The sequence below is a fragment of the Corvus hawaiiensis genome, chromosome 11, assembly GCF_020740725.1.
Source record: "Corvus hawaiiensis isolate bCorHaw1 chromosome 11, bCorHaw1.pri.cur, whole genome shotgun sequence".
NCBI classification, from domain to species: Eukaryota; Metazoa; Chordata; class Aves; order Passeriformes; family Corvidae; genus Corvus; species Corvus hawaiiensis.
In genome coordinates this window covers 17751724-17802962 of record NC_063223.1, presented here as the reverse complement: position 1 = coordinate 17802962, position 51239 = coordinate 17751724, and the positions used below count along the sequence as shown (strand labels likewise).

General features: G+C 43.2%; 2 protein-coding genes across 4 annotated transcripts; both read right to left on the bottom strand.

Moving 5' to 3' along the window:
• Window positions 1-258: 258 nt before the first annotated feature.
• On the bottom strand, window positions 259-45004 carry POC1A (POC1 centriolar protein A). Of its 3 annotated transcripts, XM_048316136.1 has the most exons (12): window positions 44925-44941; window positions 44155-44227; window positions 43636-43720; window positions 42773-42944; window positions 41671-41850; window positions 40474-40581; window positions 39081-39196; window positions 34728-34861; window positions 26808-26876; window positions 25437-25535; window positions 12107-12244; window positions 259-543 (listed from the first exon to the last, which is right to left on the bottom strand). In XM_048316136.1, the coding sequence occupies exons 4-12, from the start codon at window positions 42931-42933 to the stop codon at window positions 445-447; spliced, it is 1104 nt and encodes a 367-aa protein (XP_048172093.1). In that variant the 5' UTR covers window positions 42934-42944; window positions 43636-43720; window positions 44155-44227; window positions 44925-44941; the 3' UTR covers window positions 259-444. The 3 variants fall into 3 exon arrangements, with proteins under 3 accessions (XP_048172093.1, XP_048172091.1, XP_048172092.1); XM_048316134.1 differs by lacking the exon at window positions 44155-44227 and having other exon boundaries at window positions 44925-45004; XM_048316135.1 differs by lacking the exons at window positions 12107-12244; window positions 44155-44227 and having other exon boundaries at window positions 44925-45004.
• Window positions 45005-45478: 474 nt separating this feature from the next.
• On the bottom strand, window positions 45479-47150 carry LOC125331791 (heat shock transcription factor, Y-linked-like). The gene is made up of 2 exons (XM_048316165.1): window positions 46776-47150; window positions 45479-45768 (listed from the first exon to the last, which is right to left on the bottom strand). The coding sequence occupies exons 1-2, from the start codon at window positions 47079-47081 to the stop codon at window positions 45643-45645; spliced, it is 432 nt and encodes a 143-aa protein (XP_048172122.1). The 5' UTR covers window positions 47082-47150; the 3' UTR covers window positions 45479-45642.
• Between the last annotated feature and the right edge of the window lie 4089 nt (window positions 47151-51239).

Below are 51239 nucleotides of genomic sequence, written 5' to 3'. Positions count from 1 at the left end.
CTAGACCAGAGGTGAAATACCACTGCCCCAAAGATCCTGAGAGCACTTTGCTTCTCACCTACAGCCAGCACACACCTCAGCAACAAGCCTAATACAGCCTGGGCCAGGCATCTGGCAACTCCAAGATGCTTATACACTTTAAAACTAACTTAGCAGGACCAGAGACAGGAAAGATGTGACCTTCCTGGTTAGTACTCAGTCCACACGCTGGCTGCTGTACCTCTGGAAAGCACAAGAGATCACAATTGTTACCCACACTTACGAATAAAATATTGTTTTTATTTTAGTGATGTAACAAAGCTATTTACAGATACATTAACTATACATTCCAATTGAAAAATAGATTGTGCTCAAAATTGTTAAAGCAAGTCACACACAGTCTGTTAGGAACACAAACAACCTCAAACCTCCCAATGCCTTCAGCTCCTGTCTGATCTCAGGAAATCAGTTCGTTTTGTTCTGAATTATTTTCTGCTGATTCTCAAGACATTCCTTCAGCTTGTCTTCAGTGAGCGTCAGCCTCTGCTCCAGGATGGAAACTGTCTGCAAAACAAAGTGAAAGCTGCTGTTGAGCTGCTCACAAAGACATACTGCACAGTGTACTCTCAGTGCCCAAGAAGATGCTAAATTCACAGGAATATTTCGAGGTATTTCACGGCTGGAACTCCAGTGTCAGCATTTTAGCAGGGCAGAGCCCCACATGACTTCAGAGGGGAGCAGTAAAAGATGGTGGGCACAAAGTTCTCCTGCAGACAACACCAAGCACCCGTTTCAGCACTCGTGCTTTCAGACTGGGCTCTGCATTTCCTTTCCTGGACAAGTTCATGAGGCAGACACTGGAGAGCCACCAGACACATTTCTGCTAATGAGACACACAGATTTTAAACAATTTTTCTCAGTTATGGCTCTGAATTTACCCCTTTGCTTCCAGCTGTTTCCTCCCCTCCCTCAACATCGTGGGTCTGCTGTAATTAAAAAATTCAAAACTTGCTGGACAAGCACCATGAAAGGCAAGAAAACCTTCCCAGCCTAAGACAATGCAGCAGATGGAGGGGAAGAACTCCAAGTGGCAATATCTACCTCAACATAATGCCTGCATTTCTTTGTGTAATCCAGGTACCCTGCAAAAGATTGTTCTCTTTCTCCTCGAGCTGAAGTCATCATGTACAGGATGCACAGGAAGAACATTTTAACCACGTGGCAATAAAAGCTTCTGCTGAAAACCTTTTATTGATCACTCCAAGATAATCAAGGGCCCCAGCTATGCACAACCACTTTCAGCTTCCAGAGATACCAGAACAGCCGATAATGGGTGGTGATGATTTAATGCTTTAATATCCATAAACTTATCAGCAATGATCAATAGCTTCACATTTTGGGCATTTTTACTGCATAAATAACATCCTCTGCTAAAAACAAAGGATGTTCAGAACTTTGGACTTTAATAAAGTAATTCAAATAAACTTGGACAACCGCTGTTTGTATAGCAGTTATACATAGAAAGCCTTTTAATAGCGCATTTCGTAAGCACATCTCTAAGTGCCTGACAAAAGCAAGCAGGTCTCATTATCCCCATTTTACAGCTGGGGAAACGAAAGCACAAAGAGAGGAAATAGCTTGGCTAAGGCCACTTGAGACTAAGAAAAGTCTGCTGTAAAATGATTTGGGGAATGAGACAAGTCATGGGGGAGAAGAGAAAACAGACATAGTAAAAACAACAGCGGGCACTAAGGCAAAGCCATCTTGCAAGACTCTGCATCAACAAATTCAGGAAGGGCTGGAGGTTGTCCAGTGCATCATAATGCACCCTTTTTTCCTCCCTAAACAGAGTTCAAAGCTTATTTCTAATATATTTCTTATTTCTGACCTGTGACAAGGCAGAAGAGCCCTGCTGCAGCAGTAGAAAGCTTCACCTAAAAGAATAAACCCTGCTTTGCCCAAATATTCCGTCGGCTACAGCACCAGCTGCATTTACGTTTTTCCTCCTCTATTTCCATCCCTTTGAGGCACAGGAATTGCAGCACACAGAGAACCAGAAGAAACATTGTGGAGCCAGCAGGTAACATCCCAGGTGCCCCAGAGCCAGAAGGTGCCCTCCCATCTATTCAAAGGAGAGAAGACAATCTTTTTCACATCCAAGCCATGCCATTGCCTAGTGACTGTCTTGGAAACCAGGAATAAAGCTACCAAGGGCAGAACACAGCAGGCTGAATGTCTACCAGGGGTTTACAGCAAAGATCTTATCCTTCAAGCAACCAGAGAATGAAAGCCAGTAGGGATCCCGGCTTTTCTGTTTAAAAAATGAACTAGTAACTCACCACTCCATTAAAAAGAGGGAGAATGAAACATTGCATCAAATTTCCTTTAGACAGATAATCAGCTGAATGAATGTCCCAGTCACACTGCCCTGCCAGAAGCAATGCCCAGATCACTCGTGGTTCCTCTGTTCCATGATTTACTGCCACCATGATCCCATCAATAGGAGTTACTGTTACACACGGCACCATGAGACACAAGTAAAGCAGATTTCACAAAGTGTTGAATTTGTGAGAAAGCTGTAAGGAAAATGTTTATTGGAATGGAAATTGCATGTAAGTAAAAGCAGAAAACTTGCAGTAAGTATTTTTTGGAAACTAAAAGTGGAAAAGTAGCAGTCAGAAATGAAATTCAGGAAGTCCAAAGTAGGAATCAATGACTACAGTCCATTTAGACTTGAATATATGATGAATATAAATAGACAGGGCATCTGACATCCCAGGAAGGTAAGGGTAAGCACAAATACTGCCCAGCTGCTGTAAGTGCTATATTGTAACTTGCACAGAAAAGCTCCTTTATTAGCAGCTGAAAGTTTTACAATATTTCCATGTTGCTATTTACAAAGCAAGTCCTTCTCAGGAGGCAAATGAAACTGCACCTATTCAACTCCTGCATGCTTTTGCTATGGCTTCTCAAAGATAACAAACGAGCAGTTAAGCCAAGGGCAAGAAACACTGTTAGCCAGATTCAGTGAACATTCACTAGAACCAGGTTAGCACTCTGTGGCAGGATCTGGGCTTCCTGGTGCGTCAGGAATACAGTACATGTCTCCATTACACACCAGGGAGTAAATGCTGGATAATTTATTAAAGTCTTGGCTCAAATTGGCAGAAGGATAACAGTTTAGGCTTAAACGAGAAAAAAAATCAAACTATTTTTTAAGGAATATTTCTGACATTACAGTAATATACTGAGCATTACTGTGGGCACCAGAATAGAATACGGGAATTTTTCACAGAAAACTTAAATCACTTCCACCAACACTTCCTGCAACATTTGTCTTCATTTATCTTCAAAGACTCAGCACTGAAAAAACCTGCTCTTCTCTTTGGAAACATTAAAGAGAAACTACGGAGAAATAAAAATTTGCCTCCTATTTACTTATAAGTTCAGGGGAATATTCATTCCCATTCTCCCCCAGGACACCTAAAATGAGGCACCCAGTAGTCACACTTGCTTACCTGATGACAAGCCCCTTATCCGATTCCTCCATGTTATTTTTACTCCCTCAACCCAAATAACAGTGATTTGGGATGCTGTTCCAAGATGCTTTCATCGGTATCTTTTCCTTAGTCCCTCTTAAACATGTTTGATCAAGCAGCAGAGACAGTTAAAAAAACCACTGGCCTCAGGGCTGAAGCTTCTGCAGCAGCCCTGGAGGGGCTTTTGAGGAGGACAGATAAGAGGAACCAGGTGCTAATTGAATGCTGAAAGAAACCAGTTCTACCAGCACCAAAGGAAACCTGAACAGCAGAGACCAGAGCAAGGGAGCAGAGGTCGCCAGCAAGCCTCTGGAGCAGCCAGGGAGCCCCTGCCAGGAGAGATGCAGCCAGCCAGATGGCTGCTATTAGCTAAAGCAGGACTTAACCTGGAGCGGGGGGCAAGGCGGGCAAGGGCACAGCAGGGTGGAATAACTAATGCTCAACTCACCCCGCTAAGGGACACTCTGCAAGGCCAAAGGTGCAGCACAGGGCCTTTCCAGTACGCAGTCACAGTGGCTCCGAGTTAGCCATGCAATAGCACAGGGGACAGAGAACTGCCTGACTGACCACCAGTAATCAGGGAACCCCCCCAAAAAGTATGGACAGGGCAGTTCCTCAGATCAAGTAACAACAGCTTGGCTGAACCTACAAGGGATACGATCCTGCACAGTGACTGTGCCATCGATGAGCTCTTGGCTCTGTGCAGAAAAAATAGGACACTCGCACTTCTATTCTTGTTTATTCATAGCAGAAAATCCCTCTCTCCATTGATCTCAAAGGAGGCAGAAGTAGTTTTCTAGCTTTACTTAAAAAGATCCTCAAACGTTTGCTCCACTGGTTTTTCTAAGCATATGCTAAAAGATTTTGCAGAGCACTAACATATCAAACAGCTCAAGAAAAAACATTACTTCTGCCTCCTCAGATTTTTCTTTCCTATCTGACATCTTAATTTATGAAGACAGCATTTTCTTTTCAATTTATAAAGAAAGTTCACCCACAATGAACACACAAAAAAATGCAGAAGTTTGTAAGTTTCTGTACCCACAGTTTCTCCACTCCACTATGTGCATCAAGGAAGAACTGAGGGATTGATGGTTTTTAAGAGGTCCATTGAAGACTACAGATGGCCCATGGATTTACAGAATGACACTTGTCAAGTTTGACCTGGAGTTGCAGGCTTAAGAGCTCTGCCCTCTGTAACAAGCATGGCCAGTGCTGGTGTATTTTCAAAGATGCCCTGCAGTAACTTCTTATGGTTTTCCCTAAAAGCAGCAATTTCAGAGCCCACTTTATTCCCAAATACAGCCAAGAAATACAAATAAACTGCATCATAAAAATGCTGCCTTAGCATCCAGGTGGTACCCAGGTAAATTAAGCTTGAGAGCCCTTTCTCTGAACTAATGCAATGAGTGAAACAAACTACCACAGGAAGGGTTTGCACGGGGGTAGCCTTACCTACACCTTTTACAGGAGAAAAAAAGCCTTAACTCCTGCCACTAACCACAGTTTACAACTCCAAACTGCAGCTGCACGATTGAAAGGCTGATGGGAGAACTTATGCAGGGAGAGTTGAAGCATAAACCTGTCTGGCAAGAACAGCTTCTCCTCCTCCCATATGGGTTTTGCCCCAACACACTCCACCTCAGCAGCTGCACTCGGGACCCCCAGAGCAGATCCCTGCTCCTACCAAGAACACGTAAAGGGAGCTGGGCTGCCCTCTTTGCAAATTGTAACTTAACAGCTTTGAGATGGCACCCAAGCCAGCTACCAACGTTCTGCATGCTCTGAAAGCATTCTCAGCAAGAGCTGGCAATTTAGACTAAGTGAGGAGGTAAGTCTCATCTCACAGTAGAACCAGGCATGAAGCTTTCACAGCAATTAACACTTTATGTAGCAAACGAATGCCTGCAAGCACCAGCCTTACTCCAGTGGTCAAAGCCTTAACCTCAGAGATCAAATATAATTAAGGTGGGTTTTGGTTTAAAATAAAATGTGGGGTGATTTCTAACAGAAATGATAGTTCCTCATGTGCATCAGACTAAAACAAGATGACATTTTAAATCAGGTCTGTAGCTCCTCACCATCTCAATGGCTTTGAAGGCAAACTCTAAGGTGAATTCTCACAAAGCCTATTTGCATAGAATATTTCACACCAGGCTGAGTTAGTGGGCGAAGATTCAGCACTACCCCTTTCTCTAACTCAACGCCATGAATTTTCCTGGGTTTACTTTGTAACATGCTTCAAATTCCACAAACTTTTATTATTGTTCCTACAACACACTTAGCTTCCATGTGGCTGGACAGGAACATCTTGATCAGTGCTGCTGTACAGCTCTGAGTCATAAAGACCCACAAACCCCACAATGCAGGTGTTGCACATTCATCCAAGGTCACTGTGGGGTCACATGGATCACGAATCCATGACAATGCCTGCAGAAGGACAAAGGCCAGCACTAGCCTGGCCTCATCAGGATCCCCACACAGAGACCTGCTCAAGAAGTTGTGTGGCTAAACAGCCTCTTTGTCTCTTCTCCAGGGCAGGGCATGAGAGCTCATAGTCCCATCCACCTCACTTTCTGCACATACCTGAATTACAGTTTACCAACCCTTTCACTAAATTATAGGAACAACTTTGGTGTAATGCACAAATCTCTTCCTGTGGTACTCAGCACAGCAACAAGTGATCCCTTGCAGTGCTCACTGTGCTTTTCACAGTAGGAAAATCACACAAGCATACCTGAAAATTCCAGTACCATCCAGTATTTGCCACAGCAAGCAGCACGGTCAGTACCAGTACCATAGTGATCCTGGGGCACAGATAAGGTTGTCCTTTGTATTAAATCAATCCCAGCTACAAAGATGAGCCACAGGCTCTGCCAATTTCATCCACGCAGGGTGGAGATGCAAGGCACATTAAGCCCCTTGCAACTGAGTCTTTCCATTTAAAGCCCTCTGACTAAAAATGTTTCATCACACCTTGCTGTTGCTTTAGTCTTGACAGCTGATCAGCCAAAGCTAAACTGATGGCACTTACATCAGATCCTGCATGTTTCTAGAAGGGAATGGCTGATGGCTTCTGTGCAGTTTCCTTGGTGCAGAGCTCCCAGACCTCTGGGGCTGGGCCAGCACAGCAAAAGGAGTCAGGAGACTTCCAGTTTCACCACAGAATAAAACACAGCCAGTCAGGATGAGCTACAACAAAATGTCCAAGCACACACCATGACAGCAACTGCACAATACAGAGGTGAGAACCCCAAATGACCAGAGTCTTCCCCAAAACCACAAAGACTTCAAAGCCTTCCCATATCCATCCCTTGCCTCTGAGAGGATGCAAATCACTCACCTAAATGGACTCAGCTGCTGGTATCCAATAGCTGAATAACAATATATATTAATCTTCAAAGTCTGCTTGTGAAAACAAATTGTGGCAGGTGTTTAGTATTCCTTCCCATTGAAGGAAAATGGAAGGTGAAGGTCCTGTGAACATCCAAGGAGAGGATCAGCACTTCTGAAGGGCCAGCCTTCAGAGAGTGTCCTGCTAACACAGCAATATCCCTCAGAGCGCATTTAATTTAAGCAATCTTAGAAAGAAGAAAAATGTATTTGCATCAAGATTTTATAACAAGCATATTTTGGAAGTAAATTTCAGGAAAAAAAAGTAGCTCTGCTCAATGACACAGAGGACTGGCAATAAGCAGGGTATTTAATTTGAGTGAGAGATCAAAGCTACTGAATCTCTAAGAGATGGGTCTGACTCATAAGAAATAGCCTCTATGTCCTTTAAATTCAGATTTAAAAACCAAGCTCATCTGACACTCCACAGATTTTTCAGATGAGAACTTCTTTTATTAGTGTTTCAGATTTCAAACCATTTCTCTTAGAATAAAAATTACTTGCAGGTGTTCGCTAGTATATTGGGTCCATCGGTAGTCTGTGGGTGTTCAGGTCTTGAGAGCAACACAGAAACCAAGATATTTGTGCACAGCAAAGGTAGAAGCACTTGGGACATGATCCCCACTCCAGCCAAGTATTTCTTTTTGACTTGTAACTACTTGAAGTCATAAAAGCATATATTGTTCTAAACCAGTTGCTTAATTTACATTCAGTCCCTCTCAAAAGAGAGGACACATTCATCTCTCACCAACACAGGCTTGAGACCACATCTCAAAAAAGGAATAAAAATTTGATTTTACTTGTTTTCATTATTAAGTACTGGACACATTAACATTTTCAGCTTTAATTAAAAAGCAGTTCACTTGTGTCCAAGTTTTTTTTTTATGCTAAAAAAAAAATAATTTAGAAAAATTCTTCTCCCTCCCTCTGCCGGCACTTTTTTCTGGAGTGAAATAATCCTTTAATCTCACATGAGCTAGATTGTCCTTCAATTCAGGCTTTGGATTATTTTACAGACTTATCAAGTCTTCTCCATTTCACTGTGTTGTTTTCTCCCAGCTTCAATGCAAGATTAGTTTGGGGAAGCATATAAAGCCATTTCCTGTGGGTGGATTATTGCAGCTATTTATGAATTTTTACGCTAACCTGATTCTGAACTCCTCATTTGGAGAAGACATCTTCCTTCCCACATAAAACCAGAAGCTTTTGCCTCAGTGCCTGCTGCCCACAGATGAACAGAGTGAACACAACAGCTGGAGGAGTTTGGAGTGAGGACAAGAGTACATTAAACTGGTTGAAGATGATCACTGCAAATACAAGTTTTCCACTGCAGCCAAGACAGTTACTCACAGATGATCTTTTCAGAAGGGCAGTTCAACTGTAAATGCAGAAAACGCACCCGAACCAAGCAAATCTTTGATATCTGCTACATTTTTGTTTCAGCCAAAACACACCTTTCTGTGCCAGGTTTATCCAAGAGAGAAAGTCACCTTGTTTTCCCCTTAAATTTAATAATTATCCCAACTCTTCATATAGGCACTGAGATACTGAGATCCAGTCTTCAATAAAAAAAATAAAATTATAAACAGTTTGCATTTTCCTCCTTTTCACATCTCTAAAATGCCAGTAGAGGATTTTTAAACACTGAGACACTGACAAGATAATAAGCTGCAGGAAAGGGAGGAGCAAAGCATCAGTATCACACATTTATTACTCTCATCTTCCTCATTCCTTTGCCAGATGGGAATTGCCTGCTTTCCTACAGAGGGGAACCAGGGTTTCTAAGTAATCCAAAACTACTGGGAACAACTGGCTTATGTCCAGGTCTCAACTTCACTCTTCAAGGCAGCAGAATTATTAAGCATATGCTACTCTTCTGAAAAAGAGCCATGTAAGGCCAAACACAAACCACTTTTAGGAAAAAATATGAAGACCCTGTCAGGTCACATTAGACCACCTGCTTCCAAGTAAAACAAAAGCTATCCTGACAAAGTTTTGGGGAGGAGGAGGAGAAAAAGGTTTCATTGAATCGAAGACCAGTTGAAAGAAAGTTGCCAAAACCTTAAAGAATTAAATCATATCAACAACATAAGAATGAAGCTTAGCAAAGCTTCTATTCACTCTAGTGGTTACTGCTAAATGTGATATACAACAGCCACTGGATTCTTCTGATCCATCTCTCTGATGAGAACAGAAGTGCCCAGCTCAAGGAGCAAATCTGCTCCAGTGTATCCTCCTGTGTGGGGCACACCACCTCCACAGCCTCAGGGATTGGTGACCGGCTGGAAGAGACCTCTGAATTGAACAAAAACAATCTCACTGAATCCAAGCACATGACACCTTATTCCATGTGGAAATCTACTGCCAGCAGAGGGAAGGTACTAATAATTGGTGATGCAGCTTCCAGTGTGGAGCTCAGAACAAAGCTGTGTGCTGGCAAGAGATGACAGCCCACAGCTGATGTCTTACTATCACCTCTTTCAGCAGAAATTGGAAGTATTTTCTCTCCTTCCCACTTCTACATGATACCAGGTTTAAACCTTGAAATGACAGCTACAGAAAAAATATTAGGAAAATAAATTAGGCTTATATCAGCATAATTTCCCAAAGTAGTTTATCACAACTTTAACCTTCCCCACTGCTACTTTACATGATGGTAACAGTATTGCATCTACAACAAGAACAATGAACACAGGAACTCAAGATACCACATGAGAAATAAATCCAAGATCCCATGGAGCTAATAGATTAAATTCCTGAAAAGCCCATGGACGGTTACATCAATACAAGGTTTCTGGAAATAACACATGTCCTTTCCCTTCAACTGGATGGTCCTGCTTATGCCCTTACAGTTCTCTTTAAACAAGCAACACTCAGGATTTTAACAGAACACTAGGTGCATTTTCAGCCCTTCTCCAAGAAGCAAAAATAGTGACACCTGTTATGTGTTATTTATGAAAGCTTCCTGTTGTTTTGAAGAAGCAGTGCTGTCCTCCTTTTTCAACAAGAAGTCAACAGGCCCGAAGCTGACACACACACATTGGTTAGAACCTACTGCCTGCAGTGAGCAGCACCCATTTGTGCTTTGGAAGAAATGCCTTGGAAAGACAACCAACCCCACAGCACCAGGCACTGCTCCCATTTCACTTGGATCTGCGCACACCACAGCTCCTACCAGAGCACACCTAATTGCACGAAGGAGGGGTAACAGCTGGAGCTGCATTCCAGAGCTGCACTGCCTTCTCCTACCAGCCATCAGCACTGGAAAAGCCAAAGTTCAGACATGCAAGCTGATGCCTTCCACATCTGCCTTGCCAGCTGCCCACATCCCTCCTCTTTGAGGTGCCTTCTGCCTTAGTCCAGGAATGAGGAATTCTTCCAGGCTCATTTGCTAATGCTTGTTTGGTGTCGGTTTGTGTCGCCGCTAAATATCAAAACCTTGGCATGAAAACAGCATGTCAGGAACCTGTACAAGTGCATTAAAATGGTTTTAATACAAGATACAACATACACAGAGTAGAACCAATGGGAAATTAAGTACTTCAAAGATGGTAAAAAAGCTACAAAAAAGGTAAAAGGTTGAAGAACACAGTTACTCAAGGCAGCTTTTTAGTTTTTTACTATTTCAAGACTATTTCCAATTTTATCCTATAACTTACTAATTTATTCCTCCCCCACTGATCTCAATTTCTCTTTCTGTTAGGTTTAAAACAACATTTAGAATTTTCTACAGTTACACAATATCTTCAACAGAGATACTTGCATTGCTTATATTTAGGTTAAATCCCACACATACTGTTTACTGCAATATTTGCCTCCTCTAAACACCTATGAAGTTGAAAAGGAGCCATTACACATCCATCATCAGAAATGTGGATGTGATTTACGTGATGAAAGATAACAATCACATTCCAAGCTTACTAGGGAGATGTAAAAACAATATTAAAATATTTTGTGTATACACTGGGTTGCGTTTTACTCACAAGTATGAGGGCCCAGTGTCACACAAGATTTCCCTCCCCTCCTCCAGTGTTCAGTGTTTTAAAGATCACAGCAAAAGTGCTTTTTTGCATTTCTGCCAAGTGAACTTAAATACCTTTTGGGTTTCATCCTACACTATTTTAGACTGCCTGTAGTTGTGGCATGTTTTTTAATCCCTAAATCAGCCTTCAATCTCCTGATGGGCGCTCCAACCCATCATCTTGCACTCCTTGACAAGTACTTTGACAAGTTAACTCTCTCAAGAGCAGAGAGCTAACTCAGACTACTAATCAGTATGTTCAATACCAAGTGTTTAAGACCTACTTGTTCTTACTCAGAAACAATATTTAAAGCTCACAGAAAAGCCCTCCCAACAGATTTTTTCCATCCTACCACCATGGTCTCAGCTACAGGAGACCTCCAATGTTTATCACCCCATGCTTTCTCCCTGATTCTCACATGCCTCAAAAAACCACAATGAAATTCAGGTCCAACTGACCAGAAACAGTATTTCTCCACAATGAGCAAGGAGCAGTTATTTAGTTAATCAAAAAACACTTCTATTCCCAAAATCTTATTAAGTAAACATATTCTGTGATGATCACCATTCATGGCTGGTTCTGTTCAAGCATTGCTTAGTGACTCCAAGAAAGAACTGTTTGTTAATGTTTTAGCAAGGGATTAGTTGTTTGTAGCTGTGGGTGAAAAGCATGTTCCAGCTTTTCCAGAGGCACAGAAGGGCCCAGACTTGTTGATGGGAGAAGAATTCTGCAGAAATTGGACTGTGTAGGTGAAAGCTGGGTGGGGGAAAGGAGCAGGACCTGAACAGAGTTTACCTATAGGCTGTGGTATAACAGGGAAGAGAAGAGAGTCAGATTATTCACCAAAACAGAGTTCTTCTGCCAACCACTCCTTTAGGCATCACCTTAGATAAACCCTGGCTAACAGCACAGTCTATCAGAGCTGGCTCCAGCAGCATCTACTACACTGCAGCATAAAGGAACTGGGGAAGAGCAGGGCCTCAGCTGGAAGTCAGTGTGAAGGAACTGATACAGGTAAGCTGAGAAGCAGATAATGAAAGACTTATCAAAATACTACTAAAAGCAGAGGTTTTGAACTAGCCATATTATTATTCTATGAAACTATTGCAAAACAGTCCCAATTCTTCCAGTCACAGGTACCTTTGTCATTACCAATTAAAAAGCAAACCATACCTGAGTCAGAACATCCAGCTGTCCCATAATATGCTCCAGGGTATTTGCAAGACTGGTCTCCTCCTCTTGCTGCTCATGGGTCCTACCAGAATCCTGAGTTTTTGTTTTCTTATGATGAATGCCACAATCCATTTCTGACTGTTAAAAAAATAAACAGACATAATCTGCTGTTGCAATGCAAACAACTGCACAGGGATTTCTGTTCCATGGAGGGTAAAGGACAGTTTATGCTGGGACAGTCTATGCTATTAAAAACAGGCAAAGGAGAAAAGGAATTGTTCTTGCCACAGCTGGTAAAGGAAAAGCTGCTGACTTGTTTGCCTGCTCCAGGTGGAGAGTGGTTTTGCTGTTTTCTGGGGGGGGGGGGGGGGGGGGAGGTTATGTGTGCTTTTGTTTGTTTTTAAACTACCACCAGGAAAGGCAAACCTTAGATAAAAATCTTGAAGCAATCCTGCAAGGCTCAAGTTTTCTATGTGCAAAGAACTTTGGTGTGCTCTTGTGGCACATAGGCACAGACTACAGGTAAATGAAGACTTACTGGAGCTGCTTAAGGAAGCACTACATCCCAATGACAGGAATTAAGTAAGCTACCCCAGAGGAGTCTCATTATTTCACTCCAACAGTAAAGTTAAAGCCTCTCTCCATGTTTGGTAGTTGAAAGAAGGCAAAGACATTGTACCATAGTTAAATTCAGCAGAAGCAAGAAGTTCCAATATGCACTGGAACTGTTTTGATTTAGTAATTTTAATTTTGTTTATATCTTGAACTGGTTTTCCTCCCCAACGAGATTAAGAACAAGTTTACTTTGAAGTTTCAACTGTTTTAGTTATGCAAGCTTGAATATTGCATTCAGAATAAATTAAGTTTGAAAAACACAAATAGATCTCTACTAAAGAACTTATTCTTGTTTCCTTTTCTTTCAAAACGGTATCTTTCTTGTAGAACAAACACTATTTGCATTGTTTATCTGCATTATTGCCAGTAGAAGCAGTTCAGAGAAGTTTAACTAAAGGAGGTAGCCAACTGGTTAAGCAACCGCAGACTTCAGTTTCTCAATTTACACTAATGGACAAGATTTGAATCGCAAGCCAAGATCACAGCTCTCAAAACGTACTTCTCTGTGGCCCAATGCCTGGCGCAGCTCCATCCCATGCACTTATTACTCACATAAAGTTTACAAACCAACAAAGCGGCAAGGAATTCTGACAGATTGAAAAACAGTCTCTAAAAATTCTTCCACATGTACTTTTTCTAGTAGAAATGAAGATTTGCCTCTGTCTCTTCTCTCCTGTGCAACAGCAGGAATGCATTTCTCACCAGCACAGAAATGATCTACCTGTTCCTCTCTGTATTTGAGGCCAGATGTGTGCAGATGTGCAACTAAACTGCAACAAGGCCTTAGACCAGCTCACATAACTTTAACCACCAAACTGTTCAGTACATCACGAAGATACATACACGCGTACAAAAAATTATATATATATTTTAAAAATATACACAAAACCCCTTGTGCTGCGGGGAGCCACTGACTGAGGCCACAGAAAGGCTCCCAAGGCTGAGATCCAGCTCAACACACAGGCAAAATATGCAGTAAGTAGTACAAGGAGCAGAAATATGAGTACCTAGGGAAGGTGGAGACTGGAAGGGGTGAGGAAAAGAAAAGGAACAAAGAGGCTGCAGCAGCAGCAGCTTTGACAGGAGAATGCCTTGCTGCTGGCCACTAATTGCTAGTAGGAGCTGACCATCCTTTCAGACCCTGCCAATCAAACCATCCTCCTCCAGCCAAGCTTCACATGGCCAGTTTTGCATAAGGAGCAGGAAAGAAGGGAAAGGTTTAAATGACACATAGAGCCACTGCTCCACAGGGATCACTGTGCTCCACCACAGGCCAGGGATGCAGCTGGGTATCAGGTGGTACCAGCCACACCAGCCTCTGCTAATTTCCTTCCTCCCACCTGCTTGAATAATTTGTATTATCTACAAGCCCTCAGCCAACAGAGCCCACACTTCAGGTCACACAGATCTGCCTCAGCATGGGAGCCACGCTCCAGCTACTCCTGTGCTGCAGGGAGCCCAAGAGCCACACATTGCTCACCGATGCAGTGACTTTATCAACTAAAATATGTTCTTGCAGAGATGAGATCAATCCAGTTTTAAAAACCTGCTATTTGCTGCTTAAATTTAAAAGTGAAAACAAACAAAAACCACAAACCACTGCTTTTCAATGGGTAACTAGCATGAAAAAACATTTTCTTTCTATTTTAAGGCTGACTAGCTTATGTTGATAATGTAACTTCAGGCCAGTCAATCATGGCACAGCAGAAATTTGAGTGAGCTAACACTGCATACAACCTGCACTTAAAAACCCCAAATAATGATGAGCTATCCTCTTCAAAACCCATTAGAACAAGCTGACTCACAGAGCAGAAAAATGACTGTACCAACAGATTTTCTCCATCTATCTTTACAGCATATGTCAGACAGCTTTTCATAAAAAGCTTCGGGGGTTTGAACCCAGAGTCTATATTCTCTTTGCTACAGTTCACAAAGTTTAGGAGTCTGGCAAGGGCAATACTGCAGAGATGGTCCCACACTGATGCTTTAGGGGTCAGATGGTCCCTCATCATGTCAAGCTGAAGCCAGAGCTGTCAGATGCCACATTCTGCTGCTCACCTCACAGGCTACATACCACCCCCACAAAAAGCCAAGTAATCTACCTCCAGTAAGGCCATGGGGGCTCCTGAAGGCAACAGCCCCAAGAATAGAAATATATCTACATTTAAAAACAGAAGCATGACAACATGGCATACTGTCCCATTTCAAACACCACAGCTGCTTGAAAGGCTCCTTACTGCTCACCATCATCAAGATAACACATAGCTACAGCCTCCAGCAATGAGGGTCTGAGTTAGTGCCTCTGTCTAAACCAGGGACACAGCCAGCCAGGAAATAAACACTGTGACAGTGGGTCACAGCAGTGACTTCCAAAAAGGAGGCTTCCAACTGACCAAGTTCTTTGACTATTCGGTTCTAGGAAGTGTGTACCCAGCTGAGGAAGAACCAAATTGCCTCCACGCTGAAACATTATCAAATGCTGTAAAAGCAGACTAAATCAGCTGCTGTTCCCAAGAATGAACAAGAAAACCCTTAGAGACCAAACTACAGACACCCTTCTCCTATGACAATCTATATCATGTGGTGAGCCAGCCACCAGGGATTTAAATTCTAACAGATTTAGAAAAACATCACAAAAATACATAATTGTGTCAGTTTCAGTACCAATGACCATCATAATTACAGGCAGAGACACCTGTGCTCTCATCTGACTCACCTGTGGGTAAAGTGCCAGCTGAATCCTGGGGACAGGCACCAGAAACAATGGCACTGCTGCAGAGGTTTAATTCATTTCAGAGTTCAAGTGCGCGATTTATTTGGCACAACCAAACAAATGTCTTTGCCATTAAATATCTTATTACAACATCTGCGTATTAAGCACTGGGAGTAGAGCAAGGAGCAGCTGAACATTAAAGGAAGAAGAGATGAGCAGTTTCAGAATACAATACAGCTCTCAGTGACAAAAGGAAAACAGAAGTGATTTATTTATAGCAACCACTTAAAGACAGCACAAGGCAACTACTTGGGGGAAGGGGAAAATTAATCAGCCTTCATTCCAGAGGTCTCTTACTGAGCCTCTTATGAAAATTGTTCTGGCTAAACAGCATCCTGGCCATAATTACAGTGCTGATCAGGGGGTGGGGGGCAGGTATGAGCTACACAACACATGTGCAGCCATTGCAAACTGCAAGAGACGACTAAAAAATGCCGTTTTACTTCTTAAATGGTGATCCTCAGGAGACATATTGATACAAACCACCTACCTCAGTTCTACACCTACTAATAAAATGTAGGATTCTTATAATTCAGTCCAAAGGAAATATTTCTTTTCCCTTCTCCTCACCTCTCTCTACTGGATGGGAAGAACTGAATGGTGTGAAGGGGGTAGGTTCAGCTCCACCTTTAAGTCCCTTTCAGTTAATTAACACAGTGTATTTACTCTTTTGAGGGTTTTGTGATTTGGTGAGGTTTTTTTTAAGACAGTATGATGCTGCCAAGAATTAATTTTCAAGTATCTAGAAAGACAGCACACCCCTTAAGCAACACATACATCCAATGTGTTCAGTTCAACACAGATCTTCAATATATTAAAATTCCCTAGAGCAATCAAATTCACTATCTTAGCTGAAAAAATTCCCCTAAAAACCCCCAAAGGTGGCGTACACAGTTCATCTGGACCCTAATTCTACTAATCCAAAGAAGAGAGAAATATCTTTAAAAGTCTGTTCTGAGGAGTCATTTTCACCACAGGTAAAGAGATACTTTAAATGTGCTCCAGAGGAGCAACAGTGACATCCAGTGGAAGCATGTCAGCTTCAAGGTAAGCTCCACAGGAAGGTCAGATGGAGTACACCATGCTAGATGGGAGGGCTCATGAAAAGCTGAGACGTAACCTCAGTTTTCCCTGCTGCACACAAAATATCATTGACTGAGCACGAGCACATTTCTCTGGTCTGGAAAAGCATCCCCTCTTCAAGGCAGCACTGAAATTTCTGGAGCAATCACATTCTTCAAAACTTGCATTACTCTACATCTACTGTCCAGACCAGCATAGGGTAACAACTCAATTTAGAATACAAGTTAAATTAGCTTTGTGAAACAATGTATATGAGCATTTATCCGTGCTCAACTCTTATGTCAGAATTCAAACTGTAATAATGAAGGGAATTTGGGAGGGAGAGAAAGAAAGGGGAAGGGAAGTGAAAAGAACATTACTTACCTTTTATTTTTGCTTCAGACAAAAGGTATGTTGGGTTTGATGCAATTATTTACGCAGAACCCTCCTCCCTATTGGTGTTAATAAAAGCCAGTAAAATTTGGCAGCTCTACTGTAACAGCCATGTTTCACCATAGGCTAATAAATATTAACCTTCTGATAAACTCAGGAAGAAATAAGAGTTACTAGGGACATCTCAAACCCATTTAAATCCCAAGGCACTCTTGTGCCAAAGCCTAAGTGAAGCACTGGCAGAAGGAGGCGGATGAAGCAGGCTTGTGTATTTTAAGTCATACAGCATCAGAGCATCCAGCTCTGCTGACCAAAATGCCCGGGAGGACAGGAACAGGGAAGAGTTAGTGGCCAGCTAAGGTACTCAAAAATGTACAAAACAGCCTGTCCATACAGAAAAGGAAGGACTAGGACTGAAATTTGGATTTGCTTGCAGAAACACCAGTATCCTATCTCTGCAAGTGGACCCTGTCTGGCAATCTCCAGACAAGAGATGGTCCTCACCAGAAGGGAAAAGCTGTTCCACTCCCATGTTTCAGTGACCTTGCTCTGTGGTTCACTGTCTGTTGGTCCAGTCTACTTACCCCTATAGGCTGTAAGTGTCACTTTTAAACCAGGACAGACAGTAGTACCCTCAGTTTCAAGGCAACACTGAAGACAAATGGGAGTTTGGCACATATTGCATTTCCAAAAACACAAATGGTATTCATGTGAAGAGCAAAATGAGAAATAGTAATGCCAGACATTGAAAGCCCAGTGACAGAAGAAACTTAATGACTACCAATTCTTAAAAAAAAATAAAGCAAGTCTACATTTCTTGAGAAGGAAAAGCTCAGGGTGGCCTTCAACATTTTAGATTTGTGTTTCCTGCTTGGCTTAGGCCTTTTATCTCCCTTAACCAATTTTCCCCTCCCATCAGCCCTAGAGTTTCTTTAGGAAACAGGAAGAGGTCTTCCAGAATTCAGTATGGAATAATTAAGCTTTGTTGCACAGGTGATGCTCAACTGTCTAACATTGCTCCTGGAGAGTAAGAACAATAAAAATTTCAAAGGAATGCTCTTACGTGGAAACAAGCCATGATAGGAACAAAAACGTAAGTATGAAAACCATTGGTAAGAAATGTCACCAAGAATTGAACTACTTCTTTCTGGTCCTGTTTTTTGGAGAAAAACTCCCAAGAAAAGGCAGCCAAACATCGGAAAAAAGTGTTTATTCTCAACCTTGGGTTGTCCAGCTACAGGTTCTTTTACACCAAAAGCATCAGCCTCCAAGGCAAGACAAACAGTGATCTCCTGAAGTGGGAACAATAGCTTCCAGCTCATTCCCTTCATCAGAATAAATTGCCTTTTTCCACTGAATTGAGTAAATATACCCCGTGTAACATACAAATCTTGTGCATGCCTACTTTGTTACTTATATACATGTATAAAAATGCATGCCATGTATATGTAAATGCAGACACAGACACGCACTTGTTATTACTCTTGAAGTTTGAATTTTAGCAGAAAAGTTTGAGATCTTAGAAACTTTTAAAGCTTAAGCTAATTTCATCCATCTTCAAGCTGGCACAGAACTGCAACTTGAAAAAAAACTTTAAAATCTTGCCTCCATCTCATTTCTTTGAATTATGAGTCAAGCATTAAAACAAGCCACATACAGCAGCAACCTAAGTGGGAGAATTTACATTAATTAGCCTGAGATGCTGAACTTAAAAGGCAATTTTTATTCTGACCAATAATGACTTGTCAGGACTTGCCTTATTGTTCCAGAGTCTAAGAACAAATCTATTCACTGTAAGATGACAGAAATTAAAAGCTGATCCTCTTATTTCTGCAAGAAATCCTGTCAAACCAGAACACAAGGGAAAACAGTTGTAGCAGCACAGCTGCTCCCATCCACTACCAGGCAAAGCTCTTGCAGGTTGCTGCAGTCATTCAGAGCCCCTTGGAAAGCCAAGCTGAGGGGGCTGCCTCTTCCTCTCTCTCACGTCCTTCGCCAAGACACTTGTCCTGTCTCTCCATGCCCTTGTCCAAACACCCTCTCCAGCTCTTCTTGTAGTAGGTACCAGAAGGGGCTCTAAGGTCTCCCTGAAGTCTTCTCCAGGCTAAACAATCCCAACTCTCTCAGTCTGTCTCCACAGCAGAGGTACTCCAGCCCTCTGATCATCCTCATAGCCTCTTCTGGACCCACCCCAACAGGTACACATTTTTGTCATGCTGGGGCCCCAGAGCTGAAGGCAGCACTGCAGGTGGGGTCTCACCTGAGCAGAGCAGAGGGGCAGAATTAACTCCCTCAACCTGCTGCCCATGGGGCTTTGGATGCAGCCCAAGACACGTTTGGCCTTCTGGGCTGCAAGTGACCCACTGCTAGGTCATGTCAAGCTTCTTGTCAACCAGCATCCTCAAGTCTTTCTCTTCAGGGCTGCTCTCAATCTCTTTTTCTCTGTTCCTGTTGAACATCTGTCCCCTCACAAAACAATCACAAGACCACACCTCAAAACAGGCTTGGGTAAGTGGGCTTCTTTCAATAAAAGGAGAGGCAGCTATGGGTAACCACCTGCAACCCCCCTGCTTGGGAAGGATGTACAGTAGAGTTCCCATGATCAATCAGAGCAAGACTCCAGCTCATCCCTACGAAGTTTCCGCTTAGACAGTCAAGTAGGATAGAGAACAGTGGAAACATCTGGAGTACTCATCACACTGTTGTTCTTTTAAGTAAATAATCTACCTACCTATTCCAGGAGGAAGGCAATTGTGCACCAGACTAAAGCTTCCTAGAGTGGGAATCCTCCGAAAAGTAAGGTGACAGTAGATCAGGAAAAATAATCACTTTGCAGACTACATCCTCGCTGTAGGCTGAAGGCTGGATCCCTGCTCTTGAATACAGGATGCCTTCCTTACAATGCTTAAAATTAAATAAACAGAAGGGGGTGGAGAAGGTGCAAACAAAAACCCACGTTCACATCCCATCGCAAAGAGCTGCAGCTCTATGCAATGAAACTGATTCCCAGGAAGGAATTTCTCAACAAGTAAAAAAAAAAGGTATAACAGGATTTGTAAGCATTAACAAGTGCCAGAATTAGATAGTTACCAATTTGGAAGCCAAAAGGTCAAAAAAAGAGGCACATCTGGCCTATGAGTAATTCAGAAGGAATTTGTTTACACAAGGACAGGCTGACAGGATGAACTGCTGCAGTCAGCACGAGACCATGGGCTGAGCACAGGAGGCACCCGAGGTCACCACACAAACCCAACCAGCAAAGGAGAGAGGTGGAGTCAGCTCTGGACATTCAGTTATGGACCTCAGAAAACTTTATGATCAGATCACGTTTTCTGGAATTTGCCTCCAATCCTATCCCACAGGACTATTTTGGAAAATTTACCCTTGAAGAAATAAGCACAGCCCAAGGCCTGGAGAAAGCTCTAAACCCAGCAGTGTCAAAAGAGCCTAAATGTCCATCTTAGCCGAAAGACACATTTGAAGTGTCACAGGCTACTTGTTTCAAAGTCCTTTCTGCTGAAGTTCTGCTCTTACCAAGCCTCTCTTTGTGAAGGTGAGCTATGCTTACAAATCTGGTATCTCCACAAGTGAGTGCCATTTAACTTCATAGGAGCTAAGGCTATGTAAGACGTTTGTGCTCCTGAATTTCACAAGAGCTGAAAGACTTCTTGGCAAGAGAATGTCAGAGGACAGTTCTCACTTCTGCCCATGTCTCCCAAATTGCCCCACTAAGGGATTACCTCTTTTTGAGTCTGTCTGCACATCCACTTATGTGAGCAGGTCTCAGAATCCTACCAGGAGCTGAAAATTTAACTTTTCATATATTCATATATTCAAGTTCTGTGGTTGCAGAATTTACAGCTGCAGTGACAGGAGAAACATTTCTCCATCACCTGTAAGCTTGTGTTCTGCTGTAGCTCTTACCTCTTGCCAGGATACTCCTAGTTTGAGATAAGCAGACCACACACACAGCCTGTGCATTTCACTGCCTTTTGGGCTGAAGCCCTCACGCCTCCAGTTGAAGACAGCTTTGCTTCTGAGGTACCTCAGCACAAGCAAGTTTTAAGGTATTTTTCATTAGAAAGCCATGTGTAGAGGCTGAGGCTAAAGTCTCCTCATCAGCCTCCTCCTTTGCAAAGTAATATTTCACACAGAGTTACAACATGCCTGCAGAAGGTTTATGTTTAAACCTGAGCAAAAAATCTCTATACCAATGCATATTTCCTATTTTCCATAATATTTCACAGAAAAACTGTTTACCCACTTAGCTTATACTACAATGCTTTTATTCACAATTTTCAGTGTTTAGATAAACACCCAAGCACTTTCTAACCATCCACGTGACATCAACCATTCAGCATTGCTGTGACATTTGACCAAGCACAGCCTTCCCAGAATTAGCCAACAGCAGCAAATCTGTCCCATAATAAAACAAGTGTTCATGCACACTCATGTCAGCTGTAACCACACATGCAAAGCTTTCCTTGTACTTGTAAAAAAAAATAATCCACCACCAAACCCCCAAAATAAAACACATTATCTGCCCTCTCTGGAAAAAATAGATCATATGAGGAACGTTTTCACAACTTATCAGAACAGTGAACACGTCCTCTGATCTGATCCTGCACAACTCTTCACCCAGACAGACCCAAATGCTTACAGTTACTGACCCCAGACAAGCGTAAGAGCCTGTATTTTTGAAATCACATGCAAAATCCATACCTCTCATTCTGATTTTCCTTTAGGTCCTCACCACTTAATACTGCAGCATAGAATATGAATTTACCCTTTAGATTCTAGATCAAAGCAAGCACACTCACAGGATCAAGGCACAGGACTGCAAGACTTCATTTCTTCTCATCAGCTTCCCACCGCACACACCAGGAGTGCTTGCCCTGAACTTTGGGTTTCAAGGTGATTATGCAACACTTTAAAGTAACAATTGTTAGCCTATAATTTAAGAGCAAGCATCTACTGCAGAGGTACTACTTCTGATCTAACATTTACAGTCTCATATCTATGCTAACACACTTAGAATTCACTTCTGACAGCTTTAGTGGCTTATCACGCTTTTACATCTACGCTTTTACACCATAGTCATGACTGCAACTCCTGCCCATGGTGTCCTTCTCTTTCATTTGCATTAGTCCTTGCACAGATCAGTTCTACTTTCAAAGCAAGCTGCATCACCCAAGCCTCCTATATTTACAGAAAACACAAGCAGGTGGGCAGAGCAACTTTGAAGTTCATGTCTATTGTTACAAACACGTCCAATACCCTGATTCATACCGAACTTGACCCAACTGCCTGAGAAACCAGCATCTTCTAAAGCCTCCAGTCTCCCTCTGCCTATGGAAGTGAAAATTGGTTTGGAGCGAGTTTGTTTTCAAGCTCACCAACCTTGACAATTTTTCATGACTCTTATGCCACAGCTTATTTAGGATTGTTTTTTCTTCCTATTCAACTTGATGACAAACTAGTTTTGATGTCTGTATTCAGTTATTCTTTCTTGCATGTTAGTCAGCTTCTCTCCATGAGAAACCAGATACTGCACTGAGTGGTTTTACACAGCCACTGTTTTCATTAATATCTGTGCTTTCACAATGCTTAACAAAAAAATTATACAGCTACACAGCATTATAAGCTCTCCTTGGAAAAATATTCTCATGGACCTAAGGGTGAAAACAGGTTCAAGATGTGTCAAGAATAGTGTTCATGTATTTTAGGGGTACCAAAACCAAATAATAACCTCTATGTCTATTTTAAATGTAATTAAATCCTGAAATGTCTGCAAAATCTCAGGATTATTCAATAGGCAGAATCCTGGCACACTAACACAGCAGTAGAGAAAGAAGGAGTAGGTTCACTTTTCATTGAAGGAAAAGGTGACCTTGGCATGAAATCAAGATCTGCAGGTGGGAGCTTCAAGTCTGAATTTGACAGGAAAAATAACTATCTCAACTACCCAAAACCCACCAAAATAAGCAATTCACTATTAAAAAAGCAAGCATTTGGCTCTAAAAAAGAAAGAAATTAAAATACAGTGAAATTTAAGTCTTGCAGTGAGTTGTAGGAGCAATGGTACTCTTAAAGAGCCCAGTATGATGTATTTCTAAAAGATACAAGACATGACATTCAGTTGAAAGGCAAGAGGAGACTGACATGAGTGTACAAGTTACTATGGAGCCAAGATTTTCATGCTCAGGTTATACTTAAAATAGCAAACGAAGCCATTTTCAGAGATATCAGTTTCTTTTTAACAGCAAAGAACATTTCAGATCAATTCTAAATTTAATCTTAACCTAGGGTATTCAAAACAAGCTCTCAGAAGACATTATTTATTCCTCTCCTCATAACTTTAGCAATTTTAATTTAATTTAATTTAATCCAAGGATATAGTACTAGCTATATTTTGCAGCTCCCATGCTGCATGCCCAAGCCAAAGCTTGCATTTGGGTGGCAGTTCAAAAAAACTCCTTTGAAGTAATTTAGGACCCCAAACCAAAGCATGTTTCTGCTGCATGATTGAGCATGGATTCACTTCTCCCTCTGCAAATACACAGCACCTGGTCCAAACCAACACATTACACCTCAGAATACAAAGTGCCCTGTTTCCTACAGGCTCAGAGCACCAGAAGAGCAAACCCTTGTCAGCCACCAGCACATGACACACATTTGCCTGTCAGTAGCACACAAACAGCTGGTCCCAGCAGCATCCCTTGGATGTTTGGCCAGGTAAACCCTCTTCCACAGGGCAATAGTTTTTGTTGGAGGGATAGATGTTCAGGGTGGTTAGTCATTGCTCTATGGATTTGTTCAGCAGCTCCCTTCAATGGACATCTTAAGAGGTTTTATAATGAAGAACTAAGTTTTAGAAGAGCTCAGGCATTTTATTCCTTTCTTTAAATTACTACTGGATAATATGCTCTGGCAATAACAGCAGCACAGGAGAGGGTGAATTTACCATCACCTCCCATTAGCTGACACCTTGTCTACATTATTTATTATTTAAGCCATTCATTGGCATGTTACAAACCAAAAGAGGTATTTTTTTCCCAGAAAGGATTTGCCTCTGCTGCATTTCAGCCCAGTATTACACTGTGCCATATTTTAAATTAAAACAGATAGAGTTCAAAGCTAGACCAGTTCAACAGGCTAATAAACAAAGAGGTCATTGGACTGATAGTTTCATAGCCTGCATAACTTTAGAGTTAGAACACAGGAGGGGAGGAAAAGGAAGAAGTCAGATTTAGCCAAAACCAGCCAAGGATCAATAAACACTTTCACCTCCTCCTTCCTTATGTGACTGCTTCCTCCCATGCTCTCCCACTAACCCAGCACTAACCAACCTCTGGTTTTGTTTGCTTTCTTTACACAGCACTCCACATAGTAGGGCATCAGGCTTAGAGCTGCAGACTCAAATCTTGTCCATCCCAAAACATTACGGCTATTCCAGTATCTCCAGCAATGGACTGAAGTCATATGAAATAAAAACACCACTGTATTTGAGAGATAACGTAACATCAGTACCCCAGTAAAGATCTAAACTGATATGGTCAAAGACACTGCCTCAGAGCAAGAGATGTTGGCTAAAAGTTTACCCTTCAGCTGGGGTAATGCCACTTATGCACAGACCCCACAGTTCACAAGGAGCCTTTCAGCTTACAGCTCATGCTGAACAAGACTAACCAAAAACCAGCTATGGTAATAACATACAGCAGAATCCTGTTAAGTGCACCCAAATGTATCAAAAATATCCAGAGACTGACAAGACAAAACAAAGATGTTTCAATGAATCATCACAAAAATTACAGCTTGTACGGGCAGTAGCTTTAAAGGGTCACTTTTGTAACAGCAAACATCAGTTCCACTTAGATCAGTGCATCACTGAATTACTCAGTTGCTGGATTTATCCTCAGGTACAGTCAGAACTCAGAGGTCTCAACACATGATTCAGGGAACAGATATGAACTAATGTCTCCAGGTATTTAGGAAAGAAGCTCCAGTACAATATGTCACCTATTTGTCATGTGTGACACCTACACACAGCAATATTTTTTTGTCTTTGCTGACTGTCAGTGAAAAGGTATTGTGAATTCTATTTTCAGGACTGACACCAGCCTGAAGGATTCATATCAGCTAGCAAAGCCAACTTCAAATGTTGCTCTTTTTTTTTCAACATCTGCTTTTTTTTGTGAACTATCATTCATGTCATTATGAACCACACATTGTTAAACAGGGGTTGTTACTAAAAAACCACATCTATACATGCACTAAGTTTATCTTCCTTTTAAGATCATTATATATCATTACCCTATGAAGTAAGTACAGTTAAACAAAAACAAATAATACAAGGTTAGTTAAAAAACAGGTATCTTGCAGCTCAAATAAATAGCAGGGAAAGATTCAGTCACTGAGTCACACACTCTCAAGCTGCACAAAGTGTACTGAAAAGGAACTCTCCGCAATTACTGGTCTCTGACCTACCCCAGTGCCATGGGTCACATCCACACTGCTGCCATATTTCTGGGGTTTCACTGCATCACCATAATCAGCTGCATCAAAGTTAGTCTTCCACACCATCACCTGCAGAAGAAAGTTAACTCCATTAAAATTTTCTATCTAAGTTTGCTTATAGGTCAATTTTTTCAACCCTTCAGAGAAAAGTCAGCAGATCCACACAAAGTTTCCCTAGAAGAGCTTTGCCATTGCTTAGATTAAGGATGTTGTCTGTAAATATGCTACTGAATACAGACCCAGCTCAACTGAGTTCTCAATGGATAAGTGACCTCTTTCAACATCCTTTGGGTCAAGAACATCATTAAACCAGAATGACCAAGAGAACTTCAAAGCAACACAAAGAATACACCATTAAACCACAAATATTTTAAAATACCATGCTCAGCATTATGACATTTATCAGCCACACTCCAACCAACCAGTCACTCATTTATCATGAGACTCATTCAGAGGAAAAGGAGAGTTAGTACTAAGACCAGCATTAGAGATCTTAAGCTAGTTTGTCAGCTGGACATCAAACTTAAATCCCACCTATAGGCCTCTGCTCTGCATAACCCAGTACTGATTTCAGAAAAGAGGCCTCTAACACATAAATCACTTCAACATATAAAGAGGAAATCTAGGGATTAAACCCCTTAGCAGTGACTCTACAAGTCTAAAAAAGTAAAGAGCAATCCAATCAACGATTTCAGAGGTCTAAAAGACACCCAAGAAACAAAACAGTTCATTTGGTTATCAAAAAGAGCATTCATTTTTCATTTACAAATTTTCATCACTGCTTTGCATGAAATAAAAGCAATTTTCTTTCACAGTTGCATGGTTAACCAACAAGGCCATTCCATTGTGCAACAGGGGAAAAAGTGATGTTCTTAGTGAATAGACAAATCTGTCTCTTCACAGCTAGCAAAGGTGCTGTTAAAGATGGGCATTGCCACCTGGTCCAACCTGGGGATTAAGAGCAATGCAACACAGCTCATTGAGGAATGATGACAGAAAAGTGGATCCTTACTCAGACCACTGCTTTGGGCTGAAGTCTGTCAGTGTCTTCAGCAGGGCAACTCACACTGTGTTAAAACCAGGACATATTTGCAGCACAGGCTTGTGCAACGGGCCTGTTTGCAGTTTGGTAATTGAGTGTGAGTTTCTTGGAAGGCTACATGTCTTAAATTACCACCAAAAAATTGGGTTTGACCTCCAGAGATGTTGTTAACACAACAGCAAGTCACTTCAGCATGGTCCAGACATACAGGGTACACTTTTGCTTTTCCCATTGACAACAGAGCAGCAGCTTTTAAAGAAATGTGAATCTGGATTATAACTCAGAAAGGAATCAGATACCTGTTCATCAGAACCTCCAGAAGCAAAGAAGTCTCCATCTCTTGAAAACGCTACACAGGTGGCTGGTCCCTGCAAACACATTTAAAAGATAGGTTTAAAAGAAGATAAAAGGAAACAAAGTTTTACAAAGTTCCATTCATTACAGGTATTTATCATTTGACATCAGCAATCTAAAGGCAAAATTTGAAAAGCTCTTACCTGTCAGGTAAATGGGCCACAATTAACATGCTAAGCTTGTGGCACTTACCATTTCCCACACTTTTGAGTGTTTAAGACACCCACTTTTCAATATCCATGGCACAGACAGGAACAAACCGATTTTTACAGGACCAGGCTTTTTCTTTTTCCCCTCAAACATTCCCTCTTCACTATAGAATTAGAAATTTCTAAAACTCCTGTTCACTTATTAAAAGTGTTGAAATTATGAGGGTTTTTTATAGTAGGCTGGCTTAAACTGCTTTTCTCTTAGTAGTCTGATAAGAGAGATGCCAGAGTTAATGCATCCAGGATCACCTCTGCACAGCACTTGCATTTTGAAGAAGCCTCATGCTTACAGCAGTCAGTTCTGAGAGACTTTAAATGTTTCTGAGTGCTACAGCACACCTTCCACACCACACATCTACTTTAGTGTGTTTTCAACCTTCCTGCAAGCACACAGGAGGATGCACATGGGAAGGCTGAGGCAGGCACTCCAAGCTGGAACTAGAGATGAGGAATTGTTACGTGTGTTCGAGCCCAGGCACAACAGACAAACTGTTCTGCTCAGAGTAAACAGCTGAGCACCCAGATCGTGGAGTTTTGTGTCAGCTGCTGAACACATTCCTCTGCAGACTGCTCACCAACACGGACAGAGCTCAGAATGAGAACTTCCAGAAGCTGCCTATGGAGCTGACAGGCTGGGGAGGGTTGGGAGGAAACACCAAAATCAAACACCAAAAACTCAACCAGAAAAGCCACAACCACCACCAAAAAACTCCACCACATGACCATACACCTCCTGACAGAAGCAGTTACCCTCTTTCAAGTAAGATCATGTATCTCAGAAGGCAATTAAGAAGCTTCTCCTCACCCTGTATCAAGTTGGAAGGAGACACAATTCTGAGTCCACATCTTCCCAACGGACATCACATAGAAACCTCACATCCTTTCTTTGCCTCCTTCATAAAAGTGAACTCAACATAATAAATCCTGAAGATAGACAAATACCCAAAGATTGCATCTGAGATAAGCACCCAGCTCTCACTGCAACCTGTGCCCCAAAGTCCTGTGGGCTTCCAACATGCTGGCACAAGGTTATGCCAGCAAAACCAGAGCCTTGCTGTGCTCACTCCCAGTGTGAAGAGTTTTAACATCCTTCAAACACATTAAGGTATTTCCATATTATCATTCCACATGCAGTGATTTCAAAATGTTTTGAGGCCTTCTCATAGCAACACCTCACTAGAGAGAACTTGCCAGGAATGATCCAGCAGCAGCAATTCCAAACCGCACGCGCAGTCAGTGGTGTGACTAAGCTCGTTCACCTGACACAGCAATAACTAGGGTAGATATTTCAGACCAAAGACACTGCCATCAATCAGCTGCGACAAAGTGTGCCTCTCCCTTTATTCCCACCCACCTACCCCGGTGTTCAGCTCTCTAATCACATGTCAGGAGTGGAGGCTCTAAAAAAAAAATGCAAAAGCAAAAGACAAATAAGCAGTAAGAAAGGGCAGAAACAACTCCACAGCCAGAAAATTGCAGTGGTGAATATTGCTCCAAGATAACAGAGGTGAGCATACAGAAGCTGCTCTTGGACTATAATAAACCAGTCAGAGTTAGGAGAGCAGAAAAAATATTAAGACAAAGTGTTCAGGAAAAAGCACAAGTAGGGAACACTGGAAAGGAGCAGTGTTTCCTAAAAATATTTCTATCAGTGTAAATATTTCAGTGTATTTAGACAAAATCTAGTGCAACACAAATCACATCAAAACAGGCAATGAACTGACTCCAAAGTCATGGCATTCTGAAGGGAAAAAAAGTTCAACAGAACATATTCTTCCTGAAATAGAAAATTATATCAAAGGCCAAAAGTGCCTTTATAAATTGAAAGAAAGGGAACAAACAAGTCAACGGACGCAACATCCTCTACAGATTTGTTGACATAAATTAAGCGAAAAGTACTCTTGCTACATACACTTACAGAACTCTTCCAAGAAACAACAGGTTTGCTATAGCAACATACAAATAAGAGTTTGCCAAATACCCCTGCAATTTAATATTAACACACCAAACAAAAATAAAAAGCTACACTTGCCAGTTATTAGACACAGCCTAACTTCCATTTGTTCCAGGTAAGCACAGCAGAAATCCAACAGATTTCAGATGAAGTTCTGGATAACAGGCATGAGATTGGAGACTGAAGAATTCAGATTTTCATTTTCCCCCCTCTTTTAACTTACTGCTTGCATTAAAAGTATCAAAAAGTAGCAGTTACATATTCATCTATAGAAGTAGCAGAGTGAATTTTAAGCTTATTTCCCACATAACTAGAACTTGTGGGATGCAGCAACCTTCTACGGGATCACTCAGCTCCTCTTTCTGTACCAGGATCAAATAGCTTTCTGTTAGTATTTCCTGGAGGTTCAGAATTTCCAGTCTGCACCCCTATTGTCCAGGGTGTTCCACACAAGCTGCTAGCACCAATCCCCAAACTCCTGCAGCTTCTTGCCTTAGACTAGACAGCAAGCTGCAGGAAGAAGGGGTTGGGCAATGACATACACCAAGTTAGTGGTAAGAAACATTTCTATTTAATCCTCAGCGGGTCAACATGAGGACTGCCAAGTTTTTGTGAACGTCCAGTAGCGTTTGAAATTTTAACAGCAGCTTAGGTGACACTGGGAGAGCTGCAGAAGTTTTGAAGAAAAGTGCAGAAGAAAGCAACAAGTCATCCGCTGAAATTGTGGAGTGAGAAGAACATGGTCACTAATCAATATTCAGCTCATCTTCAAGAGTACCAGGCAAGGTAGAAGCAAGTCCCAGAGAGCCTTGAAAAGGACAAATAGCTCAAACACTGGATGGAGCAAAGCAACCATAAAGAAAAAGGAACCCATACAGAAGGAATGGTAACAGCATCAAACCTCACTGTTTGCAGCAGCATTCCCAGTGAACAAGATTCAGTCAAGGCCAGATATGCATGGCATGGCAGCTGAAACACCAGGTGACAGCCCATTTCTAGCTGTGTATGTAGGTGAGAAAGGTGAGACCCAGCACACTACATAATTTATGTGCAGAGATAGAGATTACACCTTCTCCCTGTTTTCCCACTTCCTACAAAGGAGGTTTGTGACCGAGAGGCCTTTACTGCCCTAGCATTTCACAGCTTGATCAGCTTAAACAAAACATTATGTTTGGCCTTCAAAATAGATGTTCAAACCATTCTGAATGACTTGAATGCGTTAAGTGCCAAGAGAGGCGGGATCTGAAGCCAGGACACAGATTACACCACCAAGTGACTGGCAGGATGCTAATAGCACCAGTAACAACTGACACAGGGGTGACATAAGACAACAGGAATAGCATCCCTGAACACAAAGCTTTCAACGGTAGAGCTAAAAATAGATTTCTCTGAAAGAAACACTTAGAGAAAGGCCGAGAGTTTAGTCTGGAGAAATATGACTGGAGCCCAGAATCACACCTGCACACAGCAGATGAATGTGTACCATGCATAAATAATGAGTGGACAATCACAGAGAAATCCTTCTTGAACACCCTTTCCTTCTCCCAGAGCTGCTGGGGACAGAAGGCACATCACTTCAACAACAACGGGGCCAACACCAACAGGCAAGTCAAGAGAGGCCAGACTTTCAGGCTTCAGCTAGGAACAGAGCTAACATTTTGGCTTCAGCATAAGAGAAGAAACAAGAGCCAGGTTGGAGAAGGTCCAGGAATAAACCAGAGAAGAGTAGTTTAATGATACACTGTCTGCACTATGAAAGGAGAGGCAGCGTAGAAGGAAGCTGCAGAGACAAGTGGGGTCAAGGATGCCAGTAGATTTTTATTTTTTTTTGTTTCAGTCCTGCAAGAAACTAATGCATAGTAGAGAAAAGCCAGGTAAGAGAGCAAGGGAAATGCTAAAAGATGGAAGAAGGCATATCTAGAAGATGCAAATAGTTGAATTAAAGGAGAGCTTCCTCTTCCACTGCCACAAAAGGAGATGTAGAAGTGGGAGCCTCAGTACATTCAGCCAAACTCTCCAGGAACAGACTAACTAGTGCAAAGAGAAACAGGAGACATGAGAGGAGACAAGGCCTGAGAAGCAAATCCAGCAGCAACGAGTACACTGGGATCCCAGCCCTGGCATCATCACCAGCTCCAGGCATGAAAGAACTAATAACAAACAGAGCAGTCATTGCCACTGTTGACAGTGCTTTCAGCTCTTCATGCATGGGAGAAGAGGGCAAGTCACATAGGAAAGGGAAAAGGGAAGGGAACCAAGGAGAAAAGCACAGGGAACAGAGATGACAACAGAGATGTTTTCAGGTGGAATACCTCTGACAAGAAGTCACAAGGATTCTCAGTCCACTGGGATTTGAAAAATTCCCGAGCAAGACTGTCATGCTTGCACCCTCCTTCACGAGGGAGTAAGGGCTACAACTAACATAAGGAAAGTTTATACTGGCATCTTACAGCTGAATCATCAGCAGCTTTAACTCCTGAAAGCTTCAGTCTATAAAAATACAAGGCAAAGACAGAGAACTCCTATTTCCTTTCAAGACTCAGAAATGCTAGCCTAAAGTCAGTTGCTTGTTGTTTGCAACACACATTTCTTTCTTTTTTGACTTCTGTGTAGCCCTGAGATGTCCTCACACTCTTCAAAGAGGACCAGGCCTGCACAGATGTTTAATCCCACCTAGGCAGAGCTGGCAGCTGACCATAAAGGAGCACATTTGTTTCCTATGCACCTGCTCAGGAGACGTGACTCATTAGTCAGTGAGCAAAGCAGGGAGCATTCATGTTGCCCAAGTAGGTAGAATGTAGCTACTTCACAGTTCAAGTCAAGGTTGCTTCAAGACTTGTAACTTTGCATTTTCTGTCTTCCTATTCATGAACACAACCATGAGATGTTTTCTAAATATTTACTGAGAACTTCATTCCACTGAGGAAGTCAGTCTGGAAATGCTCTAAACCACTCCAAAGGGCAGACAAGCACCATGTACATACCTGCTCTCCTCTAGCAACTCTCTTGGGGTGGCTTAGGGGCCTCAAAACATTCTGTTCTTCAACAGTGATTCAGTACTAGAGGTGGATTTACATACCAAGCCAGTGTCTCATCTGTATGGAATTAGATAAGAGCACTTCACAGCTTGAAGCACTCCAGAACCAAAATATGCAGCACAATACAGAATGATATTTTGCAGCTGCAAGATGTCAGCTCCAAGCTGCAAACTTCTGTCTCTAATGATCCTTCTGCTACAAGGGGCCAGCTACATTTCAATTAAAGACAGCAATGTAAACTTGGCCAACCTCCCCATGTAAACTACAGCTAATCAGCTGCTAACAAATTCCCGGCACTCCAGCAGTTGCGTCAAAGTATGCCTAAAGGACCTTAAGGTTTTTTTTCCTTCAAGTGTCCACTTGCATGCAGCCTTCCCAGAACAATGTAACAGTAGCCAGCTGTCAAAGTAGGAACAAAGTGTCAACCAGAATGTTCAACCACACGAAGTCAGAGCTCAAGAACATCTTCAGAACAGGCTGTCCATCTGGTGACCAATCTGCAGCACTTGCTTAAAAAGGCAAATCTACTTAATGACCAAAAAAGTCCACACCACTTTGTTTTTAGCCACTTGGGGATACCGGCACAAATCACAGTGATAACAAAGGGGACAAAAAAGTCCCTTGATATTAAGTAGCCTGGATTTATCTACGAGCAAAACAAGGCGGAGGAGCAGCCAGTGCAGGAATCCACCCCAGTGGATCCACCCCTGGTGACAGCAGAGCCTGTAGCCACGGACAGCTGCTTCCTGTGAATGAAGCACAGGTTGCCTTATGCTTTGAGCAGAAAAGCAAGGCAACTGTTCAATCAGTTGGTAAAAGAACCAACCCACAACGATACAGCACATGCCAGACAGAGAAGGCCAGGCAGGGCTATACCAGGACTGGTTCCACAGCTATCTCAGTGCAATCCCTTAAAGACAACCAGAAAGCTCTACCAGCCACTTCAATACTTGTTTCCAAACTGAAGGAACTGTAAACGCCACAACAGCAGCTACTCTTCAGCTGTGCCAGTGGCAAAGCTTTTCCAAGGCCAGTTAGATGCCCAGGAGAAAGAGGCAGACACTGTTTTACTGATCTGAAGGAGCAGGGAGGAAAAACAAGGAGCTTTAATTCTACATTTGAATAGATGATCCCCCAACTGTTCTGTAAAAGCCTCAAGTTAAGTACAGCATTAGCCTAAAGGGACTTTCTGTTGCTAATTCTGAAGATCTCCATCACCATAATCAGTTTTGGACTCTCATTCAATGCTAAACTTTTTTTGTGCTACTGCAGTCACTGAGGCACAGCTAGCAGCTCAGATAGGAGAAAAACAGAAAGCAGGTTCAGCCTTCTGCTGAACCATAACCAGGCACATCCCTTCCTGAGGGAAGGGGGAAAAGTGTAAAGATTCCCCATTCTTCCAACACCCTTTTCCAGGAAGCTACTTCCCAAGAACTCACTGGGCAGATTAACACAACAGACAAATATGAAAACAAGATTAAGGCAACAGAAGCTTTGCAGCCCATATCTGATAGGAGTATCCACTTAGTCCAGTTTTCCAAGTAAGAAAAGTTTTATACAGCTGAGGCTGACATGTTAGGTTAACCAGCATTTGTTATCTCCTCCCTATTCTTTTAGCAGTTGAACCCTTTGGTCAGTTTTAATCAAAGCTCTACTTCATGGAAGATTTAAGCACAAGGTTTTCCTATGTTTTCCATTAATATTACAAAAAAAGAAAATTTTATTAATGTATAGCAAAAGAGAAGTTACAGAAGAAACTTGACCTTTTTAGAAATCAAACAAGGCAGTCACTAAACAAAGCCACAAGAAGCCAGAATTATCAGTTTTACAGCTTACACAGATACCATTATTGCCCACAACCATCCCCACCATCTCCAAAAGCTTAAGGCTGTGGTTTTCCCCTGACAGTTTTTATGCTTTAAAACTCAGCCCCCACTTTAAAAGAGACACAAGTGGGTTAAGAATTTCTGTTCTCTTTGTCCCTTCAGAAAGGGAACCCTTAAGGCAGGCCTGCTTTTTCACACCCCACTCTGCATGGACAATGAAATTAGTCTATTTATCTTCATTGAAGATTTAGAAAGAGAGCTCCAAGCATTCATAAAATTAACCTTACAAGCAACACATCCAGCAGCATAATACTAATAGGCCAATCAGTTAAACTTAACCAACCAGCACCATTTGTCACCTTCAATTTTATGATTCAGTCCATTAACAAGATGTTCCCAAATCAAATCCCAAAATAGATTTCCTCTATTTTATTGCTACTGTTCTTGAATCTCCTGCCAGGTGAACAGCATTTATCTTCAAAACACCTATGTCAAGGGGCCAAGTGTTATTTGCAGCTCTCTAGAGAGGGAGGGAGACAGAGCTGCACTAGAGAGTTGCTGACAAGGTCAGTCAGAGCCTAGGGTGCTGCTCTGAGTTTCTTCTGTCTTAGACTACTCGATATTGGAGCTCACTTTTAGTCTTGCTTTCTCATTCTCTCCATTGCTGCCTTACCTGCTTCCCTTCAAAACAGTGACGACCTCAAAAATTACTAGCATCATAATTTTACACAAGGAAGTTTTCAAGCAATTTTTGGCGCTGAAGAATGAAAGCCTCGAGCACGGATTTGCTCAGTTTATTATGAGTTTGTACATTACTCTAAAAAAGGCTTTGCCTCACCTGGTGACCATGCAGAGTATAGAGGAGTCTTCCTTCTAGCAAGTCCAGAATCTTAAGAGTTGAATCATTGGAAGCAGTAACCAGATAGTTTCCAGAGGGGTGAAAGGAAAGACTGTTGACCACAGAGCTGTGCACTAAGGATGGAAAAAAAAAAGTTTAATAGTCACCAAGAACAGTGTACATAAGCCCAAGGCAAAAGTATAAAATAAAGCACAAGCACATTCCAATTTTCTGTTATAAAATTTAACAGGAAAATTATCATGGGGGAAACATTCCACAAAAGCTCTTCAAAGCACTAGAGAACAATAACAGTAACTCAATTCTTGTAAAAATAGGCACTACTTTACTGAAAGGAAAAAGGAAGCTTTGCCAATTACTCTGGGAGATTTAACACTACAAAAGCTTCCAGTATAGTCCCAAAATGTACTGTATGTGCAAGTGAACTACAGGATTCTGGGAGAGTGCTGGACATTGATACACTTTACTACTGTGGAGATGCTGGTCTCACTCCCAAGTCATTCTAGATTAAAATTTGTATGTTAGGACACTGAGAAGACTGAAATTACAGTGGAAGAGACTCAGAATTGACATTGCACAGCTTCTTTTGGTTTACTATCTGACTCTAGCCAAGACTGGGCTTAAGAGAAACTAGGAAATAAGAGCAACTTGAAAATGGTCCAGTATAACCATTATTTCCTCAGACATCCTATTTGTCTCACCAAACATTTAAAGCAAATATAAATAGACCAACTATCAAGAGTGTGAACTTGCAAAAAAGCCATTTTCCCTGCATGAAGATGAAGCCCAAGATATATTTTGAAAAAAGCTGAAGAAAACGTTCTAGGAAAAAAGTCAAACTTCATTGAAGTTCACTGTAACATTAAACATTTAACACATGACTTTTTTCCCTCCCCGAACTTTTACAGAACAGGCTATTGAACATATTTATTTATGAGAACACGCAGTACCTCACATATGCCCAGCTTTCTGAGCGTATGTGACATTACAGAATATTAATATTATGCCTGAGGAGGGATTTAACCATCCAATTATTCTTAATTATACTATATGCCCTCCAAATGTTCTGGTATCTCAAATCTACTACTTTTGACACATCACACCCAACTAAATTTATGTTCCGTTGAGAATCTACTGTGCATTTTAAATCCATACTGCATGTTAAAAAAACCCCTTAAAATACCATTTAAAATACATTAGAACCAAATATTATTTTTTCCATATGTAGATTTGAGGCAGATAGCTGAAATAACCTTGCTCAATTGTAAAACAGAATACCTCTACTTTTGAAACTTTCAGGAACATTAAATACCTCAGCTAAGTTCTGAAAACGACTCCTCTTGACCCAAACTATTAAAAAACACAGAAGAAAGCCTTAACACAGGTAACATATTCTTGTTGGTGAATACTGCCTCTATCACACAGCTAGATGTTCCTCTACCCCCAGCCCCGTATTATACTATGTATTAAAGTAGAAAAAAGTCTCTGTGGAGTTCTTTCTTATGGAAGAGTGATAAATCTCTTTCTCCCTTGAAAATCTTATTCTGAGTGATCTGTAATATTCCTCACCCCCATAGTGTCTATATTCAGATAAATGCAAATGTATCTTGTCAACTAAGGAAAGTCCTGAAAGGAATCACATCAGAAATAGACAAGGTTAGTAATATACCACATCTTGCAAGTTCCAGGCCATAAATAAGGTACTTCCAGCTTCACAAAACAACCTTTCCATAATGGAAAAAAATCACACAGACTGTAGCTGCGTAAGCAGCCGCAGGTTCTGTGCCCAAGGACTTCCTGGCTCTTGTAAACTCAGAGAAAAGTTCATCTCTACTGCCAAAGCAGCTCATACCTCCCACAAGACCACTCATAACACCTCTCCAGAAAACATGCCAACACATCCTGCCACCTCACTTGATTTCATGTTGTAAACAATAAATCCAGTGCAGCACAAGGTGGCATCTCCCAGTGACTTGTTGGTACAAGGCCACACTTCTGCCAGCCAAGCCCTAGCAAAAGAAGAGCCTGTTAAGGGACTTATACTGGGGGTTAATATCTAAAATTGAGTCCTCCCAGCCTGCACAGAACTGTCCCAAGCCTCACAACACTTCTTTTATGTAACTACAAACCTTAGTAACCACCAGTGAGAAAATAAATTAGGATGGACTTGACACAGCCACAGTCTCTACTGAACAGATAACCACCACCAGCCCCATCCAAACTGGATGAAAGTACCAACTATTCTTTTTAAACAGGAATGAAAAAAACAGGTTAGAGCTGTTTTCAAAGACCTGCTACAGAGGTGTCCCACACAAAACTTTGGACAGGGAAAAAATGTCAGGCAAGAAACATTGGCCATTTTTGTAGGGGCTGTACAAAATCTGCTGTACAAAAGAGTCAGTGCCAAGCAGAAGACCGAATAAAGCATCTGTGTGTTCTCCTGTACAGTAAACGTGACGAGAGCAGACTTTGCTTGGCTCAAAGAAAAACACACCATACAAAAGGTTTCGCAGCTTGCTCTCTATTTCCAACTTTCATTTATAAATGTCACAGTTGGAACAAGTGCTGGCAACAAGAGCAACACTGCTAAAAGACTAATCGATGCTGGAAACCAGCCCAACTTTAAGACCCAAGAGCCCAAGGCAGGGCTACTCATCTATTAACTCCTCCATGCAACTCCTTGCTTAAAATGGATTCCCTGGAAATCGGGCAGCATCAGCACGTTCTGAAGGCACAGATGCCATCTAGTGGGACAGCACGGGCAGCCTCACAGGGAAGGCACAAAACGAAATCAGATTTAGCCAGAAGGAGGTGGGTATAAACCCTCAGAAGGGCAGGACTTATAAACACATCTCCAAGACATGTTACAAACACATCAGCTTGTGGCCACAGGTGCATGAAGTGACTGCAAAAAGCCACCGTTACAATTTAAGGTTTCTTCAGCTATTATTACTATTTTTAGTTCAAAGTTTAATACACAGTAGCTGTTAAAAATAACACTCACCCCAGGAAATTATTGCTTCCATACCACGGGTGTCACACTAAAATGCCATTCAGTAAGGGTGGGATACCAGGGAAATATGTCATTCCAAGACAAAAAATAAACCTGGCAGCCACATTAGATTTGGACAATTTAATAGCAGTAAGTGGAAAGCAGGAAGAGATGACTTTTGAGCCAAGTTCTACTGGAAACATGCACTGCAGATCTTGCCACCATTGAAAAGCTGATAAAGCAGGTTAAAGGACAATCTGACACTGCCCAAGTATCTAAAAACACTACTGATTTTAGCAACAAGACTTCAGGAAGGCGTTTCCAAGTTTTGATATGGGCCACAAGTTAACAATACTTATTACACAAACTGCACGCTCAATACTGACGAATTGGAACAACAGTCGTCAAAAAGTTTGACTTCTATTAGATTTTGTTAACTATCAGAGAACTGGGAGTGACTGTGATCCAGAAGAATCTGAAGAAGCTGAGTGAAGCTGTGAGGCTGTCACAGCAGGAACCCACAATAGCTGATGCTGAGGGCAGAAAGAACACACCAAGCTCCAGCCCCATGTCTCTGATCTGTTTTACAGGCATGCCAGAAGCAGTTCCTCAGGGAAAGTTATAAATTAAGTTTAATAAGCTTAATAACCAACACTGGAAACAACGCTTGAGAATGTATTGATTTTAAAATATCACAGCCTTAAAAACTGCTAGTAGCAAAGAAAAGCCACATTTAGGCTGAAGAAACTAATGCACAGAATAGGTCAACCAATCTCAAAGAAGCTGGCAGGGATGGGAAAGCCCCCTTTTCCTATCCAGATCTACCAAACACCAGCACTAATCAGTGGGACAAGAACAGGTAATGGGAGGAGAGGCCATTTGGCATCATCAAAGCTAATTATGGAAGCTGAAAAACAGAGTCCAGAAAAGGAACTATAAACACGGATCATAGTATAGAATTGCAATTGATTGATTTTGACTTTCCTTTTTTTGTTAACTTTTCCTAATTTTTTATAAAAAAACCTCACATTTTGATTTGCTGGAATACAGCTGACTCCTCCTATAGGCTTATTCAGAGGCAAAGGCTTTTTATTGCACACCACCTTCTCAAGAACAGTGAGAAATGGCATCACAGCTGAGACCCATGCCCACCTGCAACATGGGACAGCTTCAGAATTAGCTCTGGAGCTAACACAAAGCAGAGCACGACATCTGGTGAAGAAAGGCTTCTGCTGGCAGTGCCTTTTTTGAAAAGCAGCAGCTGATGGAGGAAAAATCCTTGGACTTCAGAGCAATTCGCACCAATACATGGAAATGTTCAACTTTGTAAGCTCTGAACTTGCCTTGGTAATGCTGAAGGAGTCTGTTCATCCTGATGTCCCACAGCTTCACTGTGCTGTCCGTACTCCCCGCAGCAATGCAGTTACCAGTGGGGTGGAAATCCACGTGGTTCACAAACCTGTCAGTGGCAATCAAACCCAACTGCTTACGTTCAGCTCTTGCTAAAGATGAAAAAAGCCTTTTCAACCACATCACGACTCATTGAACATTAAGGAAAGGAGATAACCCGAACATTTATTTTGCTGAATTTCTCGTAAGACTTTACTTCTAACCCCAGGCAGACTGCAGGCTCCTACCTAAGCACACCATCTTCAGTAGTTCACACTGCAGGTGTAGGAGCTGTAGACACAAACCTCCTGAAATCTGATGGATCCAACTGTCACAACAGCATTTTCAAGTGTTCATTTAATGTTTGCATAATATATGTCTTCTATTAAATTAACATTATTTCCAGAGTGATGTGTACAAGACTGAACAGAGATTTTTCTTCTGTTAACTAATTTTAAGATGGAACTTAGTGAATTTGTGCCTGAAATCATACGTTGCCACTTGGAAAGTAGCAAGGCTGAGGCCAAATTTCTTTCTGGACCTGAATCCAATCAATTTTCAGTTTGAACACATAAGTACAATAAAAGCTTCTGAACCTTCAAGGAAAGATATCTTGTAACTCCTCACCAAACAAACTGGATAAAATTAATTATCTTTTGAGAATTCTTGTAACAAGTACTGAAAAAGTTGAGATATTTCAATAGGTTGTTTGGACAAGACACATACTTAAGGGCACTGAAAAAAATAATGTGGTCTGAGTTTGTCTTAATATCATTGTATATTACCTAGAAAGAACGTAACATTGCACTAGAAATTCAGTGCACCAAGGAATTAGGGAGATTCCAGCCTCAGTTCTCTGAGGACTTGTTTTATGTTTCTGGGTAAATTATCTTTTGGTATGGCTCAGCATCCCAAATTTAACACCTTTTTTCTGAATGCAAAGTGGGGTTTTTCAATAACCTCGTTATTTAAAAACATGAAGATGAATCAAAGCATCCAAGTGCCATTCTGTCAGTAGACTTTTGCACTTTTAATTTATGTCAACTCAGAGCAAAATAAAAGAAGAAATAAGGAATTTAAGCATCTCCAAAAATAAATAAGAACAAAGAAACTGAGGCTTGATGTGCTGGACAGTTACTGAAATATAACCCTCAGAGTTCTAACCTTGAGCAGTCACAGAAGCCAAGGCAATTCTGGCTTGGGCCCTCACACTGGCTACTTTTGTAAGAGGTGCTAATGGTTTTTTAATCAGTTTTAGGATTGCTAGGACAGGGACCTCTGAACCTCACAAACCAGGTGTAAATTCCTCAGGCAACCCCACTTCAGACATCACCACCAGGTACTTACCCCCCATGCTCACAGAAGGAGTAGATGCACTCTCTGCTGGTTTTGTCCCACAGCTTGACAGTTTTATCATCACTGGCTGACACTATCAATCGTCCATCAGGAGAGAATCTAAGGTAAGAGTTACAGCAAATAAGAAATGTCCCCAAACGAAAGGAGTATGGGGTCGACTGAATTTGGCTGACTCTCAAAGCATGTTGGTAAACACACCTCGCTTTTCAAGAAGTCACAGAGGCATCAGTGAGACTGAAAATCCAAACACTAAGTTGTGGGGAAAAGAAAGCAAGCCCGAAGTACTCAAACTATCCCTAACTCCACAAGCATATGAAATAACCCTCAGCAAAGTCTTGAGTCTGACTTAAGATCTTATGTCCTACTTGTTTCAATTGAAGTGTACCTCAAGTTGTTTCTCTGCCCTGATTCAAAACAATTCCTGCCTTTGCCACAGAGTTCAGAGCAACACAGTTACTCACAAGAAAACAGCTACAGCAGTCTTCACCATTGCAGTGCAGGAGAATATATTAAGCTCCCATCTCAAAATCTCATATACATGACAGATCCAGACCTCTCTTCAGAGGCATACACATTACAGAATCGGGACTTGAGTCCCTAACTACAGATCATCAGACATACTGGAAACATCCTTTCTGCTCTTCTGTGGGTATCTGTAGTGCTACCAGCCACTGCCACCACATTCCAGAACTGTAATGAACTTTACACCTACAGAGGAACCATGGCTTTATCCTAGATACACATACACATAAATAACTCCTCAAAACCAAACCTGAAACAGTTATCAGGAAATAACGCTATTATCATGGCAGCACTTACAACATTCAGGAGGTAGCTACAGGTGATCATTTTAACTAGAGGCATTGCAAGTCTAAAGAAACTAAGCTGAAATAACAGTAGAAACCTCTCCTTTTTTCCTATTAGCAACTTCAAGATACAGAATTCTCCTCACCAGGTAAAAAGCAAAACACAGAGCAGAAAAGCCTCTGTTTGACAGAGTTCACTGGAGAAACACAAAGTGGGTGCAGACTATTACTCAAAGGATCTCTCTGCAGGTCAGCAATATATTTCATTCAAGAGACACACTTGAATCACCCTGAACAGAAATGTGTTGCACCAGACCATGACACTGAGCCTCTGCTTTGAGGGATAAATCCCTGTCTCTGTTTGTCAGAGAGCCGTACTCACCTGGCACAGCGAACCCAGTTGATGTGCTGACTCAGTGAGAACAGAAACTTCTGCCTGTGAACCGTCCACACTTTGACTGTTTTGTCATCAGAAGCTGTAACTAAGGACTGGCCATCGCTGGAGAAATGAACACTTCTCACAGTTGCTGTGTGAGCCTTGAACACAGTCGATTCTCCTTTGCTACACAAAAGGGAAGAGCTCTTTAAAATTGCACAACAGGGCAGCAAAGACATTCTGTACTTGAAAACACAAAGCTGCCATATGGTGAGCAGTGCTAGGAACCCCCACTTCTATGGGAACTCTATGTGATCGCACTGGGATAAAAACATTGATCAACCCCAAACTTGCTCATGCTTCATGAGCTATAGAAAACACACAGCTAAAACCAGTTGTTCCAGTTCCATACTGGAGGCCAATCCAACAGGAAACAAGCCATATAGGTTGTGTCCTATACAGGGGCAAAAAATGCTACTGCTAATTTGTGCAGCCATTTAAAACACTTACAAAAATATCAACATAAAAGAAGACACCGAGGTTCTGTACTGTTGCCAGGTCCTTTGCTGCAAGGCAGGCAAGGAGAGAGGTGTTTTCACAGCTCACCTGGAGAGAGCCAAGCAGGCAACAACCTCACAACTGCTCCTGTAAAGGCCCATGCTCCAGCTGGACAACTCCAATGCCATGTTAGACAAGAAATAACACAACTGAATTCAGCACACCTGATGCTGTACAACTGTGAGCAAACTGCCATTAACTCAGCCAGGCAAGACAATTCAAATGTGTTCATTTTTCTTTACACATCATTTCCAAATAAATGCAAGATGCATTTTTCTGGCAAATAAACACAAGGGGTATTTAGAGATCCAGAGCACGGCGTATTTAGAGATCCAACAGATTTATGGAGCTCTTGGTCCAAAATCTGTCTCCAGCACGTACTGTACCACCAGGAGGTCCATATTGACAGATTGAAGAGAAGACAAAGACACAGTGGTTCTTCTTTCCCTCAGGCAGATCCCTGTCCCATAGCCAGAGAACTGCTACAAAGAAGGAGAAATCCCAAGCCATAATTAAACACACAGAGAGGCAGAAGGGAATAGGTACTCACGCGTTAGTGATCCACAAACGGACTGTTTTGTCTCTAGAGCCTGAAGCCACCAAGTGACCAGAAGGTGAGAAATGGACACACAAAACTGCATCTTTGTGGCCCACAAAGCGATAGGCTCTCATCTGAGGCTTCATACTCCAGATCATCAGGTATGAATCCATCGAGCCACTTGCTGAAACAGAAAAGGAAAAACAAAACCACACAAAACCAAACTTGCATTAGTTCTCCTCCAATTACACTAAAGCTACATTTCACACTCAGTTCACCATCACAGCTTGCAGAAGTCTCAATAAATTGCCCTTGAAGCTTCACCAGTCTATCGCAAGCTGTGTATTTCATTATTTTCACGCATATAATTTCATCAGTAATTCAAACAAAATAAGGCCAGCCATGCATTACTTTGGACTGACAATTTACTTCCAAGAGTCCAGCCATGCAACAGCTGAGGAGGCAGAAGCCATACAGGTTGCAAATCTTCCACACACTCAGGAAACGAAGGTTATCTCATCACTTTCTTATTGGGAAGCAGAGGCAGGTATCAGCTGCAGCAAGTTAAATGTCACTACAGATTAAGCAGAGAAGACCAGTGAGTTGGTGACTTAAAAGCACCCAGGCTACACCTCCCTCCAACACCTCTCTCTTGTGGCAAAACACTGGTCAAAGTCAGCTCAGAAGCTCTTCACAACATATTAAAAACACAAGCTTGCAAGGAGAGTGGAGTAGCGTTCAATTTGCTGTCAGCAGGAAGCTCCAGCAGGACCTTTTGCTGTTGCAGAGCTCAGTACCTCCACTGCTCCCTCCATCTAACTAAGGGAAAGCAGCTCTTTCTTTATCCTCTGGCCATCAAAACACAGACAATTTACCCAATTGTTTCTTATTGGGACTGAAGTCCACACTAGTGACAGCATCTCTGTGGCCTTTGAAGTGTCTCTCCAGGGATGGATCTTCCTAAAAGACAAAAATGTTCAGACACTACAGATTTAAGAACCATCTTTGCACAATAAAATAATTTTATTTCTACAGCAAGTGAACCAAGCCACATATTCACCTCACAAAAACAAGGTAGAGGCAAGAACTGTTGTGCAGGCAACTGCACAACACAAAACACAGATTTCACACATACCATAAATTTTAAAAGAGGTAAATTATCCAAGCTGTTATTAGCTTGGATCTTGGGTGACTGCACAAATTCCTCACGCATTTTTACAACACACTGCTGGCACAGAGACTCTAAGCTGGCTATAGAACAGATAAGCCATGTCCATAGCACCTGAGTAGGCAGCCAAGCTCAGCTTTCCTCTGACAGCTGTTCATCTCAGCTCAGGTGTAGCCAAGAGGCAACTATTTACACAGAAGAGACAAACTGGCAAGATTTAACACACCTGTTGAAACAGGCAGGAGGAATGAGAACTGCAGCAAAACAGACTGACACACAACCCTTCCCACAGCACCTTGCTGCAAAGGCCAAAAAAAGCCTGAGGTCAGGCAAAAAGGACAAGCAAAGACCCGAGAGAACCATTACAAGAGGCTTTAAGACTTGAAAATTGGCCAGAGTTCAGGCCAGGCTGATCAGCTTTCAATCCCTGCTCTCACATACACTGCCCCTGCCTCCCTGGCAATCCCCACCACAGCCTTCTCCCACTCAGGACCTGACCAGAGCCCCCTGCTCAGACAAGCACCCACCTCCAGAACAGGGCAGCTCTCCCCCCTCAACACCCAGCACCAGCCCTCCGCAGATCCAGAACCCCTCCAACAGCCTAGAGGTGCTGCTCCCCACAAACAGAAGCCAACCCCAGCTGCAACAGCACCCCAGACCCAGGGCCACCAGCAGCATTAAGCTCCCCAAGCCCTCCTGCATGATGCCACCCCACAGCAGCACTGCATCCCCCCTAAACCCAGCACTGCCTCCCACCGCCACCCCGGCCTCAGAGCCCCCCACAGCACCGGACACGCCCGGGCCGCCACCAGCCCTGCCTTCCCCTTCCACTCTTCCCTGCACCGTCACAACCGCCCCGGCTCGGACACAACGGCCCAAGGGCTGTCACCGCCGCCACCCCCGCTCAGCGGCAGTCCCCCCGGCATTCCGGGAAGCCCAGGCCCCGCAGTAGCGGCCTCACACAGGCTGTTCCGAGCCGGCCCGGCCGCCCCTCACCTGGCAGAGGGCGGCCATGACGCCCCGCGGCCGCCGTTCGGTTCCCGCGCCGCGCGCGCCCCGTAGCAACGGCCCCGCCCTGCGAGGGGCGGGCAGGGGCGGGCCGCGCCTGAGGGGCCGCCGTGGCGGGCTGGGGGCGGGCGCGAGCCTCAGGCCTGTGAAACGAGTCCGTGCCGGGGGGGCTGGTTCCTCTGAGCACAGCCGGCCCCTCACAGGGGGCTCAGGAAGTCGGGGAGAGCCCCCTCCGGCGCTGTTATTCCGACAGGGTTGCTACCGCTCCCTGGGTAGTCCGTTCAGTGCCCAGCCACCCGACTCCTGTCCCTTTGCCTCACTCCTGCTCTGGGGCTGATGGAGGCGATCCCCGAGTCTCAGCCAGGGGAGCACCACAAGCCCGTGCTCTCTAGGGCTAAGAACCCGGGCTGGTCACTTCCAAGAAGTGGTTCAGCTGGCGGCAGATCAGTTGCTTCTGCTTGGTCTGCAGGACCAAATAGGAACTCAGCCTGGGGTTGTGCAAAGAGCACAGGACAACTGAGAAAGGTTTATTCTTCCAATGGTTTAATACCAACTCAAATCTATTTCTCCCAACTCTATTCAGCTCTATCTAAGAACAGCGCTAGTAATTAGACGCTATGGACTGGCTGCTGACTGCTCTCCAGCAGGTGCCTGTGTAAAGCCCAGATCTGCTTCTCCATGAAGCTTGGGTTGACCATCTGGGCTTCTAAAGGGGTCGTTCATCCATCTCTTCTGGGTCTGGGCCCCTTCCTTTAAGGACACCTCTCCTCTTGCACGTTTCCAGCAGCCGGGGATGTGCTGTGTTGAAGCTGGGGTTATAGTAGTAGAGGATCTAAGACAGGCAAAGGAGAAGAGTTAGTTGCCACCATCCCAAGACTGGAAAGCCCCAAGTTACTCCAAAGTGCAGCAGAGGATCATGGGCTCTGAGGGCCATATAGAACCTAAAGCTCAGGCTAAAGCATGTGATGGTTGTGTTCAGTCATCACCACCCCTGGGGGTTTGCCTCCTGAGAGCAGAGCAGTGTAGGAGTTTCAAAAGCGTAACAACTGCTTTTGAAAACGAAATATCACTATTTTTCAGCAGCTTCAGTGCATATGTGAGCAGGCAGGTAATTCTATTGGTCCTTGGATGCATCTGCTTGGTATGGGGCAGGTGCCACAGGAAGGTTTCAGATTTGGTACAGCAAGACACAGAGCAAAGACATTCACAGAAATCAGATTATGCTGAGTTTGTCTGTCCCTTAAACAGGTTCCAACTCAGCAGATCTCACCAAAATGTATCTTATCTGCATTTCTACTAGTCAGAAAGGCTCACTCAAACCTGCCTCAGCACAGTCTGAAAAGAAAATGAAAACCAGACTGCTCACTCCCATCCCCATCCCTTCTATCACAGAATCACACAGTTTTGGGTTGGAACAGATCTTAAAGATCATCAAGTCCCAACCCTGCTGCCTTGGGCAGGGATGCCACTCATTATCCCAGGTTGCTCAGAGCCCCATCCAGCCTGGCCTTGAACACTTCAAGGGATGGGGCATCCACAGCTTCTCTGGGCAACCTGTGCCAGAGCCTCACCACACTCACAGGGAAAGATTTCTTCCTCACATCTAATCTAAACCTGGTCTCTTTCACTATACAACCACTCTTTCACTGTTCCTTGTCCTGTCACTCTCTGCCCATATGAAAAATCCCTCTCCCTCATTTTTATAAGCCCTCTTATAAAAAGTGGCTTCTTTTCAACCTGCAAATGGCCCTCTGTGGCAAGGCCTTATTTGCTGGGAAGGTCCCTCTCCCCCCCCAGACTATCACAAGTGTTGGTTGCTGTGCAGAACAGCTGCTGTACCTGGCTGTGAGCAGAAGCTGCTGCTTCCTCTGATAGGAATTCGGGCAGGGAGGCAGATCTTTGGATATCCCGCTGCATTTTGGTGAATCCATACGCGTTCAGCTGTCGCATGAAACTTTTAATTTTCTGTGTGTGGAAGACCTGTTGTCCTTCCCTGCCCAGCACCTCCGCTTCAAAGAGATCTTTGTTGATGGCCACACATTTTCCACCCTCACTCCACCAAATGGACTGAAACTGGTCACTTTCCAGCATTTTCCAAAGCTTCTGTGGAAAGCGCAGGGATGAGAACTCTCGCTCCGTAGCCATCGCCCTGGACAGCTTGGCTGTGTCCCGCCAGCTGGCAGGCAAAGGCCAACTGGCACCAACAGACTGCAGGTTCCAATGGAATGTTCTGCCACATCACTGTGGTGCCTGTGCTGTGGCATGGGGACATTGCAGGTGACATCTCAGTACTGCCCTGGCAGGGGGAGCAGCCCAAGGAAAAACTGCTGAAGGGAACTTGTTGCTTCTCCCTCCCAGAGCCACCAGCAGTGGGAGTCCAGGGCCCAGCAGTGCCCACAGAGCTGTCCTGAAGGGCTGTGAGCAAAGAGAGGCCTGGGCCATGTCTGGCTGCACCCAGGAGTGGTTCCCCAGGGAGGAGCAGGGATGGCTGCAGCCTTGGGGCATTCCAGGGCCCTGTTTGGGAAGCTTTCCAGCTGAGCCCCTCTGACACCTGCGGGATGGTGGCTCCCTGGACCACTGCAATGCAGAAGCAGCAGCTCTGGCATGGAGAATCCTTTTCCTGACATCTCCTGCCCCAAAGCAGCAGAGATTCCTTGACGTCAACCCATTGTACTTGCAAACTTCTTGAATGGGATTGCACTTTTTAATTTTTATCTAGTGGGTTTAAAACCAGCTGGGAGGGAGGGACCAGGGGACACACTTGCTTCGTTTCTGGCAGGAGACCCAAAAGCAGGAGACCCTCTCCATACATGAATGACCCAGCAATCAGGGGCTGGGGGAACAAAGCTCAAGCCCTTGCTCAAGCCATCCAGTCAAGAGATGTTCTGGTTCACTTGATCTGAATCACTCCTGCTTTGTTCATAAATGCAGAGCCATGAACACAATCCCATGAATTTGTCTTCCCAGGGAAGCCATCCATCCTTCTCCCTGCTCTGCCATCCCACAGAAGACAGGCTGCTGGTTAAGGGGTGTTTGTGTGCCTGAAAAGCTCTGCATTCCCCCCTGCCCTTTGAGGTACTGTGTCTGAAGAGATACATTCCTCCCTCAGACATGGCCTTTCTGCCCACACAGCTATGGATTTTGGATCTGGAAATCTGAAGCGGTTTCCAGCATGGCCTGACCTGTTCCTCATTAAATTCTTTGGCATTTGAGTATTAACTTTTCTTCCTCTGCACTGAAGTAAAAAAAGAAGATATACATGATGCTAAATATGCCCAAGGTCTGAAAGAATCTTGTACAATCCATTTCAGAGAATTAAAAAACCAGAAACATGTTGTGATTGCACTCCCACTTATAAAAGCAGGAAATGGGAACATTTGCTTTAATTGAAGGATTCTGCCACCCAAAAAAACACCCCAAGTTGCCTTCTAGATAATACACTGGCAGCATCTATGGTGGCCATGGATGGTTACTTTGCTTACCAAGTTCTCGGCCCTGGGGTGCCACTGCATAACACCAATAGCCAGAGGTGACAGCAGATCATTGTCGAGACACTCTCACCTGTGGGAGTTCAGAGCAAATGTCAAAAGAAAACAAATTAAATTCATGTCAAGGGGCAAAAAGGGGCCCTTGGGAGCAACAAGCACACATTGAGTCCAGTGGTGGAGTGGACAGAGTCTTGAATAACCCAGTTCAGCCATTTAAACATCTTTGTGGCATTGTCTGGCCCGGGTTTGGGCAGGACGGGATTTTTCCAATCCCTCAGAAACGGTGGCCCTGGGAGCCAGCCCCCTCCTGACGCCCAGCCAGGGAGGAGGACCTCAGGCCATGCGCTGTCACCTCGGTGTCACCGCGGCTGGAGGGACTCCTGCCGTCCTTCCGATGGCCACCGGGGGGCAGGCTGGGGCCGCAAACAGCCTCCCTGGGACGGCGAGGGAAAAACGAGCCGGAAACCGGGATGAGATGCAGCACGGCTTCGGTAGGGATTAATCAAGCCAATCTGGGCAGCTTCTTTGTGAAGAGTACCGTAACTCTGGGCGATAAAAGCCCTGAGCTTGCCTCTCTCAAATGCCACTTCCGAGCTTGCAACTAGGCTTTATCTAGTAATTCTCAGCAAGTCTTTCCCTGGTCTTATTTGTATCACGGTGAATCAGAAAGAGACCAGAAGCCCCAGGATCTCCCCCTTCTGTCACATCGACAGAACCTTGCACTGCCAGCCCTGCCAAGGCTCTGATCCCTGCACGACGCAAAGCAACAAAAGCTGTTGCAGAGCATCAGACACACCCAGAATTCAGGTGAGTTGTTCTTGCATGAAATTACAGTTAACCTTTGACTTCAAGCCCAATCCACAAAGCGCTGAATTTCTCTTTAGAGTGAGTGGGTCTAAGTTTAGCAACTACACTTAATGTTTACCAATCCTATAGTGCAAACCCCAGTTCTCACGTGTCCTGTTAATACTTAAACTGCTGAGCATACCAGTCTCTACACACACCTTTGCAGTTCTAAGAATATTCCGAGGGACAGCGTGCAAAGCTTCAGAAAGCCAGCATGAGACTCTTTTTGAAAAAGCTGAGGTTCTCAACAAGACCAGTGGTGGGAAGAAGTATTTTGTTATCTACAAAGGAAGCTCCAAGAGACATGGAGTTGGTGTAAGCAATGCACACAAGCTAAAATGGAACCAGCGCCTACCTCCAGGTCTCTCAGTTGCTAGCAGAACTCAGAACAAGGTCATGCTATCTCCATGATCACCATGATCCCAGCATGGGTCCTTCACAGCTGTTTTGTGTCCCATCCAGTATATCCCAGAGATGGAGGCAGTGGCCCTGGGCAACCAACCCTGCAATGCTTTGGTGTAGGTCGAAATGACCATCTGCAATGTGACAGCCACCCTGGTATTGGCATTTTACATCCAGCAAGCACAGCAGGGACTTAGGCAGCCCAAGCACACAGCTACAAGGAGCCAAAGAATGTAGATGAAGATTGATACCACAGAGTTGTTATCCAACCTCTTTTGCTGCTGCTGCAGACAGTTTGGACACTGCAGAAGGGACCAGATCCACCAAGCAACTCAGCTGATGACAATGACGTGGTCCCTTTGCTTCCGTGGGGAGAGGCCACTTTACATCAGCTGCTTTACATCAGCTGAAGATGTAGCTTGCTGCCGCATCAGTTATTTTTTCTCTTACTAATTACTTTGTCCTCCCCTGTGTGCCAAACCTGTTTATTTATAGCCCACATTCTTTTTTCTCCCACCTGCCTTTGTGCTTATTGCCCTTCCCTACAGAGTTAAGAAAAAGACAGGAGAAAAAAAACCCTTTTTCTCAAGTAAGTCCTGACCTAAATGCAAATCTGTTCAAGCAAATTCAGAGGGCTTTGATGCTACATAAGAAGAGAAAGGGAAGAGGAGCAGCCTCTGCTGCTATCAGAACAGATCTTTACTGCTGCATAACAACCAGGCAATGAAGCAAAAGCCACGGGAGTTTAAAGAGGAAGCTCAGCCAAAGGTCACCTGGCTGCCCCAGGTGCTTGTTATCAGAGCCTTGAAAAGAGGGAGGAAAGTGACATAAGCTGATTATAGCAACAACAGGAAACAGCTGACAGGGCTGGGGGAGCCCTCTCCTCAGCATTCAGCATGCAGAGGGTCTTTGCTGTTGTAAAGTGAAAGGGGCTGCAAAGCCTGGGCTCTGGAGCTGCTCAGGACACCAAGGGAAAATACTTCTGCTTCAGATCTGAAGCATCTGCCAGGCAGAGAGTCAGAAAGCACCATGTTAATTGCAATACTCTGTTTTATTTTCTGCCCAGTCTGTGCAGTGGATTTGTACTACTTTCACTGCTCATCCATGTAGCTGAAGTGCTGAAGGGAAGGGTGACAAGGGGACACACATGCTGGAGCACCGGAGGAATGCACTGCTACTCTCTGTGAAGCAATACAGTTCTTCAGCCATCCAAGAGAGAGGGAGTAAAGGGAGCTCATGCATGCCTACAGTTTCCATAACTAGCCTAAAGGAGGAGAAGGATTCAGGAGTGAGAAAACCTGGCAAGCTGGATCCAGCCAGAACACCATCAGCAGCTTTCTCGGCATCTACAAAGTTGTCTCTGACCACTTAAATTGGTTCCAGTGTCTTAAGCCACTATAGGATCTTAAAAATCTGTTACAGGAATGTAGATCAAACCTGCCGTTAAAATGTCTCCAGCACAGATAGCCCAGCTGTGCTGATCTTGCTGACCAAGGACAGGTGGCTGCTTTCAGTCCCTGAACTTTCTCTGCTAGTGCGTGCAGGATTGAGCAGAGTTCAGACTGTG

What these genes read in the sequence shown, in the direction of transcription:
- POC1A (XM_048316134.1), bottom strand. An exon ending in TCCCAATAAGAAACAATTGG is followed by an intron (nt 42,945 to 43,635) that starts GTAAATTGTCTG and finishes TTTCTGTTTCAG; the next exon opens with CAAGTGGCTCGATGGATTCA. An exon ending in CGTTTGTGGATCACTAACGC is followed by an intron (nt 41,851 to 42,772) that starts GTGAGTACCTAT and finishes CCTTTTGTGTAG; the next exon opens with CAAAGGAGAATCGACTGTGT.
- LOC125331791 (XM_048316165.1), bottom strand. Translation starts at nt 47,081, where the DNA reads ATGGCTACGGAGCGAGAGTTCTCATCCCTGCGCTTTCCACAGAAGCTT. An exon ending in CAGCTTCTGCTCACAGCCAG is followed by an intron (nt 45,769 to 46,775) that starts GTACAGCAGCTG and finishes TGCCTGTCTTAG; the next exon opens with ATCCTCTACTACTATAACCC.